Source organism: Oncorhynchus clarkii, chromosome 3 (genome assembly GCF_045791955.1).
Source record: "Oncorhynchus clarkii lewisi isolate Uvic-CL-2024 chromosome 3, UVic_Ocla_1.0, whole genome shotgun sequence".
In the NCBI taxonomy this organism is placed as follows: domain Eukaryota; kingdom Metazoa; phylum Chordata; class Actinopteri; order Salmoniformes; family Salmonidae; genus Oncorhynchus; species Oncorhynchus clarkii.
In genome coordinates, this window is record NC_092149.1 from 33,972,568 (window position 1) to 34,043,698 (window position 71,131).

Genomic DNA, 71,131 nt, shown 5'->3' on the forward strand with positions numbered 1-71,131 from the left:
TTTGGATTGAATGCACCGGATAGTCTCTGGACATTTCCCACTTAAAACTTCTCTACGGTAGGGGGTAGCATTGGACATTTTGGATGAAAAGCATGCCCAAATTAAACTGCCTGCTACTCAGCCAAAAAAACAAGAATATGCATATAATTAGATAGAAAACACTCTGAAGTTTCTAAAACTGTTTGAATGATGTCTGTGAGTATATCAGAAGTCATATGGAAGGCAAAAAACCTGAGAAAAAATCCAACCCGGAAGTGGGAAATCCTATGGGGTCATATTGCACTTCCTAAGGCTTCCACTAGAACGTTGTTTGATGCTTCTACTGTGAATTGGGGGCGAATGAGAGGGGAATGAGTCAGAGGTCTACCAGAGAGCCACGAGCTCAGCGTTCACGTGATAGTTAGCTCTGTTCCATTGCAATTCTACAGACAAAGGAATTCTCCGGTTGGAACATTGAAGATTTATGTTAAAAACATCCTAAAGATTGATTCATACATCGTTTGACATGTTTCTACGGACTGTAACGGAACTTTTTGACTTTTCGTCTGCTCCTAGTGATCGCACGTCGTGAGTTTGGATTGTGTACTGAACACGCAAACAAAAAGGAGGTATTTGGACATAAATGCTGGACATTATCGAACAAAACAAACATTTATTGTGGAACTGGGATTCCTGGGAGTGCATTCTGATGAAGATCATCAAAGGTAAGTGAATATTTATAATGCTATTTCTGACTTCTGTTGACTACACAACATGGCGGATATCTGTTTGGGTTGTTTTGGTCTCTGAGCGCCGTACTCAGATTATTGCATGGTGTGCATTTTCCGTAAAGTTTTTTTTAAATCTGACACAGCGGTTACATTAAGGAGAAGTGGATCTAAAATTCCATGCATGACACTTGTATCTTTTAGCAATGTTTATTATGAGTATTTCTGTAAATTGATGTGGCTCTCTGCAAAATCACCAGAGGTTTTAGAACTACTGAACATAACGCGCCAATAAAAACTCAGATTTTTTGATATAAATATGAAATTTACCGAACAAAACATAGATGTATTGTGTCACATGAAGTCCTATGAGTGTCATCTGATGAAGATCATCAAAGGTTAGTGATTAATTTTATCTATATTTCTGCTTTTTGTGACTCCTCTCTTTGGCTGGAAAAATGGCTGTGTTTTTCTGTGACTTGGCTCTGACCTAACATAATCGTTTGGTTTGCTTTCTTCGTAAAGTCTTTTTGAAATCAGACACTGTGGCTGGATTTCAACAAATGTATCCTTAAAATGGTGTAAATTACATGTATGTTTGAGGAAATTTAGTTATGCGATTTCTGTTGTTTTGAATTTGGCGCCCTGCAGTTTCACTGGCTGTTGACGAGGTGGGACGCTACCGTCCCACGTACCCTAGAGAGGTTAAAATGTTCTTGTATCACATTGTCAATTACACAGTTATTATCAGGGGTGGAATAGGTAAAAATTTACTCTTGAAACTGATCATGTAAAATCCTAGGAATTCACCTTCAAAACCATTGCCTGATGACTCAAATTGATGACTGAATTCTTCCTCTTCTCTATGTTTGCTACACACTTGTCTGAGACTGCCATTGTTGAAGTTGTTTGTGGTCTTTCACTGAGAGCAGTGATGTGTTCTGAACATGGGCCTGTGCAGTTGTCTTAATCCATTAACATTAATCCATACATCCCATAACTGACTCCAATGCCACAAAAAGTATTCATTTAAGCTGGCACCAGCTTTACAACTGTGTCAAAAGTCAGTAACCATCGTTGGATTTGTCTGTCCCCTTTAATGTGGGGACAGAAATAAGCCCTTATGGTTTGGACGAGAGACCCAGCTCGATTTCTAGTTCTTAATTAACGTGGAATTCAGAACTCCGTTAGTCGTATCAAGTTCAGCAGCGATGACTTGATCTGTGTCCATCTAAGTCTGATTAAATCAACTAAAGTCAACAGGAATTCCGTGGCTATAAACTGCATCACCAAACAAATGAAAATAAAGACGTAAATAGTCACTCAGTCACAGCAGTGACTGTACAACTAAATTACCCTGTGGTCAATGAATCCTTCAGTTTATTGCATCTTAATCCATTCCTAGATCTTTGGGTTTATTTCCTGTATTTACTAGAGTGGGACAACAAAAATTACACCCATATATCAAACTAGATGGATGGTTGTTTGAACAATAACTGAAGGGCAGGAACCCAATCTCAACTATTTGAACGTTTATTTCCAACCTTGGACACCGAAGTGTTTACAATAGACTTCAACATGATCAGTTGTGGCATCTTTTTTTTTTGACTCTGCAAAATGAGATACTCTTTGTTGACATGGAGTTGCATGAAAGACGAACCCTTATGAGCTAATCGGGACATCATGACAATGATGAAGCCAAAGTGCAGTGTTGTCTTTTGTTCGGAGCCTGCCAGAGAACGCATCAGCCCAACAGGACACAGCTGAAACACACGCACACACTCTAAACATATCGGCATAGTGAAACATCACAAAACGTACAACACACACATCTGGGGATCTAGCGCACTCTCAATGTCCTCAGTGGCCAGATTGAGAAAATGTCCTGCTTTATCAATTAAAAACTGTGTAATGCTCCAATGCAATAAAGTAGACATCACAGCCCATGGTGTTTGCCTTTAATGAAGCATCCCAACTTGAAACACACAGGAATTCTAGATGGACCCTCTTAACCTCCAGCCGTTTCTAGATTTCATGGACTTTGCAGCCACAGAAATCGAATTTCTAGAACAGAGGGGGGAAAAAGATCATGCAGCATCAATTTGGCTGCACCCTCAGAATGTCGGCTTGAATGGGGATGACCATTCTAGTAACATGGTTGGAGGCGACCCTCATGGAGACCACCACTCTTCTCCACCAGCTGAGGATGAACGGGTGGGGTACAGCCAAGTGAGCCAGGCCTCCAGTGGCCCAGGCCCAGCCAACCATGAAATACTCTAGTTGTAGGAGTCTGAGGGATGGTCAAAAGCGCTGTAGCGTGTCAAACCCTTTGTCCGTCCACACATTTGTGCCGTTACTGAGACCGCTATGTCACTAAGCGATGCGCTGTTTGGTGACCTCTGGTCATCAGAGCAAGTTGTAAGCAAAGCAGCATCACGGCAGAGTTCTTGTTTTTCAGGTCCTGAATGTACATACGAAATAGCTATCCAATCACACTGTATTAATACTTTACTTTGGAGTCCTCTTCATCTCAGGGGGGACATAAGGCAGTAACAATCTTTAGTCACAGCTTGTGCCCTGTTCCATGAGACCAATATCTTCCAGCTCAGCCACCAATATGAATAATGAAAAAAAAAATGAAAAAAAGGCACACCCAGAACTCTAAATTATCTCACAGGAATCCATGTTACAGGACCGATCAGGAGCTTGTGTTTGTTAGCAAATACAAAGACGTGTTAAGAAATGAATCCCCCCACTAGAACAGGGGGTGTGGGTTTAAAAGGCTGAGGTAAGGCAGCGGCGTAGGGGCACATGACCGCGGTGCAGGGGGAACTAGCAGGGGCCTTCCTGTTGGAGCAGATCTACCTTGGCCCATGGTCCAGTACTCCCTCAGAGAGAAAAGAAACTCCCACAACATTTCAATTGAGTATTTAAGACACACAATCACTCGCTGCAGGGAGTCTATACACATTCTGTAATGGCATGAGACAGACCCAAGAGAGTAGAAACTATAGGAAGATCACCATTCCTTTCCATTTTGTGAACTGAATACATAGTGTTTCATTGATGATATAGGATTCAACACTTGGGGTCATTATCATTACTACACAATATCTGGTGTTCTTGGTTATACATATAGCAAATGCATTTCTATTCTTTGAGACAGTACTCCACCTACTGGCAATGATTGGAAGTATTGTCAACATTCAAAGTATCACATGAAATAAACAGTAGGAATAGAGAATTTTTCCATATCAAAGTTTATTGCTGACATGCATGTAGAGATTTGATGAAGTACAAAAATAATGTATTTTATACAAACTTTTTTAATTTTCTTCCATCTCTGTACAATTAGCCAGGTTTTTGTATTAGATGTCCATATCCAACCAAGCAGCTTACAACAAATCCTGCTGCTTTTCAACCATTTTTACCACCACATCATACACCATTATCTATTTTCCAGTTCAAATATTCAGCAAATCAAATACATCATTAAACTGACAGACATTTCCTCCATTTTAGAATTATGGTAAAAATGAAAAATTGTGTTGAATGTTCATTAAATGAAAATTGGTTGTATTATGAAAAACATTAGGTTTTTCCTTAAGACTCAAATTCCCAATTCTTCTCAGTTGGTGGATTACAGGGAATTATATTGTGGGACCACCTTGCAAGTAAAAAAATTCATGCAAAAATCGCATTTTACAAAGAGCTCAACATCATGCTTCGTATGGTGCTTTCAGTCCACAGACCGTCTGAAGGAGACAACTTTCATAGACAAATGGGACAATTCCAACAGCTAAATGTGAACACTATCTTGATAATGCTACAGATAATACATTACTATCAAGGGTCTAATCCAATAAACCTACATATTTATATCCAATAGTGGGTTATGGTCACCCTCAAGTAAGATGGGATGAGAAATTTGCCTTCAACTTCAGCAAGGGCTGTGGTGTTCACAAAATAGCTTTTTCTCATGAACTACTGACACTATCAACTACAATACTGCTTTTATACCCAGAAATTCACATTGAGGTGGGGGGGGGGGGGGAGCGTACATTCCTCAAAATCTAATTTAAATATTTTCTCATTCAAATGGGGTGGCTAGTACTGCCTCTAATGCATGTCTATATATAATTTGTGTTACAGTGGGCTGTTCAGGAGTGTGCAATGTTACAAAACTTTGATAGAAATTAAGATATGATTCTGAATTCAACATGACAGGAAATCTTGTCAGTTCTATTCAACACATTCCTATCTGCAACATTTCACCTCACTGAATGTACCCCTGATCAGAGCTGGATTCGTTCCACTAGATGGAAGCTCTACTGGTGTTGTCGCTGCCATGATGGTATTATATTTACATACTGACCTAAAGTCTGGTATGGGGCAATAAACAGTTGGCCTGGTCCCAGATCTGTTTGTCACTGTCAAGGCAACAGTTGGCAAGACAGCACAAACAGAACTGTGACCAGGCTAATAAACATCACTACCATAAATCATTATAATGTGCGATTATTTTCTGTGTAAAAAATAGAACTATGCAGTCAGTCTCATTAGTAGTGTAGCTTAAATTGACCACGAGTGTGGCAATGGTAAAAAATAATAAAAAGATCTTTAGAGAAAAAAAAAACTGCAATGGTGGCTCAAGTTTGAATGTTTGGAGAAACAAATGGAACCAGAAGACTTCTTGCTTAAAGCTAAATGGCAGAGATTTTATGCCTGAAAATGGACAGTGAATAAATAACAAAATCAACAAACATGAAATTGAGGATAAAGACAATATACAAAGAAATAGGAGGAAACTGACTTGAGTTTCTACTCATGTGATCAATTTGGATATAAAAATAGGGTGAAGGTCTAAGCAATGAGGATACCCATAAAGATGGCAAGCCTATGTGAACAGATGCCTAATATCGTTCACAAGTTAGTAGCTTAGCAACATAGCTAGGACCTGACAAACTTTGCTAACTTATGACATTGCCATCTGCCTAAAGTAAATTTGACAACAAAGTTGTTTCCTACTAAATATCTACCTACTTTAGCAATGTCATCGTATTTCCAGGACACTGGTGTAATTTAGACGAAACAGCCGTTACCCTCTGGAGAATGATTGGATTGATCATGACGTTTGGCACCACTATGGCACCGCCAGCAGAGGGAGGCTTGAGAAAGTGCATAACAATGGCATGACCGAGTGATGGAGACGCAACCTCATTGTTGAGTTTCTCTGAAATATCACACTATCTATTCAATTATCATTATCAACATCATAGTAAGTATTTCATGATCAGCTACTACAATATCACTTACAAACAGCAAAAAGAGCTTGAGAGCTACTGTGATCATTACAGTTTTGTTTGATTTTAAACTTAAGACATTGCTACGCACTAGAGGATTCACAACTAAGACAGGGCCAACATGAGGGATGCCCATCTTTCATAGCGGACACATTCAGTCCAGACAGTCTTAGAAAAGCCTATATATTCTCAGTGTGTGCAAGCAACTGAGGCAGGCAAGATAAAGAGATTGAGAGGATGGCTAGTTTAAGGGTGTGCACTGACTCACTGGGCTTAAATAACGTGGCTCTAGTCAACACCTACCACTGAAAAGGACATGGCTTTGTCTAATACAGCCCCCTGGCCCAAATCACGCTTATCTACACACTGACAATGACTGGCATTACCAATCATTCACATTCATGCCCAATACTTGTCCCACAATGATGATGTCACACAGGATAAATGGGAAGTTGAATACCTGGAAGTTGTTCAGTGGTGAACGAGGGGGAGGTATCATTTCCTTGGCTAACAATCAGTTAAGACTCAACATGATTTTTCACCCCCCAGAAAATTATAGCGTCCACGTCGTGATTAATAATCAAAGATGCCAATTAGAACAGCAATAACGAGAGAGGATCAACCTTAAACATCTAATAAAACATCCCCCATCCAGCTCTCGGCGTCACAACCTCTAGGTATGACACTAAATGCCTAAATGGAGAAAAAAAGTTCCACAGGGGGTGAGCGAAAGCAAGAAAGCAAAGCAATCGGCTAGACGTACAGACAGAAGTAGGCGATTTGGCCACCCTTTGATAGTTAGCATTTTCAATGTAAGATGGGTAAAATGCTACTTATTATTCATAAGGAAAAAAGCTTATTCATATTCCACATTCCAAACCTTTGCGTGCCAAAACATAGTAATGCTTTCTCTCTACGGTGACAACACTACCGACAATTCCTTGTTTTTTGAGAATGGTGGACATGGTGAAAAATAGACACATGAAAAATAAAAAATAAAGATTTAAAAAAAGATTGAGAGAGGTAGATTTGAAGTCGTAGTTTAGAGACAGGACTAGTCCAGATCATTTTGGTTATGAGGAAACTAAAGAGTGGAGCGGGCGGGCACGTGAGTGAGGTTCATGATCAAGTGATCCCAGTTTGGAGAGTTGAGGGAGGGAGGTTAGAGGAAGTTTGCTACATGATTCTTTTGGCCCTGTATTGCTCAGGGTTTTCAAGAAGAAATGGGGGTAGGTATGAGGGTGATGGCCAGGTCTCAGCAGAGGGAAACAATGGGGGAGCTTTTCATGTCCAAACACACACACAACCGTGTCTGGTATCCCCCTGGCCTGCAAGACTCCATATGTGCCCATTGCTGGCTGAGAGAACTGTGTGTTTAAGATCTGGTGGTGGGTGGGGGTCAGTGGGAGCCTTTGGTTCAGATCTTCAGATTCTCCAGCCTTGCCATTCCTGTGCACACTGCCAACACCCAGACTTGACGTGTGAAAACTATGAGAGGTTGTCAGGTGAGTGATCAGTTCTGGTGCCCCCTCCCCGCATGCCTGTTCCCACACCACCTAACTTACCACAGCTAGGGGCCCCTCTACCCAAGGGAGGGTCGAGCTGGGGCTAAGCTCCCACAGATATTCTCAGTTTTAGGGTACCTTCCCGACCCAACCCTTGCGTCCCTCACGCCACTTGTCAAGGCGATGAATGAAGGGGCTACTTCCGGAGAAAGCGCTGGGCCAGGATGGCGGCGTCCAGAGGGCTGACAGGCGTGGCATCGTGGCCCAGGCGCCGCACGGGCGGGATGGCGCCGAACTGGCGCTTGGTGAGGAAGCTGGCCTTGGCCTCATGAATAGTGTTCTTCTCCTCGGCCAGAAGCAACTGCTGGCGCATGTAGTTCTCAAACTCGTACTGCGACGACTCCTCTGTCATTTTCACCTGGGAAAGAGAGACAGAGATGCTTATTAGTTAGTTACACACTGGGTCGTGTTCATCAGGGCATTGATTTTCAAACCACTTCTCAGTGACCCCCAGACAGTTTACAATTTTGTTATTGATTAGTTGACTCAAGTGTGCTAGATCTGGTATAGCTCAAATACATGGAACGTCTAGAGGTCCCTGAGGAAAGGTTTGAAGACCCCTGCATTAGGGCACATCATGGAAAAGTCCTTGAAACATTTTGCAACAGAAAACTGTGGGTTACTTATTGGACCAAGTCTACCAAGTCCACATAGTCCCTTCCCAGTTTGTTCATTTTCCGTTTGGTGCCTCCTGAACACCACCCTGCTGTTACACAGAGATACTGTTACACAATGAACACAAGTTAGAGAGCCAAGGTTAATGATCAAGAGATCAGCATCCTTGTCAAAACAGAGCTGATGAACCTACGCCACCAAGCTCATTGACGGGGCTGTAGCAGAGCAGGTTGAGAGCTTCCACATCAACAATTTGCATCCTGTAGCTCCAACTCAAAAGTTTTGGGACACTAAAGTCCATGGAGAATAAGAGCAGCTCCGCCCAGCCGCCCACTGCAGAGACTAGGTAACACTGTCACCACCAATAAATCCACGATAATCGAGAATTTCAAGAAGCATCTCTACGGCTGGCCATGCTTTCCTCCTGGCTACCCCAACCCCGGCCAACAGCCCCACACCCATCACTGCAACTTGCCCAAGCCTCCCCAGCTTCTCCTTCACCCAAATAGCAGATGTTCTGAAAGGGCTGGAAAACTTGGACCTGTACAAATCAGCTGGGCTAGACAATCTGGACCCTCTCAAATTATCCACCGCCATTGTTGCAACCCCTATTACCAGCCTGTTCAACCTCTTTCGTATTGTCCGAGATACCTAAAAATTGGAAAGCTGCCGAGGTCACCCCCCTCTTCAAAAGGGGGTGACACTCTAGACCCAAACTGTTATAGACCTACAGTGGGGCAAAAAAGTATTTAGTCAGCCACCAATTGTGCAAGTTCTCCCACTTAAAAAGATGAGGCCTGTAATTTATCATAATAGGTACACTTCAGAATCCAGAAAATCACATTGTAGGATTTTTAATGAATTTATTTGCAAATGGTGGAAAATAAGTATTTGGTCACCTACAAACAAGCAAGATCTGTCTCTCACAGACCTGTAACTTTAAGAGGCTCCTCTGTCCTCCACTCGTTACCTGTATTAATGGCACCTGTTTGAACTTGTTAGCAGTATAAAAGACACCTGTCCACAACCTCAAACAGTCACACTCCAAACTCCACTATGGCCAAGATCAAAGAGCTGTCAAAGGACACCAAAAACAAAATGGTAGACCTGCACCAGGCTGGGAAGACTGAATCTGCAATAGGTAAGCAGCTTGGTTTGAAGAAATCAACTGTGGGAGAAATTATTAGGAAATGGGAAGACATACAAGACCACTGATAATATCTCTCGATCTGGGGCTCCACGCAAGATCTCACCCCGTGGGGTCAAAAGGATCACAAGAACGGTGAGCAAAAATCCCAGAACCACACGGGGGGACCTAGTGAATGACCTAGAGAGCTGGGACCAAAGTAACAAAGCCTACCATCAGTAACACACTACGCCGCCAGGGACTCAAATCCTGCAGTGCCAGACGTGTCCCCCTGCTTAAGCCAGTACATGTCCAGGCCCGTCTGAAGTCTGCTAGAGAGCATATGAATGATCCAGAAGAAGATTGGGAGAATTTCATCTGACACCAAAATATAACTTTTTGGTAAAAACTCAACTTGTCGTGTTGAGGACAAAGAATGCTGAGTTTCATCCAAACACCACCATACCTACTGTGAAGCATGGGGGTGGCAACATCATGCTTTGGGGCTGTTTTTCTGCAAAGGGACCAGGACGACTGATCCGTGTAAAGGAAAGAATGAATGGGGCCATGTATCGTGAGATTTTGAGTGAAAACCTCCTTCCATCAGCAAGGGCATTGAAGATGAAACGCGGCTGGGTCTTTCAGCATGACAATGATCCCAAACACACCGCCCGGGCAACGAAGGAGTGGCTTCGTAAGAAGCATTTCAAGGTCCTGGAGTGGCCTAGCCAGTCTCCAGATCTCAACCCCATTGAAAATCTTTGGAGGGAGTTGAAAGTCCGTGTTGCCCAGCAACAGCCCCAAAACATCACTGCTCTAGGAGATCTGCATGGAGGAATGGGCCAAAATACCAGCAACAGTGTGTGAAAACCTTGTGAAGACTTACAGAAAACATTTGACCTCTGTCATTGCCAACAAAGGGTATATAACAAAGTATTGAGATAAACTTTTATTGACCAAATACTTATTTTCCACCATAATTTGCAAATAAATTCATTAAAAATCCTACAATGTGATTTTCTGGATACTTTTTCTAATTTTGTCTGTCATAGTTGAAGTATACCTATGATAAATTACAGTCCTCTCTCATATTTTTAAGTGCGAGAACTTGCACAATTGGTGGCTGACTAAATACCTTTTGGCCCCACAGTATATCCATCTCTAAAGTCTTCGAAAGCCAAGTTAATAAGCAGATCACTGACCATTTCGAATCCCACCGTACCTTCTCTGCAATCTGGTTTCCGAGCTGGTCATGGTGCACCTCAGCCACGCTGAAGGTACTAAACTATATAACCGCCATCGATAAAAGAGTACTGTGCAGCAGTCTTCATTGACCTGGCCAAGGCTTTCAACTGTCAATCTCCGTATCGGCAAACTCAACAGCTTTGTTTTCTAAAATGACTGCCATGCCTGACTCACCAACTACTTCTCCGAGTTCAGTGTGTCAAATCGTAGGGCCTGTTGTCCGGACCTCTGGCAGTCTATGGGGGTGCCATAAGGTTAAATTCTCGGGCCGACTCTTTTCTATGTATATATTAAAGATGTCGCTCTTTCTGTGGGTGATTCCCTGATCCACCTCTACGCAGACGACACCATTCTGTATACACCTGGCCCTTCTTTGGACATTGTTAACTAACCTCCAAACAAGCTTCAATGCCATACAACACGCCTTCCATGGCCTCCAACTGCTCTTAACTTCTCTAGGATAGGGGGCAGTATTTGTAATTTTGGATGAAAATCATGCCCAAATTCAACTGCCTGCTACTCATCCCCAGAAGATAAGATATGCACATTATTAGTAGATTTGGGTAGAAAACACTCGGAAGTTTGTTTGAATCATGTTTGAATCATGTCTGTGAGTATAACAGAACTTATGTAGCAGGCAAAACCCCGAGGACAAACCATACAGAATGTTTTTGTTTGAGGTCACTCTTTTCAATTGTTTTTCATTGGGAATCCAGATTTCTAAGTGACTTGCTTGCAGTTCCTACCGCTTCCACTGCATGTCACCAGTCTTTAGAAATTGGTTGAGGTTATTCCTTTGTGCAATGAAGTACGGCCATCTTGAACGAGGGTCACTTAATGTGTACTGTTTGATAGAGGCGCATGACGAGAAAGCATGCATCAGTTTGTTTTCTTCCTGTATTGAACACAGATCATCCAGTCTTCAATTTTATTGATTATTTACATTAAAAAATACCTAAAGTTGTATTACAAAAGTAGTTTGAAATGTTTTGGTAAAGTTTACAGGTAACTTTTGAGATATTTTGTAGTCACGTTGCGCAAGTTGGAACTGGTGTTTTTCTGGATCAAACGCTCCAAATAAAGACATTTTGGATATATATGGACGGAATTAATCGAACAAAAGGACCATTTGTGATGTTTATGGGACATATTGGAGTGCCAACAGAAGAAGCTCGTCAAAGGTAAGGCATTATTTATATTTTTATTTCTGCGTTTTGTCGCGCCTGCAGGGTTGAAATATGCTTTTCTCTCTTGTTTATGGAGGTGCTATCCTCAGATAATAGCATCGTTTGCTTTCGCCGAAAAGCCTTTCTGAAATCTGACATGTTGGCTGGATTCACAACACAAATACCTAGGTGTCTGGTTAGACTGTAAACCCTCCTTCCAGACTCATATCAAACATCTCTAATCCAAAATGTAATCTAGAATCGGCTTCCTATTTCGCAACAAAGCCTCCTTCACTCACGCCGCCAAACATACCCTCGTAAAACTGACTATACTACCGATCCTGGACTTCGGCGATGTCATTTACAAAATAGCCTCCAACGCTCTACTCAACAAATTGGATGCAGTCCATCATAGTGTCATCCGTTTTATCACCAAAGCCCCAAATACCACCCACCACTGCGACCTGTATGCTCTATTCGGCTGGCCCTCGCTACATATTCGTCGCCAAATCCACTGGCTCCAGGTCATCTATAAGTCTTTGCTAGGTAAAGCTCCGCCTTATCTCAGCTCACTGGTCCTTATCTTGGCTCACATATCAACACACACCCATAGCACGTGCTCCAGCAGGTCTCTCACTGGTCGTCCCCAAAGCAAACACCTCCTTTAGCCGCCTTTCCTTCCAGTTCTTTGCTGCCAACGACTGGAACGAATTGCAAAAATCGCAGAAGCTGGAGAATTATATTTCCCTCAATAACTTTATACATCAGCTATCCGATCGCTACAGCTGTACATAGCCCATCTGTAAAAAGCCCACCCAATCTACCTACCTCATCCCTATATTGTTTTTATTTAATTTTCTGCTCTTTTGCACACCAGTATTTCTACTTGCACATCATCTGCTCATGTATCACTCCGGTTTTAATTTGCTAAACTGTAATTACTTCGCTACTATGGCCAATTTATTTCCTTACCTCACGCCATTTGCACACACTGTATATAGACTTTTTTCTATTATGTTATTGACTGTACGCTTGTTAATTCCATGTGTAACTGTCATACTACTTTGCTTTATCTTGGCCAGGTTGCAGTTGTAAATGAGAACTTGTTCTCAACCTGCCTTCCTGGTTAAATAAAGGAGATAGATAGATACACACACACACATATACAGTGCCTTGCGAAAGTATTCGGCCCCCTTGAACTTTGCGACCTTTTGCCACATTTCAGGCTTCAAACATAAAGATATAAAACTGTATTTTTTTGTGAAGAATCAACAACAAGTGGGACATAATCATGAAGTGGAACGACATTTATTGGATATTTCAAACTTTTTTAACAAATCAAAAACTGAAAAATTGGGCGTGCAAAATTATTCAGCCCCTTTACTTTCAGTGCAGCAAACTCTCTCCAGAAGTTCAGTGAGGATCTCTGAATGATCCAATGTTGACCTAAATGACTAATGATGATAAATACAATCCACCTGTGTGTAATCAAGTCTCCGTATAAATGCACCTGCACTGTGATAGTCTCAGAGGGCCGTTAAAAGCGCAGAGAGCATCATGAAGAACAAGGAACACACCAGGCAGGTCCGAGATACTGTTGTGAAGAAGTTTAAAGCCGGATTTGGATACAAAAAGATTTCCCAAGCTTTAAACATCCCAAGGAGCACTGTGCAAGCAATAATATTGAAATGGAAGGAGTATCAGACCACTGCAAATCTACCAAGACCTGGTCGTCCCTCTAAACTTTCAGCTCATACAAGGAGAAGACTGATCAGAGATGCAGCCAAGAGGCCCATGATCACTCTGGATGAACTGCAGAGATCTACAGCTGAGGTGGGAGACTCTGTCCATAGGACAACAATCAGTCGTATATTGCACAAATCTGGCCTTTATGGAAGAGTGGCAAGAAGAAAGCCATTTCTTAAAGATATCCATAAAAAGTGTTGTTTAAAGTTTGCCACAAGCCACCTGGGAGACACACCAAACATGTGGAAGAAGGTGCTCTGGTCAGATGAAACCAAAATTGAACTTTTTGGCAACAATGCAAAACGTTATGTTTGGCGTAAAAGCAACACAGCTGAACACACCATCCCCACTGTCAAACATGGTGGTGGCAGCATCATGGTTTGGGCCTGCTTTTCTTCAGCAGGGACAGGGAAGATGGTTAAAATTGATGGGAAGATGGATGGAGCCAAATACAGGACCATTCTGGAAGAAAACCTGATGGAGTCTGCAAAAGACCTGAGACTGGGACGGAGATTTGTCTTCCAACAAGACAATGATCCAAAACATAATGCAAAATCTACAATGGAATGGTTCAAAAATAAACATATCCAGGTGTTAGAATGGCCAAGTCAAAGTCCAGACCTGAATCCAATCGAGAATCTGTGGAAAGAACTGAAAACTGCTGTTCACAAATGCTCTCCATCCAACCTCACTGAGCTCGAGCTGTTTTGCAAGGAGGAATGGGAAAAAATGTCAGTCTCTCGATGTGCAAAACTGATAGAGACATACCCCAAGCGACTTACAGCTGTAATCGCAGCAAAAGGTGGCGCTACAAAGTATTAACTTAAGGGGGCTGAATAATTTTGCACGCCCAATTTTTCAGTTTTTGATTTGTTAAAAAAGTTTGAAATATCCAATAAATGTCGTTCCACTTCATGATTGTGTCCCACTTGTTGTTGATTCTTCACAAAAAATACAGTTTTATATCTTTATGTTTGAAGCCTGAAATGTGGCAAAAGGTCGCAAAGTTCAAGGGGGCCGAATACTTTCGCAAGGCACTGTATATACACATATACATATAATATATGCACACATATACATATACATACATATATATATACACACATATACATATAATATATACATATAATATATACACACACACACAGCTCAAAAAAATAAAGGGAACACTTAAACAACACAATGTAACTCCAAGTCAATTACACTTCTGTGAAATCAAACTGTCCACTTAGGAAGCAACACTGATTGACAATAAATGTCACATGCTGTTGTGCAAATGGAATAGACAACAGGTGGAAATTATAGGCAATTAGCAAGACACCCCCAATAAAGGAGTGGTTCTGCAGGTGGTGACCACAGACCACTTCTCAGTTCCTATGCTTCCTGGCTGATGTTGGTCACTTTTGAATGCTGGCGGTGCTTTCACTCTAGTGGTAGCATGAGACGGAGTCTACAACCCACACAAGTGGCTCAGGTAGTGCAGCTCATCCAGGATGGCACATCAATGCGAGCTGTGGCAAGAAGGTTTGCTGTGTCTGTCAGAGCATGGAGGCGCTAACAGGAGCCAGGCCAGTACATCAGGAGACGTGGAGGAGGCCGTAGGAGGGCAACAACCCAGCAGCAGGACTGCTACCTCCGCCTTTGTGCAAGTAGGAGCACTGACAGAGCCCTGCAAAATGTCCTTCAGCAGGCCACAAATGTGCATGTGTCTGCTCAAACGGTCAGAAACAGACTCCATGAAGGTGGTGAGGGCCCGACGTCCACAGGTGGGGGTTGTGCTTACAGCCCAACACCGTGCAGAACGTTTGCCATTTGCCAGAGAAGAACAAGATTGGCAAATTCGCCACTGGCGCCCTGTGCTCTTCACAGATGAAAGCAGGTTCACACTGAGTAGGTGACAGAGTCTGGAGACGCCGTGGAGAACGTTCTGCTGCCTGCAACATCCTCCAGCATGACCAGTTTACTAGACCTCATGTGGCTGGAGTGTGTCAGCAGTTCCTGCAAGAGGAAGGCATTGATGCTATGGACTGGCCCGCCCGTTCCCCAGACCTGAATCCAATTGAGCACACCTGGGACATCATGTCTCGCTCCATCCACCAACGCCACGTTGCACCACAGACTGTCCAGGAGTTGGCGGATGCTTTAGTCCAGGTCTGGGAGGAGATCCCTCAGGAGACCATTCGCCACCTCATCAGGAGCATGCCCAGGCGTTGTAGGGAGGTCATACAGGCAACTGCCTGCCTCCAACCGCAAGGCAACTGCCTCCAACCGCAAGGCAACTGCCTCCAACCGCAAGGCACTACAGAGTAGCGCGTATGGCCCAGTACATCATTGGGGACAAGCTTCCTGCCAACCAGGACCTCTATACCAGGTGGTGTCAGAGGAAAGCCCTAGAAATTGTCAAAAAGATTCCAGCCACCCTGGTCATAGACTGTTCTCTCTGCTGCCGCATGGCAAGCGGTACCAGAGTGCCAAGTCTAGGTCCAAGAGGCTTCTAAACAGCTTCTACCTCCCAACCCATAAGACTCCTGGACATCTAATCAAATGGCTACCCAGATTCTTTTTTTTAACAATACTGCTACTCTGTTATTATCTATGCAGTCACTTTAATAACTCTACCTACATGTACATATTACCTCGACTAACCGGTGCCCCGCACATCGACTCTGTATCGGTACCCCCTGTATATGGCCTCGCTATTGTTATTTTACTTCTGCTCTTTTAATTTGTTCATTTTATTTCTTATCATTTACTTTAACTGCATTGTTGGTTAGCATTGCTTGTAAGTAAGCATTTCACTGTAAGGTCTACCTACACCTGTTGTATTCAGCACATGTGACAAATCAAATTTGATGTGGATTTGATTTGAATCTACAGCTTTATAACTGAGAATGTGCAGTGAGGGAAAAAAGTACTTTATCCCCTGCTGATTTTTGCCCAGTTTGCCCACTGACAAAGAAATGATCAGTCTATACTTTTAATGGTAGGTTTATTTGAACAGTGAGACAGAATAACAAAAAAAATCCAGAAAAACACATGTCAAGAATGTTATAAATTGATTTGCATTTTAATGAAGGGAAATAAGTGTTTGACCCCTCTGCAAAACATGACTTAGTACTTGGTGGTAAAATCCTTGTTGGCAATCAGAGGTCAGACGTTTCTTGTAGTTGGTCACCAGGTTTGCACACATCTCAGGAGGGATTTTGTCCCACTCCTCTTTGCAGATTTTCTCCAAGTCATTAAGGTTTCGAACCTTCAGCTCCCTCCACAGATTTTCTATGGGATTAAGGTCTGGAGACTGACTAGGCCACTCCAGGAACTTAATGTGCTTCTTCTTGTGCAACTCCTTTGTTGCCTTGGCCATGTGTTTTGAGTCATTGTCATGCTGGAATACCCATCCACCAGCCATTTTCAATGCCCTGGCTGAGGGAAGGAGGTTCTCACCCAAGATTTGACGGTGCATGGCCCCGTCCATCGTCCCTTTGATGCGGTGAAGTGGTCCTGTCCCCTTAGCAGAAAAATACCCCCAAAGCATAATGTTTCCACCTCCATGTTTGACGGTGGGGATGGTGTTCTTGGGGTCATAGGCAGCATTCCTCCTCCAAACACGGCGAGTTCAGTTGATGCCAAAGAACTCCATTTTGGTCTCATCTGACCACAACACTTCACTCAGTTGTCCTCTGAATCATTCAGATGTTGGCAAACTTCAAACGGGCATGTATATGTGCTTCCTTGAGCAGGGGGACCTTGCGGGCGCTGCAGGATTTCAGTCCTTCACGGCGTAGTGTGTTACCAATTGTTTTCTTGGTGACTATGGTCCCAGCTGCCTTGAGATCATTGACAAGATCCTCCCGTGTAGTTCTGGGCTGATTCCTCACCGTTCTCATGATCATCTCAACTCCACGAGGTGAGATCTTGCAGGGAGCCCCAGGCCAAGGGAGATTGACAGTTATTTTGTGTTTCTTCCATTTGCGAATAATCGCACCAACTGTTGTCACCTTCTCACTAAGCTGCTTGGCGATGGTCTTGTAGCCCATTCCAGCCTTGTGTAGGTCTACAATCTTGTCCCTGACATCCTTGGAGAGCTCTTTGGTCTTGGCCATGGTGGAAAGTTTGGAATCTGATTGATTGCTTCTGTGGACAGGTGTCTTTTATACAGGTAACAAACTGAGATTAGGACATTTTATACAATTTTTGACATGCATTTTTCTGGATGTTTTTGTTGTTATTCTGTCTCTCATTGTTCAAATAAACCTAACATTAAAATTAGACTGCCCACTGACAAAGAAATGATCAAACGTACAAAATCAGCAGGGGATCAAATACTTTTTCCCCCTCACTGTATGTCAAGCTATACTATACGCACTTTTGTATTTCTTACAACACCTTTAGATTTAAGAAGATTGGATTCAAATATAATGAAAGTGCTAGCATCATGGTGGCGCAGTGAGAACATCAAACACCAAGGCACCAGTCAATAAGAGAGGAACATTTGGCTCTGTTCCCCAGAAGGCTTTGGGTGAGCTGAAGTTATGAGGATTAGCCATGTGCTAATGCTAAAGGAGGATCAAGGGGTTGTTGACAACAGGGATCTCACCTCCTGGAGATGCTCTGGGTGGCTGACCTGGTCATCAATGTCCGGTACAACCTGAAGAGGTCCGGTCAAAGAGGATACTGATTGCCTGCAAAGCGCACACACAAAAGGCAGTTTATAGACACAGCAAGGGTTGACTGATGATTCTATTAATGCCACCAAGTTAAACATGATATTCTCAAACCAGAATGCATTGATATGCACTTTTTAAACCACAACTGGCAATATTTACAGTTCTCTCCCTGTCCACCAGAGGGCGTGACTCACCATGAGGCAATAATGCCGCTGAGAGACTCCAGGACCTCGGCAGCGGTCAGCCTCTGCTGGGGGTCCAGCACCAGCAGCTTCCGTATAAGACACACAGTGTTCTCAGACACACGCCCGTCCCTGAGGGGAGAGAGGGAGGAAAGGATAGTGGGGGAACAGTTATATTTATGGCTGTCAAAACCAGAAGGAGAAACTGTTGCATAATACATAGGAGGAACCAATAAGAGCACGGTACTCCGTAGCTCAGTTGGTATAGCATAGCGTTTGCAAAGCCAGGACAGTGGGTTCGAGTCCCAGGACCACCTGTATGTAAAATGCATGCATGACTAAGTCACTTTGGATAAAAGCATCTGTTAAACAGCATACATCACTATTAGTTAAGTGTATGGCTAAGAAATTAATTGATATTGGCAGACTTGCACCAAGTCCTTGAGTAGACCAACTGTCATGATATGCATCATAGTAGGAACTCTGTATGGGGTGCTTGGAGTAATAATGCTTGTGTGGTTTAGTATGGGATGTGTGGCACTGCATTGGTGGGGGGGGTTGTATGTTGACCTACTCTGGGATGGAGTACTCTGCAGCCTTGATCTTGCGGAATAGCTCCTGAGGTATGCTGTCGTAGAAGGGGAACTGGCCGTAGAGCATGGTGAACAGCACCACGCCAAGGGCCCACATGTCACTGGGCTTACCGTGGTACGGCCGGCCTGCAAAGGAAGACAATAGATTCATTTAAAAAATGGTTTCACAAACTGTTTCATGGCAACAGATTTTATTTAAAATCTTTAAAAAAATACATTTAAAAATGCATTTAAAAAAAGTGAATTTTCACCACCAAAGATGTGTTTCCATCAACTGGACTTGTACAGATAAAAGGCTGTAAGTGATGACGTAATGCACATAACAATACCTTTTGCAGTTAAATTCCCATGTACCGGATAAAAAAAATTCAATGCTGGCATGGGACCAATGCTATCTGAGCGCTGTTGGCTAGAGAACACGTATAGCCAACATGAGATAATCGTTATGGACAACAAAAAAGTGAATTTTTGTCTAACGGCAGCCAAGCATCGACTATCCTGTCACCAGAATAAGACCCTTGATAATTATTGGAAAGCAGCATCAAGCTCATCACTACGCACTTTCACCACTCTGAAGTGCATCATTTATTTCATCTGTAGCCTAAACTGCATGCTTTTGTGACAAGTCATACTGGGAAGACAACTTCGCCTGACTCAGTTTGATACAATGTTATTATATTCATTTGAGCATAAAAGCATTTCCAGCAGCATTTCACTGACAAAGTTTAAATGTTAGACATTTTGAAAGTTCACCAAAAAAACATGTTGACAATATGAACATTTACCGTTTCCATTATTCCCGTCATTACATTTTGTATCCGACATATACACGCATGAAAAGTGTGGATGGAAAACGGGTTAATGTTTGACATTTTGCGACTGAGAAAATGACACTTCTTTAAAAAAAAACATGTTTTGCATATAGGCTTCCACATCATGTACGTACATGCACCAGTACAATCACACTATCAAATCTTAATTCAACCACAAACATTGTTTGTCGTTACTCTTCAACCCACTGTCCTCCTCCAGAACCACCCATAATATCTCATTAATCAACCTCAGACTGAATGATTAACCAATTGGACACAGAAGACAATGTGACTCAACACTCCAACTGCAGCAGCTCTAGACTCATCTTCCAAGAAATTCCCAACCGCAATCCCATCTGGCAATACCATACCTCCATTATGCTTAAACCTATATCAAACAGTAAAGGCACGAGGAGTCAGAAGACAGTGATGTATGGGAGGACAAATGAGCATGGTGCTCTTCTTTAGAACCAGAGAAAAGTGTTAAAGAGGCAGTCGCTTGCTTCCCTCCCTCCACCCATGGGGCAATAATGGTAATGCATTTGACACAGACGGGGGGGGGGGGACGGGGGGGGGGTTGGGAGTAGTTTCCCTCTCGGTGAGTCATCAGGGTGACTCACCGGAGCTCAGTTTCATTGTTCTGTCTCCAACTTGTCATGTTCCGCTCATATAGGCCTGGGTTCTGCGTTTTAAATGGAGAGGGGAAGAAGACACCATCCAAATCTGCTCGTTTCACACGTTTCCCTGACAATCGTGTCTAGACTGAAGGGCTAAGAACACTTTTCAAACTGTGTGCACGCAGTGCGTGCACAAACTACCGAGTGATGGAATATTGTGTGCCGTCTCTGCAGCAAGCGATTAAACTAATAGCAAAATGTAGCACAGTATACATGTTTGCAATAAACCCAAACAAAAGCAACACCACATACCCTAACACATAGCTTATCACGAGAGAACATCATGCAACGGAGATGATCAAGTCAATAAATGAAAAACAAAATACCTTGAGATTTTTAGCCTTCACTAATGTTCCCAAGTTTGCAAAATAGGCTATCGGTGTTGCCTAATAACCGGAAATATCCAACGCAACAGTGGCCTGCCAAACATTACGCAAGCCTACTGACTGACTCGCAGTTACCCAGCTCGACCCAGATTAAACTTGGCTGACCCTTTCAACAGAACAGTAAAAGATATAACAGGAGCTTATCAGTCAAACCTTCACCAACACATTTCACAAACAACATGCGAGTTACCCTTGGAAATCAATAGGCCTACATGATTTGCGTCCACTTGTTACATAAAGTAAGCATGGAGATATGGAAGTTTCAATTGAACTGTTATGCGATTGTGTTTGGCATCAGTCAGTAGCATTTGTGACAGACTGACAGAACTTCCTTCTCCTTTCCCCTCCCATGCCATCTGTGTGTGTTTGTGTGTGGTGTCCTCTCACCACTCAGTACGTCAGGGCTGATGTAGGCTGGACTTCCTCGCTGGTCCTTCAGCAGGTCGTCCTCGCTCACCAGGTGCTTGCCCAGGCAGAAGTTGGTGATGGTAATCCGGTGAGTCCTAGGGTACAGAGAGACACCAACACACACCAGGGTCATATTCAGTAGATACAAAACAGAAGAACTGTCAAACTGCGTGAAAGAAATGCACCACAGTATGCCCTAATGAATATGACCCAAGGAAACTGTACTCCACTTCCTGACTGTAATGGTCTGCCTCGTCATCACAAAAACATAAGTGTTTGGTAGGCCTGTGTGATACACAATGCTTCATGAAACTAAATAGATGCCGACTGACGTGGGAGGCGTATGTCACTCACTAATTAATTTGACTGCAGCACATTTAACTGAGCAAAGCATTACTCTTGGGTTTCTTTTTTTATGCTAAGAAGTTTCAAATAAACACAAGACTATACGATCACAAGCAGCAGTTGAAGGGACAACTCCAAACCAGGAGGACAGTGATATCTAGAGACAGAGTAAACTCCAGACAGTCTGGCACTCAAGCGCCGTTGCTAGGGACATCATATTGGTTTCTGTAGAAACATAGGCCTATCAGATGTTTGCATGAGTCATCATAGATAAACAGTGTGTGTGTGTGTGTGTGTGTGTGTGTGTGTGTGTGTGTGTGTGTGTGGTAGGGGGGGGGGGGGCAAGGTTTAATGGTAGGCCTTCATACAGTAGAGAGAAACATGTAGAGAGAAAGAGGAAATAAAAAAAGGCTGCACTTTGACAAACATGTGAGTCAACCAGTGGTTTGGGCTAATTATCTCAATGACTAATACTGCATGGAATTGAATTGACGAATGTGTATGCAAAGCACATAAGCTTGTGTGCACTTTTCCTTAAGTCCACCCACACAACGCATGCACAGGCTACACAAATCACAACTGAAATTTAGCGCCTTAGTCCACTCAAGTTCACGTTCTCATCCCTTTCTCCAAGGACCGAGGTCAATGCAGCTTCCCCTATGCTCTCTCACTTTCACACTGTATGCGGTTCACATTCTGCTCACAGACAGAAGGCCACATTTAGGCTAAGGTTAATTCCTGTGAAAACATGCTTGCTAAAAATGCCACATTGTAAAATGTCTTGACAGTCTACCATCTGAGGCTATTCAAAATTTGTGAGCATGAATCGTCTATAATGCAGTAGCCTTTTGAACTTCACAATGACAGGAAGCTGCGCTTGAAGGGCTCTAGATAAAAAGCTGCTTTATGAAGGGGGCCTTTCTTTCGCCTGCATGCATCACACAACTGCGGTTGCTATTCTTACTCTGTATCCTCTCCATGAAAGAGATAGCGTGTTCGCCTCGTGAGAGGGACCTTTAGGACTGGGTTGACCAAAAGAACCACACCGTCTCCGCTTTCTGGTCATGTGACCCCAGGAGACAGGAAACCAGAAACCTCCACATCCCTTGTGACTCCCCCCCATCCTGCCCAAAATAACCAGACTGATGGGAAAGGGGTTGAACATGGCATCCTCTGGCTCTACATGAAGCTCAAATTGCACAAAAAATGTTTTTACAAAAAAAAAAAAAAACAAGTGTGGTGAGGTCAAGGATTTCCCTCAAACATTTTAGGATTTACCTGTGTGTGACTAGTGTCCAATCAAACAATTTACAATATAAAAAAAAGGTAAACTTTGCTTTCCAGTTTTAAACAGATGGACTTTGAAATGCTACTAAAAGCTGCTCCTATTTTTGAAATGTTGCCTTTTTACTTATTTGTGAACCCTGAACCACCCTTTTTAAATTTGGTTTGCAATGTTTATTTCCAGCATAAGCAAACTCCTGACAATGATACAGCACACAGCTTTGCAGGACAGGAAGTTGGTGAAGGGAAGATTAAAGATTAGTTTACACCTGTACAGCACAGTCATTGGGAATATATGCAGAGGCTGATGTCACCGTCAGTGGCAGCTGACAGAAGCATGATGACAAACAAGCACTTCGCAGTCTAAAGACTGATTACCTGACAAGGAGGCTCAAGTCTAGTTAGCAATCAACCAAACATCTTACAACCCTAAAGTACACCCTCGGTTATTTAAGTATTACTAGCCTACAAACACCAGCTATTTAAAACAACTTGCTGGCAAAATGCAATAGCCTCATTTCCATCCATTTCCTGTGGATTAATGACCTGAACCATGGTGGAAACAGGAAATGCAGGTACCTTTATTGTCGGCAAGCAATGTTTGTCAAAAATTACACGAGAAATAACCGTGTAAACGCCTTTATGCACAAATAGTTATATAATAGCAATCATATCGAAGTAAACTTGGATTCATTCGATGATAAGACCACACAACATAGCCTACCACTAGGACTGGGAAAAGCATGTAGTTTATTAGGCAGATTAAATAAGTTATGAACTTCACAGGGTGGTGAAAGTGCACAGAGATCGAATATCAAATCGGGGGTGCTTACATTTGTCCTGCTTCACATGTACAAATGTCTGGTGTAAAATCGTTTTTTGCATACCCCAAATCTGGGAGAGGCCTTTCTCCATCCATCCCTCCCCCATACTGTATGCATGCACATTCAGCGAGGACACATGAAACCACAGAGAGCAAAGGCAAAAGCCAAAAAAGGAAGACAATGAGAGGGAATGGAAGAAAGGAAGCATGAGAAAACAGAAAGGAGTAAGGAGCAAAGAGTTTGTGAGAAAAAAAAAGCTTCTGACAGACAGAGCAGAAGGAGGGAGGGAGGGAAAGTAAATAGAGGGCTGAGTGTGTGTGAGAGAGCGAGAGACATGTGTGTCCATGGTGAGTCAGCCCTGAGCTATGGAGGGCCTTTGGCAGGCCTCTCCTTTTGTCTCCAGCTGGGACAGAGTGTTCTACTCGTCTGCTCTGTGCAGCAGCCCAACCGGCCACAACAAAACACTTTGTTTCATCACCACTACGGCGGCCGAATGGTGCTCACTGGGGATGCACGATTAATCTACTTTTAATATAAGATTGCAATACTGACATCCACAATATCTATATCGCAAGAGGCTGCGATATCGTTCTAGATTCAGTATAGATGGGTTAGCTGACCATGTCAGGAGAATGATGTGCGCGCTTCCATGGTGCAGAAGTCAGCGTGTTGAGATTCTAGATGGCCAAATTTTGCTAGAAAGAGCTGACAAGAAACTGCCATGTGGGGAATCATAAGTGGCTCGTTTCATATTATTGATACAATGCCTTGAGGTGTTGACTGATTTCATGTCAATGCTAGTAAGGCAAAAATTCACTAGCTAGCTAACCAATAACTAAATGTATTTGAGAGACAAGTGCTCATTGTGCAAAATGTACACTACCGTTCAAAAGTTTGGGGTCATTAAGAAATGTCCTTGTTTTTGAAAGAAAATCACATTTTGTCCGTTAAAATATCAAATTGATCAGAAAAAAAAAGTGTAGACATTGTTAATGTTGTAAATTACTATTGTAGCTGGAAATAGCAAATGTTTAATGTAATATCTACATAGACATACAGAGGCCCAATATCAGCAACCATCAGTCCTCTGTTCCAATGGCACGTCATGTTTGATAATCTAAGTTGATCATTTTAAAAAGGCTAGTTAATCATTCGAAAACCCTTTTGCAATTATGTTAGCACAGCTGAAAACTATTGTTCTGATTAAAAGAAGCAATAAAACTGGCCTTCTTCAGACTAGTTGAGTATCTGGAACATCAGCATTTGTGGGTTCGATTACAAACTCAAAATGACCAGAAACAAATAACTTTCTTCTGAAACTCGTCAGTCTATTATTGTTCTGAGAAATGAAGGCTATTCCATGCGAGAAATTGCCAAGAAACTGAAGATCTCGTACAACGCTGTGTACTACTCCCTTCACAGAACAGCGCAAACTGTCTCCAACTAGAATAGAAAGAGGAGTGGGAGGCCCCGGTGAGCAACAGGGCAAGTACATTAGAGTGTCTAGTTTGAGAACCAGATGTATGGGCACTAGTAATTAGATATGAATGTGTATGCATGAATGAAACCCATTCAGACCCATTAATATGCCACTTTCCCGTTGTTTAACCCTCATGCATTGTTGTGGGTCAATTTGACCCATTTCTACTTTTGAGTTGCCAAAAATACTAGTTAACCTCTTTCTCCATGAAATTCAATGACTTTTCTCATTTAGGGTCATGAACCTAACTTCAAAATGTGCACATACTGATGTGTTGGGGAATGTTTGTATACAAAATCTGCAGACATGTGGGTCATTTTGACCCAGAGAATTTCATGTGTATAAATATTCGCACGGGTCCAAAATAAACAAAGTGTCTTTGATGGATTCGGCTTTGACTGGTTCTGGTTGCACTTTTATAATTATGGGCGAAAAGGAGTTGCCCAACCTTCTCAGTGCGAGAGCAGCAGATCTGACAGAGTCAAAAATGAGCTCCAAAAGATTAAATCAATGAAGCCTCATCACAAATTCTGGACTGCGAAATAGAAGAGGTTTCAGAGATTGGATCATCAACAGCATTGTCCTCCTGATTGTGAATTTGCTTTGGTGAAGAGGTTTCAGATGAGAGCGCATGCAACAACCATCATCCAGAGAAGAGAGGACACGGAAGTCCAAAGACAGTAATATAGAATGGTCACTGTCACCACGACAAAGTCAAGGTAGACTGTCAGCTTCCAATGTACTCAAAATTGTTCCAGGAACTACACAATTTGCTCTGCCATTCTCGCCAAGACAGTAAAACCAACACCACTTGTGTAGAATGCGATAAATACATCTGCAGAAAGCACACACGTACATTGCGTTCAACATGTGGAGAGAAAGACTGAAGGGATGCTTGACCAATAAAGTCAAATCACACCTAAGTGTTAATGGAAAACACCAGGGGGGAAAAGCCTACCTGGGGAAACACAAAATTATAGTTTGTGAGAAATATTTTCAACAAATAGTTCTTAGAGTTTTTTTAAATTAAATATTCTTGTATTTCTTTCTGAAAGATCTGACAAGACAAAATAGTTGTTTTTACTTGATTCTTTGTTTAAACTGTGCGGGTCAACCTGACCCATACCATAATGGACCATTTTTTTCCAGAAAAGTACATCTTGTAATTATCTTGTTTGCTAGCTAGACAGTTGCATCCAGATAATGTTATAGCCAGCTAGCTGAGATGGCCAGTTGCATTCTGTGGTTAATGTTGATTGCTGATGTGCAAAGCCAGGACTATATGTTTGTCATGTTAAGTGTTAAGTGACAGGCACAGATGAAATGGCTAAATAGCTAGACATCGGCATGTTCAACTAGCTGACCAGCTAGATTAATACTAGGCTCGTAAAGAAATCGGAGAGTAAAATAGTTACTCATCTCTAACATGTAGGCTCAGCATTCCCGAACAGTCCCATTAAAAGTCAGAATGTTAACTTCATTTCAATTCAGGGACATCGGTTGACAACCGGTAATCTATGTCGGAGGTAATTTGATAAAACAATATCCACAGGGAAGTGTTACCAACCCAACCTTTAGTACACTGGTCTGTATTTCCAGTTATTTTCAACTGATGCAATTTGCACATTGACAGACACTTGAAAAATATGGCCAAGCCTAACTAAAAGGCAAACACTTCCAGCTGATTGCAAGGAAACGTGTGTCAGGCGACATTTTGGTTACATTCGGCTATTAATACAAGCAACAAACTACCGGCACTGCAAAGAGTCAGGTAAACAGCACTATCCTGTGGATACCCCATCTCTACCTCCCATCAACAGCATGTACAACCGGTAAAGTGGAAATACAATTTAATTCAATATACTGGCTTGTAGAGAATATTACATTGTTTTTTAGCTTGACTGCTGTCAACCCCCCCCCAAAAAAAAATCAGTGGAGTAACCATGGCATTTAGGCAAGATGAATACCATGTACATCTAGCCTGCTGGTAATGATGAAGTTAAACATTTGCTAATTATTAGCTAGTTATCTTGTAATGTCTGCATTGCCATTGTTTGGCTGGATCCAGGTTGAGTGTATACAGGGCATTTTAGTGACAGGCAATAACAAGCTATAGGAGATTAATTCACACATTTTCTTTACCTATTGATCTGGAATTTGTCTTTCAGCAGAAACCTGCTCTCCCCACAAGTGTAAGGAGATGAACAAACAGCACTACAGGTATTTTTCTTGGTACTTAATTGCAAGGTTTTAATGCCTTGTCTATTTTTGTCTGCCTTTCTCCTTCACAGCTTAAATTGTCTGGAGCCTGGTGTTCTGGCCAAGGACCTTTCACACTGATGGAACTAGCTATCAGCTGCTGCGCAACGATGATGCTCATCTCTGGGAGGAAGGACAAGCATCCATTGGACTGGACACAACCCAGCAAACACATAAGATCAGGACTATTGCAATGACAAAGGCCATGGACATTACATGCCCTGCTCCAAAGGGCAAGACAAAAATATGTTCAGTTTGCTCATATCATAACCTGAACCAAAGTCACTCAAAGGATCGTGATAAAGGCCTAGGTAGTGTTTTAACGACACCCTTGTGTTAAATTTCTAATTTGAGGCTACTACCTTTAGCACTTGGAAGTTAGTGTTTTAATTTTGAAATATTTTCAGCCATGTGTTCATGTGAATTCTTTAAGAGATGGTTGGGTCTAAGGCTTAACGGGTGTAAACAAAGAACACTGTAGTTCTTCAATGTGAAAGGTTATCTTTATGATACAACAATAGGCAATTTAATACTGTTAATGGTTTGCCTAATGGGTGAACTTGGTGAGAATGTACAGAGAAATCATTTTGGCAATTTGGTGAAAGTATTCCTTTTCTAAATATACGTTTCCCAAGGATTCATGTGGAGCACGTGTGAAAAATCACAGCTAAATGTTTGAATGCCCTTCTCTTAAATGGGATAAGTTTATTAACTTTTAAAAGCAGCATTACTTTTACCCAATGTAAAAAAAAACAAAAAAAACAATTTCCAATAATTGAACACAAGACTGAAAATTATTATATTTTTTGGGGGGGGGGCTTTATGGATAAGGAGCTGGCTGAATTCTGCAGGGCCCATCAGATTCATGGCAGCACAGCACTGTGCCCTGATGTGCACCTGAGCCAGAGTTCCAACCATGTGCGGTTCCAACCATGTGCAGTTCCACCCACCCCCCCTCCCTCCCTCTCTCGGAGCACAAAGTAAGAGGGCATGTTCTTCAACCTCTTTCACACTAGGTTCCCATCACTGCCTTCCAAAACCCGACCACAGGGAATTAGTCACTGACTCGTACTAGAGAGAGAGAGAAAGAGAAAGTAAGAGGGGTGAAGGGACTGGGCTGGGAGATCTGTCTACTCGAGGCTGCGAGGACTTGACCCTGCTCGGGTTGAAGCCCAGTTGCACACCGGACACACACTGGATGGGGCCTCTCGCATGGCTAAACCAAATATGAAAGCATGACTGTGTCCTTACCGTTTGTTCAGCACCATGTTTCCAAGCTTCAGGTCTCGGTGCACAATGTTTTTCTGCAGGGTGAAAGAGGTACAGACGGATGAGATTTGTCAGACGGTTGTTGAATGAAGCACTGGAACAAAAGCAACTCAAGTCAATGCTGTTAGTGCTCTATAGGAGCGGTTTAGCTTGGACGACTCAACGGAGGGGCTACATAACAAAAATGTAACATTTTGATTTGTCTGAACCCGCCCAAGACTTAAGTTGGAGACCGTAAAGAAACACTTTAATACATAAATATTTTCAAGAACATAATCGTCAAAGCTATGGGTCATAGATGACTATATAGTCAAGTCCGTGACCAATTACTTGATCATGAAGGTCAGCCTGTGAAGGCAGTAGGCAGTGACCAGATAATCTGACATACAACTTCCCAACAACTGGCCATCAACAGATAATTTAAAGCCTGGTCAATCTGCAAAGCACAGACTGAACCCTAGTCGAGAAGCAGATGGACGTGTTCAAAACAGCCTAAATCCAAACAGCTACATTGTAGTCGGACGGAGTTGAATCACTGATCTACAAATCGCCTCGGGTTCCAAATAATTAGGCATACGCATTGTGATCAAGATTAGCGATTCCGCACCTTGTCTTCCTCAAAAACGTGCTGTACATGTTTTGTTGGTCGGACTCACCTTGTGCAGGGCCTCCACCACACGCACCACGTCGTAGAAGATGACGATGGCCTCGCGCTCGCTCAGCCGCTTCTCCTTGATGACGTAGTGCTGCAGGTTGATGAGGTCCGCAGTCTTGTCGCTGAAATCGTGCGCACAGAGACAGTCCAGCACTAGGCAGATCCGCTTCTTCATCCGGCGTACCTTGCCATTGTTGGCCTCCGGGTCCTCCACAATCTCGTACGCCCGGTCCTAAAGTGGACAGGGGAGAGAGAGCGGATTGGTTAGGGTGATTAAAGAGGAGACCGTATCCTTTATCAGCGCGCTTTACGATCTGTTGTGATGGGTAGTGTTCAGTAAGCACAAACAAAAGGCCACAAAACAGAATTAAAATGTGCTTGTCCAATAAAACGTTTTTTTTTAATTGCAAAACATTGTGCTACGTGTGCCCTAAACAATACAACTCTGGGGCATCTCTTTAGAAGATTTTAAGAAAGAACAAATTCGGACTAAAGACATGACAATTGAACAGCTTCCATTGCCGAGTGAAATTGCAGTCTGACGATCAGCTATGAGAGAGAACAGTGGAGGAGATGACAGGGCTCAGTGATCTGTGCACAACCATCCCATCTCCAATGTGAATAGGACACATTCACCTCTACTGAGCCTGGGGGGGTTGAGATGAATAACAAAGGTCATTCTTCTCTATTCACCTCAGAGCAAGCCACCGTCTCCAGCTGATCCCCATTGGTATTGGTTTGTCCAGATTTAGATGGCTGGGCCTCAAGGCTTTCCTGAGACAAATCATTATTAACTGGCCCTCTTGGAGACGGAACTATAATAAACCAATCAATAGCGTTGTAGCCTTGAATGAATCATGCCGCACGGCTCAATGTAGCTATTCTAGGAAGAGCGCGTTGAGGAGGAATAGGGTTGTGAAAGAGAGAGGCGGCAGAGGGAACAATAACAAAGTTATAAAGAAATGGGAAGGGCGGGAGGGCTGAGTCACTGTGCGAGTGGTCGACTATGAAAGTGATGGCTTGAAGAAAAAGGTGCTTCAATATTTCTATGGAAGTGTCTCTAAGCTCAACTGGGACTGTGCAGTGTGGTTGGTAGGGGGTGTGAATATAATGTTTTTCCCTGAATGGGTGTCTTTGGGAGGCTAGTAAAAAACTATGCAAGTCTCATCAGAAAGAATAATGTACAATCACAGTAATTCAGTACATGTCTGTGAAGTTCTCATCATTGAAAGACATTACAAAGGGCTGCAGCACCAAGCGATGTACCTGAAAGTTTGTGATGCACCAAGTAAACTATTGCCATTTACCTGGAACAGGCCATGGTGGTGCACCACTCCGTCCTGGTTATGGAGCAGCGAGAGGAGGGAGTACTCGGTGTGCAGCAGCATCTTCCCCTGCCTCTCTTCCTGGGTCTCTGCGGCCGCGTCTGCCCGCTCCTCCAGCGTCAGGATCTACAACAGAAAGCAGCAGCAAGGTTGTGTTCATTAGGCACCAAAAAACAGAAAACTGACTGGAACAGGCAGGGCCTACCTAGATTTGTCCAATAAGAAATGCTTGGTTTTTGTTTCCCATTGCAAAACATCTTGCTACGGTGTCGCCTAATGAATTCGACCCCGAGAACACACGCTCTGGGACTGGGGAGAAATCTCTGAACCACATGGAGTCGTCACCCCTACAACAATGCCTAAAGATGTACGATTAACAGCTGACGCCAGCAGCTGATCTAGGCCTTGGGAAAGAACTTAGGAAAGGAGGGGAGGGGGGTTAAGAGCCAGAGGGGACAAGACAGGCCTGCATTTTTGCCACATCAAATCAAATTTTATTTGTCACATGCCGAATACAACAGTGAAATGCTTACTTACAAGCCCTTGACCAACAATGCAGTTTTCAGAAAAGAAAAAAAAGTGTTAAGTATTGACTAAAATAAAACTGGTTTTTCATGCTCATTTAATTTTATCCTTTGCAAAAACATGTCCCTACATGCTACGGTCAACACACTCAGGAGACATTGAGGGGGGGGGGGGGGTAGAGAGACTTTGCACTGGGACTTAGCAGTAGGGCCAAGGCAGGGTGCCACCTTTTCGCTCTTCCTCCTAAAAACACCTTGTGTGTAAAACAGATTATTGGATTGCCCCAATAAACAAATTGCCTCTACAGTTTGTCTTCCGCCTAAGCAAGCGCAGGCTGCTGCACTGAAATAGGGCCGTAAAGGCATAACTGAACACCAACAAAGACGTCTGTTTAGGAAGGTCAAAGGTTCAAAAGGCTATTGGGACACTAGCTAACTAGCCATTGTTTGAAGACACTAATTCATCTCCATCGAACAGTGAAAATAAATAATTCAAAAGAAACAAATAGCGTCCACTCACTTTTAGCTGGTAGAAGTCATCCGTCCCATCCTTCCTGGCCAGACACTGCACTATACTTGGCACGGGCGAGTTCCCCAAACGAGGCCCTGTAAGGAAGTAGTGACAACAGCTGCATGACCAAAAGGTAAGGAGAGTGTGTGCCCTAATGCAAACAATTAGGAGGCATGCAAACTTCAACACCCCTAACATAATCTAGCAGACAGCAGAAGTCTTACGCTAACATTTCACAACGTTTACAGAATACATTTCCTGAAAAGATTGAAGAAACTTCGCAGAATAGCTTCTGAGCCATCTACCCAACGTCAAATACTTCACATTCTTGCCTCAAGCTAACTGAATCCCCCCCACCTCTTTCCTAGTTTCCTGCGCAAACACAGTTGTAAGAGGCCAACCTTTCCCCTTTTTGCCCCTGAGTACCACCATTTCTTACCCAGGATGAAGGGACCTGCCCTCTTCGCGTTGCTTCCAGCGATTCCAGGACAGAGGAGCTTGCTGGCCCTGCCTGAAGTCTCTCCGGCCCCCCTCTCCAAAGAGCGCCGCTTAGACATGCTGGAGCTCTGCAGGAAGAACACAGCAGCAAAAAGCTAATCGGATAACATCAGATCAAGATAGGTACATTAAGTGGTGTAGGACAGAAATGTGACCACAAGGAAGCAAAACTCTAAAACTAACTGATAGTCTTGATGTTCCTCCAGGCCACTAGCAAAATATCCATCTGGAGTTGCATAATTAAACCGCTAAAATGATGACCAAAATTATACCAATGTGTCATACAGTAGAAAATACATTAGTTCTCAATAATACCTGACACTGCATGACTATACATGGGGTCTCTCCGAAAGTTCCAGACTTGACTAATGCAGCAGACTGTCTTTCTTGTGGTATGAGAGAGGAGGGTTTAACCCCGCCCAACCACTTTAGAAACCCCTCCCACAAGCTCACCAACAGTGTGAATGGCTAGCCATTATAGGTTCATTCAGATGTTGTCTCTGGTGAGAAAGATGACGCCTCAGCTTTAATCCTCAATGTGGCATGCAAACGAAACATCCATGTGCTCACATTGAATGACAAATGCCTTGATGCAGAATGCAGTAAGATGACTGCAACATCAAATCCTGCAAGGGTGGAATTCTGGTGAAATGCTAAAGATGGCAAAACATGTATTAGGCTGAATGCCATTTTGTGCATACATGCTTTTTCATGCTGGTTTCATTGTATCCTTGGCAATTACTTTCTGAAAATCCTGCTGCAGCTTTTAGGACCTCCATCAGGCGGTGTGAAAGGAAGGCCCGGAAAATCGTTAAAGACTCCAGCCACTGTTCGCTCTGCTTCCACACGGCAAGTGGTACCGGTGCATCAAGTCTGACACCAACAGGCTCCTGAACAGCTTCTATACCCAAGCCATAAGACTGCTAAACAGCTAGCAGAATGGCTACAAGGGCTGACTGAGTTGACCCTTTTATTTTGTACACTGTCTATGCACACTCACATTCATACTGAAACCACACACATATGCACTCATCATTTATGCTACTGCTACTCTGTTAATCATATATCCTGAAGCCTATTCACCTTACCCCTATACAAATCTAACTATCACTCCAGTATCCCTGCACATTGTAAATATGGTATTGGAACTGACTATGTATGTATGTATGTATGTATGTATGTATGTATGTATGTATGTATAAAAAAACATTTTTTTATTTGTACATTTAACCTTCATTTAATAGGCAAGTCAGTTAAGAACAATTTCTTATTTACAATGACGGCCTACTGTGGAACAGTGGGTTAACTGCCTTGTTCAGAGGCAAAATTACAAATTTTTACCTTGTCAGCTCGGGGATTCGATCCAGCAACCTTACGGTTACAGGACCAAAGATCTAACCACTAGGCTACCTGTGTGGTTTCTATGTAGTTTCTTACTTTATGTTCTTATTAGTACTACATTAATATTGATTACTGCATTGTTGGGTTTACAGCTAGCAAAAGGCATTTCACTGTACTAGCGCATGTGACATTAACTTGAAACTCAATCTGCACTGGTTCGTGGTTCTCTAAGTCTGTGGCGAGTAATAACCATTGACAGTAAAATGCTACGACTTCCTCTCAGAAGACAGTTTCCCATAAAAGGTTGGGCTCATGGCTTTTTTTCTTGACCGAAAAATAAATAGCAACCCTACCATTTCCGATAAGGAAGTGAAGGCACATGCCAGGGGAACCTGTGTGACATCTACCTACAGTAACATGCCAACCTCTAAAAACCTATGGTACTCTATCTTTGAGGGGTATATGCTTTGTTTGCTGCCTGCTGATAAGGAGTCCCTAAGTGATGAAATGCACTCTGGTTCCCGTAACAGGAAAGTAATGCTCAGAACCAACTGGAGGAGAGTGAATCACTCAGTTCAGTCACCCCAGGGTTACCATGGACTAGGATGTCAGAAATGCTAAAAATGTCAGAGGGATGACACCAATAAGAGTGTAAACTGAAACATGTCCCAGGGTGTAAAAGGGGGGCATCGTTTCAGAGCGAAAACACACGTGAATTTCTGTAGTGAAACTGCAGCACAAAGATGGTAGGTCAATGTGGCTAAAGACAGCATTGTGGTGACCGTAGATCTTTAGTGGACACATGCCAGTACAAGCTCAACCCTACTAGAGACATTCCAAAGAGATGATTCGGGCTGATAAAAGTGGCAGCAGAGGGCAACAACACATTTGAATAACCTGCATGAGAGTCGATATTGGAAACTGACACCACCAAAAGACTCAAAGTATACATTACAGGCAACACTCGTCAAAATGCTCACACATTAGCAAACACAGTGAAACCAAGGAAAACAATAAATATTTCCATTCTGAAACTTCCACCATGGGCCACACAGTTTGGCTCTGGTGAGGACAGGACAGGTTGCAGAAGTCAGCGGGCCTACACAAATTCTCACTTCTATGAGGATTTTTTCAAATCTCAAACATACAGTGTCAAAATCATGTCTCTCGCCTGTCTGTCGCCATCTCAACCAGTCATCAATCACCAAGGGAGGCAGACTTATGAACAGTGCTTTTCATATGACTCCGTCAAATGTGCAACTGTAGGAGAGCAGCATACTCAATCAATTACCACACTATTTATTTACACAAGTCATCTAAACTAAATGTTAGACATTGCAATTGGCAAAGATGGAATAGTACACAGGGTATGCTGCTAAAATGACTGTCCAACAAGAGAACTATTACAAACAGCACCTGTCGGCTCTGATTCAGATTTCTACAAGAGCACTGTACTGCCCTAAAACCATGTGACAAAACAATTACCTTTCTGTAATGCATGCACCTTAGGCTTGCCTGAAATGGGCAGCTCACAACTTGACTTCAGATTAGTTTGGCATTTGATGAATGTAAGCAAATTACCAATAGTTCAAGAACCAAAGGTCAAACCACCCGAGGAAAGCACAATGATTGGCAAGATTAGGAACACAGCCTACTGAATCATATCAGACAAAAGGCACCAGAGAGACAATATCCCACGCCATCCACGGGAACATGCGCTCTTTAAATAGCTAGAGAGCGCGCACACGGCCGCGATAGGTGACCGGAGAACCACCCACGTCCTATTATAGCGGCATGAATCATGCATTCCACAGTGTTCTGTTGCAAAACAAAATAATTAGCTAAAAGCACTAGTTAAGGAGCCAACCCTAAATACATCTTACAGATCCAAATGTCATCTTTACACATTCATACCTGGAACCGAGGCTACATCCGAATACATAATAGTCCAAACTATCACAATGTTGTCAGAGGAGATGATTTATAGGTTGCACCAGTCAATCACCCTCTAAATATGTTGGACATCATGATAAAGATGCCCATTACGAGCTTGCTAGGTTTTTTGATGTACCTGGATGAAAGCTCAGCCTTCTGCGCTCTAGCTACCTACCATCTTGCAGCTGGCTGCCTATTGTTACATTTTGAATGCCCTTAGCCATACAAGGTCACCAAAAATAACTAGAGCGGTATGACGACAGAATGTTGCAAGGTGGTGTTAGTTGCAACATTGTATCAGGCTATCATTTAAGACAAATGAAAAGGAGCACGCATCGCAGGGATGCAATTCCGCAAGTAGTGTACACGAACCCTTTGGACTCCTACAACAGACACTAGTGCCGACCATCACCATTTGTCCTCAAGCCATCCTGCTCTTATGTCATGAGTAAAATCTAACTAGGTACCATTTATAGTACCGACTGACCGACAACCCAGAAGCGTTTCCAAACGAAACGAGCCCCACGCAATGTTGAAGCAAAATAAGTTTGTAAATTAATAGGAATTAGTGAAACACCGCGCATGTACGGTGTATGGGAACAGTGGGTATGTTAATTACAAAACCATGTACGATAATCGGCGTCATTAAAGCTACGCTAGGTAACCTTAGCTAAATCGGACACGTTCCATTTGTCACGAACAACCCAAAGCTAGCGAACTACAACAATGCACGCCGTTCTCACACATAGGAACAACCCCAATGACAAATATGCATGGTATTTGTGGAAACACATTTGTTCAGTTTGAATTTACCAATTGTCTGCTAAACAATACACATTGCGCAGAGCGGGGAGGCCATTTAAACAAAGTACATGCTAGCTAGGTAGCTGCTACTATTACTACTACTAAACGTTACTACCGCTAGAGCAAACTCATTCGCCACCTCGCTCACTCAGGTCTTTTTTTTTCTTTATCAACAACTTACCTCGAGCTGAAAACGCCGAGGAAAGTCTGCGTTGTATTACTACAGCATGAACATTTCTTTAAACGTATTTGTTCGGTGCATACGCAGTTGGTTATCCCCAACGAAAGGAGACCGTATATGGAGGATTGATATCGCGCTATGTTTGTTTTAGCCACTATTACCGAAATGACCACTCAGCAACAGCTTCCATTCGTCAGCTTTCTGATCGCATCTTTCCATAGCAGCGCCACCTGACAACGGAAATGACGCAAATTGAATGACTGACAGACTTGCCCAGCCAATAAAAAGAGAAACATCATTTGATTGAGTAATTTTGTCTAGCAGATGCAGCTGATTGTTTAAGAATTTGATTAAATGTGTTTGATAATAGGACTAGGAACAACATAACGTTGAGCAGAGGTGCAGTGCCCAACTATGTGTCCAATTCAATTCGATATAGTTTCAAAATGCACACGCGATTTTACAGCACTGTTATACAAAGATGAAAAAGTAAATTATGAGCTTGGAGGAAAATATTGTATCCATTCAACTAATCAGTGGCAACAAAAGGTCCAGCATTACACTCCATTCTCCACTCACATGCTGTGATAGATTTGTGCTTTAGAAAAATTCTAACATTATATCCTTGATTGCTAACAATTCCTACATTCATGAGAAAGGATCTAGCAAGTGAGAGGAAAGCCCATTGAGAATGAAATTGGCTACAATAACTTTATACTCCTATCATTATCCTCATCTCTACTCAGATGGATAACAGGCTTTTGGTTTAACTCCCAAACATATCTACACCTTCATTCAAATGAATGCCTGTCGTACATATCGTACATATTGTACGAGATCATTTGAGTATTATACAGTTATACATACAGTACATGTATTTGATTGATTAGAAATCTTATAAGCACAAATGAAAGGTGTAGATTCACTCTGAAAAAAAGAATAGTTCCATGTGTCTGAAATGTGCTCCCTTTCCTCCCTGACCTGTTATGCTGACTAACATGTCTTTTGGCTCCAAAAAATGAATCCTTCTACAAGCAGACCCCTCCCATGCTGATTCAAATTTAGCATCCTTCTTATGGAACAAGAATCCCGCCCCCACCTACTAGTTTCGATCCAGTGGGTGGGTATAGGGGGATATAAAGGGCACAAAGTGATTTGGGTTGCACTAGTCTTCCTGTGTTGACTCAGCACACTGTATGCCCCTGGCCACATGAAACACTTGTCAGCCTGTGTGGTTAACATTGTTCCAGCCCACAGCTTTTGATGAGGAAACTGTGAATCATACCTCAAGAGAGCTTAGAGGTACAGAGGGACATACAATATCATTCTAAAGTGTCCTATTTAATTCTGTGGGAAGTGACCCAGGCTTGTAAGAGTCATCAATTTGCATCCATGGATATGGCACATTCCCTCTTTACATGCTTTAATTCAAACATGAAACATGGTGGATGATTGGTTTAGGAATATAATGTATCTTTTTATTGGTTTGTTTGTTTTTTAACCCTTGTTTAAGAAAATAAGCAGACTGAGAATTCTCCTTTACGGGAACAACCTGGAGATGAGTAGCAGAGGAGAGAAGGGGATGTGCTGCAGTGACTTTGTTTTCCAAATAAACCATGCCCTTGGGTAAGGCGCTGGTCTGACGTCTCTCTCTCCCCAGCAGACTGTTAGGAAGGCCTCACCTGAATCCTCCACCACAGGTCCATTCAGCACAGCCATGTTTCAGCATGTTTTGACTGCTTGGTATGCACTGATCTTGTGTCTGTGTGTGTGTGCGAGAGTGAGTGAAAGAGAGAATGTGTGGATGAATGGTTGACTGGGAGAGAGGGTTCTTCAGAGACATGCCCAGACTATCCAGTTCTCTTTGACTTGATTTGAGGAGGCACTCAAATAACCCAAACCCATGCAGGTACAGCATTGTGCTGTTTCCACTGCAATCTGAATGGTTGGCGCAGACAAGGAGGGAGTTGAGGCCAAATTCAGGATGGGTGAGATTTATTTGGACATAGTGTTTGTGTCAGATATTAGGTTTGTATGTTATGATGGCTAATCCCATGTTCCATACAATCCTGTGATGTTTATATAGAGATGAGTTGACTATAGTTTTTCGTGACAGATTTGTTTCTAGGTGCCAATATGAGTTGACTGACATTAGATGGGCAATGTGAGTGTCTTTATGCAAAGGTAAATGAGTGCTAAAGTCACAACCCAGGGTGTGGGAGTAGACTTGTCACCCCTGTAATAAGAACACAACTTTTTCAATATTGCTCGATTCAAAAACTCATTAAAAACGAAATGTCTGAGCAGTGTGTGGGCAAGGAGGTGATCGTGTGGGCGAGAATAAACTAGATGACAAGAAATGAGGAGCAATATTCTCCCCTTGAAAATTACATGGAGGGATTGAATGAATGTGCTGAATCATGGTTTTGCCTCAAGGCAACGTGTTTGTACTCTGAATGTAACGAAAACTCCTAAGAGAAAAAAAAGAATCTTTCTGCACTCTCAAGCAGTATAGACATGACTAAAATACAAAAAGTTAAAGCAACAGCGCCCTCTAGTGACAGGACTCCTATACAACAACAACTGTAACTTAAATTTAACTAGGCAAGTCAGGTTAAGAACAAATTCTTATTTACAATGATGGCCTACATCGACCAAACCCGGATGACACTGGTCTGATTGTGTGCCGCCAACCACGGCCGGTTGTGATACAGCCTGGATTCGAACCAGGGTGTCTGTAGTGACGCCTCTAGCACTGAGATGCAGCGCCTTAGACTGCTGCACCACCCGAGAGCCCCATTAGTTATATTCTTCAAGAATCAATGGGAATATATAATTAATTTAGTCCAAAAATGTCAAAAAATGGATGTAGCAACCTCAGATTGCCCCTTTAAATATAAATGAACACAGTACATAAATAAAAGCTAATGAGAGCTCCATATTTTATTTACTTTTCATTCTATGCATTACGACATTTCTATAAAAACTTTTCTTTTTAACAATCGTTAATATTTCACCCGACAAAAAACATAAACATGTACACCATGCTAATTAATAAATAAATAAATAAATAATTCCATAAATATACATTTTGGACCATCTGTCATATTGCATCAAAGGATCAGCTGCTTCGATACATTAGTGTTGTGTCACACTTAATCAATTAATCTATTACCATCCCATTTGGTGACGTGAATTATTGCAATATAATATATTTACAAATAATTTGTCTTTCTTTATTTGAAGACACTAAAGGTCACCCTAAACATACAGTATATATTTATCCCATACCGAAACAAAAATCAAGGTACAGTAGAAATTTCTCAAAATATGTTTTGGGATCCATGTTTTTGAATTACAATGACAAGTGCACTTGTGTTTCTTTCATTTCCACCAGTCTCTTTAGGTCAGGGGTGTCAAAATAAATCCCTGGAAGGTTGTGTGCTTGCTGTTTTTTGTCATTTATGTCAAATTAAGGCCTAGAGAACTAGATGAGAGGAGCGAAAACCCGCAGACACAAGGCGCTCCAGGAATTGAGTTTGACACCCTCTAGTTTAAGTCCGGGTCATTACTCAGTCGGAGTAAATCAGATTAGGAAAGTCAGCAAAAATATAAATACTGTATTATGTGAGAGAAAACAGCGTTATCTTAACATCATGCCGTGATAACAAATGAAAGAGGAACTTACTTTTCCTTCCAGATAAATAGTCAAAAGAAATATTGTTTAAATGTGACATCCATGGAATGTCAACTTGAAATACATTGATTGAAGCGGGATCAGCAGAGCAGAAATCATTGATTGAAGTGGAACAAATGTCCCATTTGACGTTTCAGGGCGACTAACTAGTACAGAACTGTTGTATCTGTAACTTTTAAAAACTCTTGAGATTACCACCATAATAGCACAAAATACAATCAACGGCCAGTTTATTAGGTACACCACCCTGTTCACAAAAATGGATCGCTCTTACAGACAGTGAGTCATGTGGCCTGCTATGTAAAGCAGACAGACAGGCTTCAAGGCATTGAGTTACTGTTCGATTGAATGTTAGAATGGGCAAAATGAGTGACCTACGCGACTTTGAGCATGGTATGACTATCGGTGCCAGGTGCGCTGTATCCAGTATCTCAGAAACGGCCGCCCTCCTGGGCTTTTCATGCACAACAATGTCTAGGGAATACCCGAGAATGGTGCAACAAATTAAAAACAGCAGTCCTGAGGTAAAAAAACAGCTTTTTGATGAGAGGGGGGTCGAAGGAGAATGGCAAGAATCGTGCAAGGTAATAGGCGGGCCACAAACAGACAAATAACAGAGCAGTATAACAGTGATGTGCCGAACGGCATCTCTGAACGGCGATTGGCATCTCTGTGCACAACGCACAACTCGTCACGGATGGGCTATTGCAGCAGACAATAACGCCGGGTTCCACTCCTATCAGCTAAAAACAAAAAGAAGCAGCTTCTGTGGGCACGCGATCACCAACACTGACAATTGAAGAGTGTAAAAACATTGTCTGGTCCGACGAATCCCAGATCCTATTGCGTCATGCTGATGGCAGTCAGGATTTGGCATGAGCAGCATGAGTCCATGGCCCCATCCTGCCTAGTGTCAACCGTACAAGGTGGTGGCGGTGGTGTAATGGTGTTGGGAATATTTTCCTGGCACAGGTTAGGTCCCTTGATACCAGTTGATCAACGTTTGAATGCCACAGCGCAACTAAACATTGTTGCTGACCATCCCTTCATGGCTACTGGGGGGTCCAAACCGGTACAAGATGGGTGTACCTAATAAACGGGCCACTGAGTGTAAGCGTAAAGTTTTCCCACTTTTGCAAAATGAACAGTCGGTCCTTGCTGAACAAATGAATTGACCTGTTCACGTCACATCAGCATCGAAAAGCTCGACAAACGAACAAAGATGAGGTTGGTGTTGTGTGTGCTTTTGTTAGACAGCTGCCATAATTGCAGAGTGAGACAGACGGCCAAGCACAGCAGAGCAGACAAGACACTGTCCTACAGTAGACCACACCGTTCCTAACCAACTCAGCCTTGAGCCCCGCCCTCAGATTCTGGTCACCATGGTAACACTGTCACAGCCCGTCCATCATGGCCAGAAGGTCATCCCCTTTACTGTTGGCACTCGATGAGCACGGCTCACCAGCCTCCTCCGTGAAGTCCCCCATGATTTTAGCCAGCTCCGCATTGGCTTGCTGGTTCTGAAAAAGAAGGCAAGCCACCAATGGTAGATCTGAAAGGTCTCGATTGGGGAGGGGCTTACATTTGATTATAGTACATCTTGTTAGACTGGCCTATCCTGATCGTAGTGCAGCTCAGATAATCTACAATCCTTAGCCTGTCAACCTACAATCCTTAGCCTGTCAATTACAGAAGCTATTCTGTAAGTGCTAAGAGATGACTGCACGGGTGGAGTAAGTCTCCTGTGACAGGTTTTCATGGGGGACCTGTTTGACGGTTACACCACAGCATGTACAGTAAGACAGTCTCAATCTACGAAATGCTTCCATATCATCCCTTCAAGTTACATAAAAGCATGTCATATGGTTGAATATTTATCTAGCCTCTGTGACAGAAATAATATAGGTTAGAATGAGCTTTACCTTAGTCGCTTGGATTTTTATGACGTCATATGAAAACTCGTCTGGTCTCGATATCAAGGCCTCCCTAAGAGGAAGACAAATCCACATTATTGTTAAAGGCCCAGTGCAGTGAAAAACTAGATTTTTCTGTGTTTTATACACTATATGACCAAAAGTACGTGGACACCTGCTCATCTAACAACTCATTCCAAAATCATGGGCATTAATATGGAGTTTGTCACCCCTTTGCTGCTATAACAGTCTTATGGGAAGGCTTTCCACTAGATGTTGGAACATTGCAGCGGGGCACTGAAGTCGGGCACCGATGTTGGGCGATTAGTCCTGGCTCGCAGCCGGCGTTCCAATTCATCACAAATGTGTTCAATGGGGTTGACATCAGGACTCTGTGCAGACCATTCAAGTTCTTCCACACCGGGCTCGACAAATAATTTCTGTATGGACCTCGCTTTGTGCAAGGGGGCATTGTCATGCTGAAACAGGAAAGGGCCTTCCCTAAACTGTTGCTACAAAGTTGGAAGCACAGAAGCGGCTATGATGTCATTGTATGCTGCAGCATTAAGATTTCCCTTCACTGGTACTAAGGGGCCAAGCCTGAATGAAAAACAGCCCCAGACTATTATTCCTTCTCCACCAAACTTTACAGTTGGCACTATGCATTGGGGCAGGTAGCGTTCTACTGCCAGCAGCCAAACCCAAATTCCTCCGTCAGACTGCCAGATTGTGAAGCGTGACTCATCACGCCAAGGAACGCGTTTCCACTACTCCAGAGTCCAATGGCGGCGAGCTTTACACCACTCCAGCTGACGCTTGGCATTGCACATGGTGATCTTAGGCTTGTGTGCAGCTGCTCGGCCAAGGAACCCCATTTCATGAAGCTCCCGAAGAACAGTTCTTGTGCTGACGTTGCTTCCAGTAGCAGTTTCGATCTCGGTAGTGAGTGTTGCGACCGAGGACATACGATTTTTACGTGCTACACGCTTCAGAACTTAGTGGTCCCGTTCTGTGAGGTTTTGTGGCCGATTACTTCGTGGCTGAATCGTTGTTGCTCCTAGACATTTCCACTTCACCGTGTCAGCACTTGCAGTTGACCGGGGCAGCTCTAGCAACGCAGAAATTTGACTAACTGACTTGTTGGAAAGGTGGCATCCTATGACGGTGCCACATTAAATGTCACTGAGCTCTTCAGTAAGGCCAGTCTACTGCCAATGTTACGCTATGGAGATTGCATGGAGGTGTACTTAATTTTGTACACCTGTCAGCAACGGGGGTGGCCGAAATAGCCTAATCCACTAATTTTAAGGGCGTCCACATACATTAGTATATATTTCCACACAATGAGGTTGGAATAATACTGTGAAAATTACAATAATGCCCTTTTAGTGTAAGAGCCATTTTAAAAGACTGAGTTTTGGCTTGCCTGGTGACATCAAGCAGTAAATTAGTTAATAGACCACTAAGAAAGCCAATTCAAAACCTCTCTGCCAATAATAGCTCGTTTTTTTATTGGAAACAATCACAGTAAGGTACTTAAATGTAAGGTACTTAATTGTACCTTTAATTAAGGTACTTAATTGTAATTGAAACTATTTGATAATGAGATGAAAACGGCTGCACTGGACCTTTAACGCTGATACTGATTCTTAACACTGACAGTGATTTTTAACACTAACTTAACATAATTCAAAAATCAGGTTCAGTTCGTTTCATCATGTTGTGAGGAGTACCAATTTCGTGATATCCAATTGATAGGTACAGTCTTGTCCCATCACTGCAACTCCCATACGGACTCGGGAGAGGCGAAGGTCGAGAGCCATGCATCCTCCGAAACACGACCCGCCAAGACGCACTGCTTCTTGACACACTACTCACTTAACCTGGAAGCCAGCAGCACCAATGTGTCAGAGGAAACACTGTACACCTAGCAACCGTGTCATCGTGCGTGCGCAAGGCCCACCACAGGAGTCGCTAGAGCGCGATGGGACAAGGACAACCCGGATTGTCAAACCCTCCCTTAACCTGGACGACGCTGGGACAATGGGTCTCCCGGTCGTAGCCAGCTGTGACATACCCCGGTATCGAACCCGGACCTGTAGTGATGCCGCTAGCACTGCCTGAGACCACTGCGTCACTTGGGAGGCACGGTACGGTTATAATTCCATATTTAATTTAACCACAATGACACAAAAATACAACAAAACAATGCTCATAACATAAGAGGACTTACTCTTCTTCCTCATCTGTGGCAAAGAGGTTGACTCGGAAGCCACTGTCTGCATTTCCTGGTTTCTGGACTTCCATACCCCCCATTAACCTGGCCAACATGTTCAGCTCCTCTTTTGCCAGGGGGTTTGGAGCTGTGTTGACCTGTATACACAGTGAAGGTGCGCATAATCATTAACACAATGCATGAATTGCATGATTTAGCTGATTAGGGCATTTTTCATTTAATTTAAGGCTGGTTTCCATTACATTTAAGGCTTAATTACAGATGAAGCTTAGTCTGACTTGGACAGATTGCCCTTTCTGTAGCCTAATCAATGATGAAATAACACGGATATCAATACAATTTCGACCCTCTGTCAAAAATATATTATTGGACATACTGTAAAATGACATTTATAAGCAAAAATGCAAGGCCTTACAGGATACATGCCTGTGAGAGAAATAGTACAGCATAGTGGTTAAGCATCATTTCAACTCACCAACTTTTTCTGTGCAGAGTTTTTGGACGTCCCTGACATGTGTGTTTCTACCGGACGGCTTACACTGTACCTGTGGGTAAACAGAAGCCAAGCACTTGACAAGCTGAAAAGCAAATGTAGCAACACGGGGGAGGCAAATAAACATGTCACTGTGTAAATTACTAAACAATTTGCAGTGATTTTTAGCTACCATGTTGATTTAGGCCTACAGTATATGACCATTGACGACAGTAGAGGAAATAGTAGAGAATGTAGTAGTCTCAGTGGGGGTAAGTGTGGAGCAGCACATACATGTTGGTGCCCAGCTTGATGACCCGCTCTCCAAACATCTCAAAGGAACCCTCGCGGAGAACACCGGTGTAGTTCCCACCGTTGCGGAACTGCAGTCTCTTCACCTCTTCGCCATTGCAGCTGAACATTCTGATGGTAACAAAAAAATACACACACACACACACACACACACACACACAAAATATTCAGCAAAAACACTTTTAACATCATATGAGGCAACCAATAATTTCCTAAAGATAATTTGCAACTTCTCCTGTTTCCCAGAAGACACTTCTAACAATTCTAACAAAACCGCTAAGCGGTTGCAATGTACTTGTAACAGAGTGGTCACTAGTTTGATTTCATCTGTCTACACTTTCACATTGTTCAATCTCAAGTTTGCCACGTGAGCTTAAGTTCCTAAGACGCAATAAATTAGTTTTAAGCCCGGCTGCACTCAATCCCTTGGCAAATACAGCTGTGCTAAAAGTAAGCTTTTCTAAATTTAGGCAGCTGCTCGTTCAACACCCTCAGTAATGCAATTAGCTGCAGATATGCTGGTCTAAATTAAGCTGACAGCATCTGTGGAAGGAAAGCAAATAGATGCCATCAAAAAGCACAAAACAGTAAAAAAAACAAAAAAAACTATGGATACAGCCATATTCAATGCATCTAATAAAATTGAGATTTTACTCTACTGCAACAAACTTGGCTTGGTTGGATTGGTGAGATTCCATGTTATGTGGGCATGGACAATTATAGCGGTGGTACCTGATAAGTCCTGGGATGTGTGTTCCGTGGGGCACAGGACCCGAGATCGGGAGGACAAAACGTCCATTGGAATTCTGCACTTTGTCTTTGAGGAAGATGGACACCTGCAAAGACAGAGGAGCAAAACGTAGTGATAATTGTGTAACACTTTGTGTAATCTCTCGTGGACAGACTACTAAAACATAAATTATACTGTAGATCTGTCCTGATACAACGGGATGAGTGAGATAACGAGCAGCATTAGTTCCGGTGCTTTGGACAAATCAAGATTTCGCAGGTGTTAGCATCTGACCAATTACGGAAGACTTTAGTTCTGGGTTAACCGAGATTACAATGTGTATAATTCCTTATGATGGAGTTATAATGCATTGTAAAGGGATAAATCGGCCAAATTACAAAATTAAATACTGGCTTCCTTACTTTGTAAGCAGTTTACGGACAAGTTATGACAGCAATTCATGCTTTGGTTTAGCTTCCCTGTTACGGTTTTCAAATGCTAACGTTTTAGCGTTTAAAAATGTTAATAGTACCATAACTCTGTCAATCTCTAAAACCCATCAAAATATGCCACACTCCCCCTTCCCAACACGCTCATCATCTGTCGAAAAAGTTAGACAAACTTCTGCGAAATCCTGAACTCACCCTTATGTGCATGTCTTGAAAGAAGATGAGGAGCGTTTGCCGGATGAGCTGAAATTCACCACTAGACAAGGGTGTGTACATCTAGAAATAAGAGCACAAAACATGCAATGAATAAGAGATCATACTGAACACTTAGCTGAGGTTTGAGCAATTGACGGGAAGTTTATTGTACCTCTATGAGCTGTCTGTATGTCTCGTCAACCTGGCTGAGAACGCTTGGGGTGTCCTTCACAAAATCCTTGATGGCATCCATATGGTTGAAGGACACAAGGAGGATATCTTTGGCCCGCGGGCAGAGGAGCACCTGGTACTTGAAGGCCATGGTCATCAAGTCATACAGCTGTGTGCATGAACAACAGTCATATGGATGATAAGGGGTTATTGTTATGCTCAAAAACAGCTGCTGCCAGTTCATAATGTACACCAGATGGAGCCGTCAGCATATTTTAACAAACTAGGATCATGCTCTGCAGGTGGATTTATGCAACATTAAACTTATAATCAGGATTAATATGTCAAAATGCAGAAGATATTCTGTTTGATAGCCTACATAAAACAACTTTTTAAACACAACAGATAGAACTCTTCAAAATAGTCAAGCAATGATGGTGCAATAAATGATGAAAGCTTTGAAAATTATAGGTCTACATAGGGTTTTCAGTGACTTGGGCAATTTCCCCAAGTACCTAGAATTAAGAGTATTAAAGGGTCACTAGGTAAAGAGGACGTGATTCTGAGAATGTGATACAAGTGGTAACGTCGTCATGACAGCTTCTCAGCTGACTCCAAAACGGGGTGAATGATAGGGATTTATCTAACAACTTCTATCTTTCTCAGAAAGGAGATAACAACTCGATGGCCTTTCACTTCCAATAAAGGGTCCTTTTAATCAGGGATGAAACAGAAGAAAACAGACTGAAGCACAGAGGGATTACACATCCTTGTCCAATAAGGAAAGCCTATTTTTGTTTTCTGTTGCAAAACCTTTTGAAATGTTTTGGCACAGCGTGCCCTGAACATGAACCAGGTGGCACGATTCCATCCATACCTTGTCCATGCTGGCCTGGTTGAGTCTCATGATGGAGGCGTGGGCCAGTCGGTCAAACACCGTCCTGAGGGCCTTCTTGGAGTACAGCTCCTGTGGCTTGAACAGCTCCTCCAAAAACTTTTTATTGAACATGGTGGTGATGATGTCATTCATAACTGGCAGAGTGAGGGCACAGGACACAAGGTTGATGTCAGGTCACAAGTGGAGACTGGAATAATGCAAGTCTGTAAAGTTAGACTCATCATGATGACATCTTCAACATAAACATTGGGAGGTCTTTCCAACTTAAAAACATTAGATTTTTTGTTGTTTCACAAACAACCAAATCTGCTAAAATTGTTATTATTGGCTCTTTCTAATGTAGGCGTGCAAATTGTAAAGAGCCCATGATATAAACGCAGTCTTGATAGAACTGGGCCCATATTCAACAAGTGTCTGAGTAAGAGTACTGATCTAGGATCAGGTCCCCTTGTCCATTAATTATAATATAAAGGGCAAAACTGATCATGGATCAGCACTCATACTCAGATGTATTATGAATTCGAGCCCTGGATTTAACTGTTTATGTTTGTAGATGTGAAGTCGCCCCCTTGTTTATGATTAGTACAACTGGGTGTATTCATTACGGAAACCGTTAAAGAACCAAACAGAAACAAACTGAGCAAATAGAACGAAACGGGGAGGGACCTACCTGAATTTGTCCAATAGAAACTGGGTGGGTGTAATTTGTGGAACGTTCCAACAGGAATCTGTTCCAAAAACTTCGTAAAGTACAAGGTTGCTAACAAACAACGCATACAAAGTAGCACGATCAGGTCACCTAGCTAACTAGCTTCCGAAAAACGGAATTAAATAGCCTACTCACTACCCGGTATCCTATTCTGCCGCTATACAACTTTGTATGCGTTGTTTGTTGGCAACCGTGTTATTTACGAAGTTTTTGTAACATATTCCTGTTGGAAGGTAACACAAATTATACCTACTCATAGAAACTCTCGTTTGCGTTTTCAGTTAGGAGTAAACGGTTTCTGTTGCATAACGTTTCGCAACATAATCGGCGTAATGATTACACCCCTGGCAGAGTCTACCTTTAAAATCAAAAAGTTCCGTGCTCAAAGGAGTCTACCTTTAAGCAAGCAGATATGCATTCTAGAGGCAAGGCTTAACGTCCACCTATTCCCAATTGCTCTAAGAAAGCAACAGCCTTTTAAACCATCAGCAGCATTATCAGCTAGCAAAGTTATTTGATTGGGAGGTAGAAACCGGATCTCTTCTTAATGAAGCCCATGGCTGAAATCTCTACAATCTTGGAGGCAGAGTGAATGAATATCTCTGGGCAAAGATTTCATCCAGATTATTGCATTTGTAGAACACTCTGTTGGTTTCCTCGAAGGCCTCAAAGCAGCGCATGTAGGCCTAGTGATGCATTGCATGAGAAATATCAAAATACCTCTCCTTCTGTCATCCTCTATCCAATCAGCTACAAGTACAATGAAGAATTTGCAGGTTAAAACACAGGCAGGGAGACAAATTAATGTGCTCCAATGTATGGCAACCAGTTTGTGGACATGACAAGGTCAGTGATTCACCTGTAGCTAGTTGAATTCTAGCCTAATGCAACCAGACAGTTTTGCTAGCTAACTATAATGTTACCTTTCTTGGCTTTGTCAGCGGGAATATTCTGAGCTCTTAGGCGTTGATCCAAGATGTAGAGCATTTCTCCACCGAGATTAATAAAAAGCAGGGGTAGCGTCCTCGAAGACATATTTGTCGTATTGTGCTGGATAGCTAGCTAGCGAAATGTCCCTTCTGCCTTGTTTAAGCGTATGTAAGCGTCCACTTGGTTGCCAGGTCACAAAGAAAAAGGACCAATCAGGTAGCACGTAAACTAACGTGCAATTATGTTTTGTGCAAATCAAAAATTGAGACGTATTTGTGAAGGCTCGACCGTTTCATGTTAATTTATACCTGTGTTATGAACGTCCCTGAGATACTGAGACAACAGTCTGTAAATCATCCTGAAAAAGGACCCAAATGCAATTGAAAACAAAAAAAAAACATTACTTTATTGTGCATCTTATGTTCATACATGGTGCTATGAATTCTTTAAGCAGTACTGTTTGAGGGTAGGGGTCAAATTTAAACAATACAAAAGTAAAAATGTACATAGTATAACATTGACAATTTGTATCAACAATATGTGACACAAGGTTAATTTAACTTCCACTTGAAAATGTCTTCAAATGACTGTACAAGTCAAACGTCTCCATTTCTGATGCGAATTTCACGGGCCATCCTGCACGTCTCAAAGAATCCACAGCAACAGGTCATCAATGCATCATTGCATATTGTCCCCTGTAAGAAAATATGATATTCAAACATGATTAGAATGAATCCACCAAATATTTGACAGTTCAAGTTCCTCAAACTAGGGAAAATCATGAGGCTAATTTATTTGTCAGTATGTGTACTGATGAAACGCTCCATTCCTGTCTTTCATAATAAAAGGGTGAGACTGGCTCAGACAGGAATGAGTTGCAGTTCTCCCTAGTATGCTATAAAATGACATACTCAATGCATGAATGCATCACTATCCCTAATTTCTTTAGGCTCCTAAGGGTAACATACCTGAATCCCATAGGTCAATCTCATGTGGGTCCTCATGGCTGTCATGCCTCCTGGAACACAGGCCAGGCACACGTTCTCACCGTACTTGTCAGCTGTGTAACAACTTAATGCTATTGGGCAGATGAAGCCCAAGGCACCTGTATGACAACATTTTACCTTATTGTAAAATCCAGAAAATAGGAAACACTTTTTACTTGAAACACTTGACAACCATTAAACCCTATGGTATGGTACGAGGTAGGCCTACTTAGTGATGATACTTAAGGTCTTATTATTTGTCTCAATACTCACAGACTAGGATGTCACTGCAGCAGGAGCACAGCCCAGTGCTCCACTTGCCCGTCTGCACATTTGTCCCATAAGAGCCCGCTCCTGGCTGGTGGGTGATGACTGGGTTTGACATGTCAATCAAATTGGGTCAGCTTCAGTCACCTAAAAACTAACCGCATCCAACAGTTAGCACAGTGGTTGAAGCTTGATCATTTCCTCAATAAAGTAATAAAACAAAACTAGCAGCATGTTATTCCTTCGGGATAATTGCTCATAGAAAAGTTCAAATAAAGGTTCCATACACTGGTACTCAAGTAATTGATTTGGTACTCAAGTTTATACACAGGTCCATTCATACCCTGAACCACCATCTTACGTCATATACTACAACCCTCTCATGTATTGCAATAGGTTTTAATATAATTACATATTGCCATTTCATTAAACAAAGACTAATAATAACTGTTGTATAACTGTCATGTATCATCAAAAGGACAAGACATGGTGTTCAATCTCTGGGAAACCACTTCAAATACTTTGTATACTCTAGTATAGAAATATACCAAATGTCATACATGTACATCACTTTCAACTGTTCCTCAGAAACATTTTAGGTAGTTGTTTATTGATAAGTAGTTACTCTATTGTAGCTTTTCCTACACATGTGAGAACAGAGGAAAGAGCATAGCACTTACCTATCTTGTCTGCAGCTCTGAGCCTCTCCTGATCTGAGTCAATACACTAACAGGAAGTTACTAAAGCTGTGAACAAGCGCTGGTTACACACTCCTACTATGTTTCTCAAGACAACTCTCAACAGCAGTGAAAACACCAAATTCACAGTAGGACAGTTAAGCTGTTTAATGACCTGACCATTCCACAGTATTATAGGTTTCAAGGTCAATTCACAGGTGACAGATAATGAGTATAACCTTGGTTTAACATAGGTCGGTCGATAAACACCAGATATCTGATGTTCTTTCAGTTCTCGTAAACACGATTACAAGCTATGTTCAGGAAAGTCATCATATGATTAATCTTACACTTCAGTTTCAACCACAGTTCAACCATAGGGCGTAATGTTCTTTTTTTTAATCTTTCATTAGCATTTTAATCAGCATCAAGTAGAGGTGTTTTATCTCTTTCAATTGGGGTAGTTACATATCACTATACCCAAGTGACTATATGTGATAAAAGTTTTTTAAAAAGAGAGCAAACAAATGGATTATACAATACATTTTATTAAATGATTCATTGTGGGTTTATTTGACACTCCGGTCACATATGTGGAGCACATAGACATTGCCCACACCAAAACCACATATCTGCGTCACTGCATTTATTTGATGATGCATCTACTTGCAGAAGGGACAAGAAGAATGAAGACTTGGTGTACTACAAACAATAAGTTATTCATGTTTCTTATTACAGTATAACAATACATGGGAAAATTAATTTTACATGAACTGGTTGCATGGGTGGGTGGAGATTTCTCCTTAGGACAAATGGAATGGTCGAAAAGGAGCAAACCCCGCTCACTGGGCCATGCAAAACTAATTTGTCCATTGAGAGCAAGACTGAATGCATAAGACAGACATTGGATACTGTAGCAGTTTATTGGGTTTCTGTAGCTGCTGTCCTGGCTGGTTCTGCCAACGTGGGGGGAGGGGTCTGCTTAATTTTCTTCCTTTGCTCCAGTTTCTGTTTCTGCACCTCTTTGAAGACCTAAGAAAGTACACAGTCAGATGAACCTACAAAAAAACACCCAACAACAATGACAACAACAACCAAATTATAAATGTCTTCATTTGGGGCGGCAAACAGCCTAGTGGTTAGAGCGTTGGACTAGTAACCGAAAGGTTGCAAGATCGAATCCCTGAGCTGACAAGACAAAAACCTGTAATTCTGCCCCTGAACAAGGCAGTTAACCCACTGTTCCTAGGCCGTCATTGAAAATAAGAATTTGTTCTTAACTTACTTGCCTAGTTAAATATAGATAAAATAAAAAAGCTTTGCTTTGACTTTTAGATTAAGTCATGCATTAGACTAATGGTAAAAGCCATGGTTCAACAGCCTGCATACAGCAGAAATAGTAACAAGAAAATTGCTTGTCTGGTCCCAGATCTGTTTGTGCTGTCTTGCCAACCATACAGTACAAACCACTCTGGAACCAAGCTAGAAAACTGCGCTAAATAAAGTGAATAGAGTTTTGTTGTGTACCTTAATGCACAGGGCCTTCTTGGCCAGCCAGCGTCGGGTGGCATGTCTGTAGTACTCCGGAGGGAAAGTGTAGGTGATGCCCAGCTGCTGGCAGACATGTTCAAAGGCGTCGTAGCGCGTTACCCTGAGGTGCTTGAGCAGCTTCTTCCTGCGGTCAATGGCCATGAGCATCCATCGCTTGTTCGCTTTGTCCTGATACAAAGATGGGGGGCCGAAACACAGAGTCATAGGTCAAATGGAGAAAAAATAAGCTTAAAGAGATAACATTATTTAAGGCTTGATTCAATCCATAGCGCTGAAGAGCAGCACTGTAGGGAGATTGAAATGTAAAGGTAATATCTCATTGAGCTGACCAATGCAGCGTTCACCGTGAATGATGTCTCCGCAAGAATATTGCCTTTAAATGTATATTGTGCTGTAACGCAGCTCTTCATGGCTACAGATTGAATCAAACCCCTAGTCTGGGAACATGTCTTTTACATAATAGAGGAGGGTTTTGTTCTAATTAAAAATAGCATAGTGATTGAGACTTTCAAAACCAAACTAAAAAAAGCGTGGGGGGAGTGAGATACAAAAGTGAGACACAGTATAGTGACAGACTGCCAAACCTTGGCTTTAACATTTTAGCTGTGCTAAAAGGGTTATATTTTGCAATATGTCTGCAAAAATGTTTGATTCAATGTTACGTGTATACATTGTGACAGTTTAAATTCCCAGCATGCAGCAGCACCACCACTACTACTCTGTCAAATGTCATGGTATGTGTATGCACTACACAGGAAATCCTGTTGACAAACCTCACACCAGATAGGGAGGGGATAGGAAATTACACGTGTGGAAATAATATGCATTCACGTCACTGTTACTATAGGGACTTAAAATTACACAGTCTTGCATTTACCCGTCACCCATACACACCTTTGTATGTTTGTGCAGGTGCTCCTGGTAGTTTCGGATTTTGGAGGTCAAAATGGCCACTAAAAGGTCAAGAAAGGGGTTAAGGAATGAACAAACGATTGCTGAAATAAGGTGGTTCCTCAGAGGAAAAGCACGGTTGTTCACTAGTCCCAAAACGGGAACCTACCCTTGACTTCTGTAGAGCTGCGGTCAGCTTCATCCCTCTGGACTTTTGCAATCAGCTGCTCCGTTTTCAATTTCAACTTCTCGCTCTGGTGACACACAACATGGTGTTTTGATTATGCAATATCCAGCATAGGTATAGAAAAACGGTCATATCATAATGTAAACTATAGCAACGAACAGGTATACACAAACTGTAGTTACTCTACTGTAGTTATTCTTATGAGCGCAAAGAGAAAGACTAGATGAATAGAATGTAGTAACAAGGTGAAAAGAACATACATGGCTTGCTAGTTCCAGTGTCAGAAGTCTTTTGACAAGGTCATCAGCTCTGTAAACACATAATAACCGATCAGCATTAGGAAGAGATGTACTGTATAGAAGAGGTATAGTACAAAGGCAGAGTAGGCCTATATATTGTACAAATAAAGACAGAATAACTATTTTAAACAACATCATCTCAATGCTGTAGTTGTTTGGACATGGGAGAGTTGAACATACATGAGCCATGTCTGCATGACATAAAATACATTTAATTTAAGTTTGGACAAATTAAATGTACATACGTTTGAGCGAGTGGAACAGCGGCATATTCCATTTTCAGCATTGTCGGAGGAAGATCACTCAACTGACTTTTCATCACTGATGGAAAAAAACTTAGACAGTAAGTATCAAACATCCAAGTGGTCTTAGATCAAATAGTTGACCTTGGTCCTCCATACCTGGCTTCTTCTTTCTTACGACACGGGCATAGTTTCTCACAGACTGAATGGTGAAACTCCCAATACCTGGTAAGAATTAAACAAATTATCAAACAATACATAATTACTGTTAGTCCATTGCTTTATGAACCATAGGATGGTGCCAGATTTTTGCCTGCAACTACACTGAGTGCACAAAACATTTTGTTCACTCCACCACCCCAAGAACATCCAGACAACTTGGTACAACTGTGGGAAGCATTGGACTCAACAATGGCCAGCATTCCTGTGGAACGCTTTTCGACACGGTCTATGCACTGACGAATTGAGGCTATTCTGAGGGAAAATGAGAGGGGGGAGGGGTCAACTCAATATTAGGAAGGTGTTCTTAATGTTTTGTACACTCAGTGTATGTGTCTGCATGAGAAAGCATCTGTAAGCATGTTCAGCAGCAACATGGTTTGCAGTAAGAGTTGGGATATCTTACTGTAGTAGTACTTGTTTTGATGTAAGCCTACATTTTGTGAACTGTAGTGCTGAGATAATAGAAACAAGAGTTGAGTGTCATGTTCTGCATACATGACCAAGAGTGGTGGAGTGAGAAGAGAAAAGCTGCTGCAGACACATTGCAGGGGGCCTGTGGGGAAAATAACTCTGGTTCCCACATCCTTTTCATAAAAAACACTTACTAGCAGACCGACTGATTAAATTATAGGAAATGTATTAGTCATATGTCTGGGTTAAAATGGCATTACCTTCGCACCAGTCTGGTTAAAAAAATATTCCTTTAATTTCAGCTGGTTAGATAGGTAGCTACTAGCTATAGTTATCACTGCATTAGTATACAATAAGGATCCATTTTATGTAATCTATTTTTATAATGAAACCATATAGCTAGCCTAGTTAGTACACATGATGATAAGGACAATGGGGTAGTGAATTGATGTCCCTATACAAATAGAAAGCCTGTGTCACTGTGTACACAAAGAGAATAACTCGTGTACCTGTCTATCATGTTTACTGCTGTTGTGATATATGTGCACTAGATATCCTAGCTAATTGCTGCAGTGCCCTCTCCTGGCCTACCCAAGGAAGAATTGTACTCACTACATGACTAATGGAAAAACACATTTTTACGAGGTGTTCTGATGATGATGATGTTAAGTGGGGTTTCACACAAAATCTACCTATTTCGTATTTTTCAGTAATGGTTCCTTGATTCTTGCTCGGCGTGTGCAGCTAGCTAGTTGACATGCATGCGAGCAAGTGCAGAAAATTAACAGCCGCGCGCATCGACAAGACGTTTCATTGTCGCATTGACTTATACGGCCTCCTTAGCTAACTAACATATCGCAAGCACACATGTCTACTCTGTGAAATTAGGAGTATAAATATATATTTATTTACCTGTCAATGCAGTCTCATTGTTGCTGTGTGAAGGCCCTGTGGTGACAGAGGTGAATGCCCCATGTCTCAATCGGAGAGACTCACAGGTTCCTTTCAGCCTGGATAAAACACCACATTCTCGCAGAACGACAGATGTCGATTTAAAAGCACTTCTTAAAGCCATGCTTGATAACATGGCTGATTCAGAGATGATTTGATATATGTCCGGTATTAATGGTCAAAATGTAACGAGTAAACAGCATTCGTCCCTCACATGAGGATCGCCATTTTGATTAGACATAACCAATCAGACGGAGAAGTCAATTCAGGAAATGAGAAGGATCCTTGAATAATCGTACCGGTATGTTCAAAACAGACTCTAGCGTTATTATCCTTGGTATTTACAGTATTTATTTTATTAACGTGAACGAGTTATATTTTCACAGAATCCTTTTTTTATGCAAGAGTGGAAAATAGTAAACTGGCCAATACCAATACATTAAAGGTATTGCACACTCATCCTATTTCCCAAGTAACAATAGCCTTTGAATGACCAAAACATCAACAATAATATTTTCATGCTATTAAAATGTTCAGAATTTAAGAAATCATCTCAAACTATCAGGAAGCCGGAAATAAAAATAGGTTGAGTGGGCTGGGAGCAGAGCCGGGTTGCTATGTCTGCAGTTTTCAGGTAATTGGGCTACATTGAAAACTATGCTGCTGGTGAAAATGTATTGGTCGCGGGTTGTAGGTTTTTGGGCTAATTCTAAATTGCACTGCGGCCACCAGGGCATCTCTTTACATGTGTGTTTTATTAATTTCACACTGCTACTGCTGACTAGCACATGTAAATAGGGTATTGGAACTGACTTAAAAAAAAAAATCCTGTATATGGTATGCTTTCTTACTTACTTACTTTATTGTGTATTTCAATTTGTTTTTCTTTTCTAGTAATACATTGTTATTATTGCATTGTTGGGTTTTGAGTTTGCAAGAAAGGCATTTCACTGTACTTGTGCATGTGACATTAAAACTTGAAACTGACAGCTCTTTGAAACACCCTTGTGGTCGTTGCCAAGTAACAAGGTAAACAATGGGCCACATGTCATTGATGACAAGGTAAACAATGGACCACATGTAATTCTGAGCCTAAATAGTTTGTCTCAACCCATTTTCTCTGCAAAATGTTCTCATGGTCAGCGTTGCTGATCATGGATTGTTGTATATCAGACAAACAGCAATACACAATTGCATTTCCATTGTTTTGTAACTAATTACATAAAGCTAATTTCCTGCATTTCTACACAATCCAATAAGTATTTAGTCAGCCACCAATTGTGCAAGATCTCCCACTTAAAAAGATGAGAGAGGCCTGTAATTTTCATCATAGGTACACTTCAACTATGGCAGACAAAATGAGGAAAAAAAATCCAGAAAATCACATTGTTGGCCACAATTTTGGCCCATACCACTCAGGAAGGTCTCCTATCTCCTAGAAGATTAACGTACATTGGTGAAACAAGTGCAAATCAATCCCAGAACAACAGCAAAGGACCTTGTAAAGATGCTGGAGGAAACAGGTACAAAAGTATCTATATCCACAGTAAAACAAGTCCTATATCGACATAACCTGAAAGGCCGCTCAGCAAGGAAAAAGCCACTGCTCCAAAACCGCCACAAAAAAGCCAGACTACGGTTTGCAACTGCACATGGGGACAAATATTGTACTTTTTGGAGAAATGTCCTCTGGTCTGATGAAAAAAAATAGAACTGTTTGGCCATAATGACCATCATTATGTTTGGAGGAAAAAGGGGTGGCTCAGGGGTGGCAGCATCATGTTGTGGGGGTGCTTTGCTGCAGGAGGTACTGGCGGGCTTCACAAAATAATGGCATCATGAGGATGGAAAATAATGTGGGTATATTGAAGCAACATCTCAAGACATCAGTCAGGAAGTTAAAGCTTGGTCGCAAATGGTTCTTCCAAATGGACAATGACCCCAAGCATACTTCCAAAGTTGTGGCAAAACTGAAAAAGTGTGTGCGAGCAAGGAGGCCTACAAACCTGATTCAGTTACACCAGCTCTGTCAGGAGGAATGGGCCAAAATGTATTTACCCAACTTATTGTGGGAAGCTTGTGGAAGGCTACCTGAAACGCTTGACCCAAATTAAACAAGTTAAAGGCAATGCTACCAAATGCTAATTCAGTGTATGTAAACTTCTGACCCATTGGGAATGTGATGAAAGAAATAAAAGCTGAAATAAATAATTCTCTCTAAGTCATCGGAATTTCATAATTCCTATATGTGTACATTAATTAAAATCACTCAGTCTATTTATAAGAATTTGTAAGATTCTTATTTGCATAAAATAGACAGAGACCAGTCTTTTCAAAATTAGATAGATAATAGTATTTATTCTCGGAGCTCGCTGCCATGGAACCACAAACAACAGTTTATATACAAAATATGACGTCATTGGTTATAGAATGAATCTCCTCCTCTCGACCAAGACAAAACAGGTTCAAAAGTTTATTCCAACCTCCTAGCTCACTCCAGACACACACTATATCAAGATTTAACTTCTGAAGTCTCACCTTCATCCATCACTATTTAGAAGACAGTTCCAGATAATGGAAAACCTAGGGAGGCACTCACTGCCTTATCTAAACATCCCAGAGCTAAGTTGAGTCGGTTCAACCATAGGTTAACGATCCTTTTTGCTTACTTAAAAACCCACAACACATACCTCTCCAACTAAGTTGGAATGGTGTTTATTACATTTTAATTACTCCTTGTTCATGCTACAAAATCCCTTCCTTATGAATTAACATTATTAATCAGATAAAATAAAACCGGGTAGAGTTTAATTAGTTATAGTTCTATTTAAATGTAGATATTTAGTCATTATTCATAAAATTCCTAACACTCTATTATTCTGTCATTTCACATTCTTAAAATAAATTGATGATCCTAACTGACCTAAGATAGGGAATTTTTACTAGGAATAAATGTCAGGAATTGTGAAAAATGGAATACTTTAAGTATTTAAATACTTTAAATCTATTTGGCAAAGATGTATGTATACTTCAGACTTCAACTGTATTTTTTAAAATCATAATTGAAAAGGAAAGGGCGCAAGGTGCATATAGGTTAGGCTACTATGTGGAGCGAGTGTTGCGTATTTTCATTGTCAATAAGTATTTATTACCCATTTATTTGTCTTTGCCTGCAAATTGTCCCTCTAAAAGATAGGCAATATCTAATAGACCTATGCAAAACGTAGCAAGTGTCGCTGTCATTCTTGCTGCTTTCAGTTCAGTAGCCATACCTGCGAGATCAGGTGCGTGTGGTCTCAATTAAAGAGAGTAGGCTATAGCTTATGCATGGGCAGAGAAGCACGGAGCAGTTATCCTTCCAAGGAGATGTACCTCCTAAATAGGCCTTTGATTTGGCTATAGTTTACTACATTGCCTAGAAATTGGCCTAAATATTTATTGCCCATATTTCTTCGTCTGAAAATCTTCCAATCTCCTAAAAGGTAGGCTACAAAAATAGCTCAAGAGAAAGTGAAAGTCTCTCCAAATCGTCTCTCTTCAAACTACATCTAGCATATCCTAGTAATACAATATACAGTGGCTTGTGAAAGTCTTCAACCCCCTTGGCATTTTTCCTATTTTGTTGACTCACAACCTGATATTAAAATGTATCTTTGGGGGGGATTGTATCAGTTGATTTACACAACATGACTACAGTGGTTCCTCCTTTAAAAGTTGCGAGCACCGCTGGACTTAAAGGTGCCCAGCGTCACGGCTTCATAACTCCAGACCACCACAAGGGGGAGTTAGAGCACTCATTATGCATTTGGGTCCAATCATATCGAGTTGTTCCAATGACAAATTTTGACACGAGCCACCCTTGCCTTGTGGCATTCAACAAAGATGCCTGACAAAACATTACGGCGGAACTAAATAGCAAAACATTGAGAGGATTAATGTTAGACAAAAGTTTGTGCATATTTATTTTGTCAAAGTTAGTTTACAAAAATCACTAATTAGCAAGTTCTGACTAGCTAACATTAGCCAGCTAGCTAGTGTTAGGAGAATGAATTTGTAATTCGGGTTGTTTAATGTTTTAGGAACTCCTGAGAAAACCAACAAACCAGGCTGTCGCCTTGTGAAACAGGATGTAAAAATCTAGCTAGCTAAAGCATTTACTGCTTGCCTTGCAATGTTGCTGAAGTAACATAGCTAGCTAACTAGCTACTTTTTTATTGTGTAGTGGAGGATAAAAATAACTGTATGCCTATGGATGTGCAGCTAGCTACAGCTACCCTAAAACGTTTGGTATGAATATTAGTTCGGAACCTATGAACCTCAGCTATCATAGTTGTATCAACTTCAAGTCTGAATGGCATTATGAAGCATATGGATAGAGTAGAATATAATAACTTTAGTGCCATGGATGCAAGTACTGTAGTTATTACCACACATGACATTCCCACATTGTAGCCTGTACATTGAACATATTCACTGATCATGTACTCTTCTACGGCAAATAAAGGTGCGGTTCAGGTATGAATCTGAGACATTCTTTGTCATATCGAACTGCATTATTTGAATGATGCTGTGTCCACTCCTGCTCCTGGAACATCAATGATTACACATTGTAACTATGCAATAGACGAGAAACATAATTGATTTGTAATTCATATATACAGAAAAAAAACTATCTGCATTCATCTGAGGACACAGGATAGTATTTCAATGAGATACTTAATTTCAACCAGTGGAGAATGTGATACACTATTGAAAGAAGTTCATTATCCAGGTTTCATAAATACATGATAATTATGATAATTGTAGTATTTATAATATAAGTTCAAACTGTATGGTGTGCATTATAAAATGAGGAAGAAAGTCAAGGTGGGGAGAGCGGTGTAGAAGACAAAGGGAAAAGGCTAAGAACAGCAGCAGACAACATACGATTCATGAATTAGTGCTACCCTAATTTTCTCAGTTCATCACAATTGTGGTGTCTCCTAACCAGCCTTGGGCCCCATTTCAGATGCTGGAGGGGTTCACCAAAACAGCTGATATAACCTAGAGGATTTAGGGAGAAGGGAGAGGGATGAAGTGAAGGAGAGACTCTTAGTGTGTGTGGTCTCCACACTAAGTGGCTACAGAGTACTTTATGCTGAAAAACAGACACATTAGGACAAACAATAGAAGATAATGTCAATACAAGATACTGTATGTGACGCAGACACCTATCGGAGTGTGCCTGAAGCATTTAAATACAGAGGGCTGTGTGTCTCACCACTTGGTTATTACAAGGCTAACCCCCAGAGAAATCATGACTTGGCAGCAACAGATAAATACAAACATTTTCACTGGACTATGTGGTGTAAATCTGAAAATTAGCAGCTGACATCTTAAGGTTTTTTTAATTCATGCATGCGAGACAGGTTCCATGTACAACAAGACAGGCAGATTTGGAGAAAAAGAACACAGAACAGTTTAATTACCTCTGGTTATGGAGACTTTTGCCTGCAATAAAGTATTCACAGCCTGTTCCTCGGACAGTGAACATCTGGCAATATCTACATTTGACCCCTTTGATCAGCTCGCTCTCTGAAATACCGTTCAAATTAAAGCAGCAGATGTCATTTTTAGGATACGTCAATAAAGCCCGGTGCTGCTTACCTGAGATGCCATCTTCGTAGTTGTCCGCTTTGACTTCCTTTGTGTCAGAAAAAGAGTTGCTTTCAGAACAATTATTTTTGATTGAAAATACAAAAGGTTTTGCTCTCGACAAAAAGATACAAATGTACCTCCATATCATATAAGAATTTAACTGTTAATAACCATACCTTCACACAAACATGCTACTGTATGCAGAATTCTTGACGCACACCTGAAGATGCTGCCATATCCTGCCAGCACACCCACAAGTGAGCCACTCAGGAGCAGAATGATGACACGAAAGAGGGAAAGGAATGAGATGGGAACAGCAATTTGTTGCAAGTTGGGGAGGGTTAATAGCTGAACAATAGACTATTCAACCTTTACTAAAGAATACTTTAATCAGCTGACCACACCACTCATTTCGCGTGCGCGAGAGTTGCAAAATACATTTAGAAATCTACGTTATTCAATTAGTGCACCCACACTGCTCGCGAGCGTCTGCATTGCCATGGGCTAAAATAGAAGTCCTGCCTCTCCAATCTCCTCATTGGTTATACCCATGAGGGTGATTGAAAGACGAACTGTGTTGCCGGTCAGTGTAGTAATACTATGAAAGTTTAGATGCCAATCAACATATAAGTTGAAAGATGAAAAAGCCTGGCAGGAGGGGAGAACCAGAAACGATTCAGTTGAACGTTTTATGTGTGGATTAATTGTCGGACTAGAGGACCTTGTGCATTTCAGGTAAAATAACAAATCAATGTTTATATCCCAGGACGCAGCAGGTTTGGGTTCTGTGTAATAGCCGAGCATTTGTGCCAGACACAGCGTTTTCCTTGATGGCTAAAATGCTAAATTTAGTCTCATCTGACCAGAATACCTTCTTCCATCTGTTTGGAGAGTCTCCCACATGCATTTTGGTGAACACCAAACATGTTTCCTTATTTTTTTTCTTTAAGCAATGGCTTTTTTTCTGGTCACTCTTCTGTAAAGCCCAGCTCTGTGGTGTGTACGGCTTAAAGTGGTCCTATGGACATACATTATATCAATAAAGTGAGTACACCCCTCACATTTTTGTAAATATTTGAGTATATCTTTTCATGTGACAACACTGAAAAAATTAGACTTTGCTACAATGTAAAGTAGTGAGTGTACAGCTTGTATAACAGTGTACATTTGCTGTCCCCTCAAAATAACTCAGTCATTAATGTCTAAACCGCTGGCAACAAAAGTGAGTACACCCCTAAGTTAAAATGTCCAAATTGGGCCCAATTAGCCATTTTCCTTACCTGGTGTCATGTGACTTGTTAGTGTTACAAGGTCTCAGGTGTGTTAAATTTGGTGTCGTCGCTCACACTCCCTCATACTGACTGGTCACTGTAATTTCAACATGGCACCTCATTGCAAAGAACTCTGAGGATCTGAAAAGAAAATGTGTTGCTCTACATAAAGATGGCCTGGGCTATAAGAAAATTGCCAAGACCCTGAAACTGAGCTGCAGCACGGTGGCCAAGAAGATACATCGGTTTAACTGGACAGGTTCCACTCAGAACAGGCCTCGCCATGGTCTACCAAAGAAGTTGAGTGCACGTGCCCAGCTTCAAATCCAGAGATTGTCTTTGGGAAATAGACGTATGAGTGCTGCCAGCATTGCTGCAGAGTTTGAAGGGGTGGGTGGGGGGGGGGGGGGGGTCAGCCTGTCAGTGCTCAGACCATACTCTGTACACTGCATCAAATTGGTTTGCATGGCTGTCGTCCCAGAAGGAAGCCTCTTCTAAAGATGATGCATAAGAAAGCCCGCAAACAGTTTGCTGAAGACAAGCAGACTAAGGACATGGATTACTGGAACCATGTCCTGTGGTCTGATGAGACCAAGATAAACTTATTTGGTTCAGATGGTGTCAAGCGTGTGTGGCGGCAACCAGGTGAGGAGTACAAAGACAAGTGTGTCTTGCCTACAGTCAAGCATGGTGGTGGGAGTGTCATGGTCTGGGGCTGCATGAGTGCTGCCGGCACTGGGGAGCTACAGTTCATTGAGGGAACCATGAATGCCAACATGTACTGTGACATACTGAAGCAGAGCATGATCCCCTCCCTTCGGAGACTGGGCCGCAGGGCAGTATTCCAACATGATAACGACCCCAAACACACCTCCAAGATGACAACTGCCTTGCTAAAGAAGCTGAGGGTAAAGGTGATGACTGGCCAAGCATGTCTCCGGACCTAAACCCTATTGAGCATCTGTGGGGCATCCTCAAACGGAAGGTGGAGGAGTGCAAGGTCTCTAGCATCCACCACCTCCGTGATGTCGTCATGGAGGAGTGGAAGAGGACTCCAGTGGCAACCTGTGAAGCTCTGGTGAACTCCATGCCCAAGAGGGTTAACGCAGTGCTGGAAAATGATGGTGGCCACACAAAATATTGACACTTTGGCCCCAATTTGGACATTTTCACTTAGGGGTGTACTAAGTGGAGTTATTTTGAGGGAACAGCAAATTTACACTGTTATACAAGCTGGACACTCACTCCTTTCATTGTAGTAAAGTGTAATTTCTTCAATGTTGTCACATGAAAAGATATACTCAAATATTTACAAAAATGCGAGGGGTGTACTCACTTTTGTGATATACTGTATACTCCAATCTCTGCTGTGGAAATTTGCAGCTCCTTCAAGGTTATCTTTGGTCTCTTTGTTGCCTCTGATTAATGCCCTCCTTGCCTTGTCCGTGAGTTTTGGTGGACGGCTCTCTCTTGGCAGGTTTGTTGTGGTACCCTATTCTTTACATTTTTTAATAATGGATTTAATGGTGCTCCTTGGGAAGTTCAAACGTTCCGATATTCTTTTATAACCCAACCCTGATCTGTACTTCTACACAACTTTGTCCCTGACCTGGTTGGTGAGCTCCTTGGTCTTCATGGTGCCTCTTGCTTAGTGGTGTTGCAGCCTTTCAGAACAGGTGTATATATACTGAGATCATGTGACACTTAGATTGCACACAGGTGGACTTTATTGAACTAATTATGTGACTTCTGAAGGTAATCAGTTGCACCAGATCTTAATTAGGGGCCTCCTAGCGAAGGGTGTGAATACATATGCATGCACACCTTTTCCGTTTTACATTTCATATAATTTTTTTAAGCAAGTTTTTTTTTTTTTTTTCACTTCACCAATTTGGACTATTTTGTGTATGTCCATTACACGAAATCCAAATAAAAATTCATTATAGTTTCATTCCAGTTTATAATGCAACAAAATAGGAAAAAAGCCAAAGGGGATGAATACTTTTGCAAGGCACTGTAAGGGCCATGTGAGAACTTCTGGTAATTGAACCTATTTCTTAATTTTTGCTCATTTGATATTGCCTGTAGGGTGCAAAATTGCTGGGACCATGGCTGGGTTTGTGACAAGTTCTTATCCTGTTAGTGATCCCTTCGCGCGCCAGTCCCTTTAGCGGGATCGATTTGACAACATCCAGTGAAACTACAGAAATATCAATATTCAAGACTCACGACAATATAAGTGTAATACATCAAAATAAAGCTTAAGCTGTTTGGGATAGGGGCAGCATTTTCACATTTGGATGAAAAGTGTGCCCAGAGTAAACTGCCTGCTACTCAGTACCAGTTACTAATATATGCATATTATTAGTATATTTGGATAGAAAACACTCTGAAGATTCTAAAACTGTTTGAATGATGTCTGTGAGTATAACAGAACTCATATGGCAGGCAAAAACCTGAGAAAAATCCAACCAGGAAGTGGGAAATCTGAGGTTTCAAGATTTTCAACTCTTGGCCTATCGAATACAGTGTCTATGGGGTCAAATTGCACTTCCTAAGGCTTCCACTAGATGTCAACAGTCTTTAGAACCTTGTTTGATGCTTCTACTGTGAAGGAGGGGGGAATGGGAGCTGAATGAGTCAGTGGTCTGGCAGAGTGCCATGAGCCCGTGACGCACGTACACGTGAGAGTTAGCTTGAGTTCCATTGCATTTCTGAAGACAAAGGAATTCTCCGGTTTTGAGTTTGAGTTTGAGTTTATTTTTATTTTTACAGGGACAGTGCACATTAATCAACGTTTCAGTAAAAGTGCCGGTTTTAGCCAGCCGGCTAATTTTCAACCGCAGTCCCTGGGCAGGTTATTAAAAACAATTACAATATAGACAATAGCAGCATAGAACAAGCAAGACATACCAACATAGGACAAGCAAGACATAGCATACAGACAGAGCAACAGAGGACAAGCAAGACGTAGCATACAGACAGAGCAACATAAAACAAAAAGCAGCAAGACAAAATTCATAAAAGCAACAAAGTGTTTCCACACCTCACAAGCTACAGACAACAGACAACATGGAAAGCGGCAACACACAGCTAGGGACCATGTTCACAAATCTGATTGACCTTTAGCCATGTCTTCAAGCATTTTGTGAAAGTGTGATATGTGGTGCAGTTATGTGTGTCTGATGGCAGTGTATTCCAGACATGGGAAGCTCTCACAGAGAATGCAGATTTACTAAACATGCTTTTCCTTAGGGGAACTATACAGTCACCTCTCATGGCAGACCTTTAACATTATTAAAGACTTATGTTAAAAACGTCCTAAAGATTGATTCTATACTTTGTTTGACATGTTTCTACGGACTTTGTCTGCTCGTGTGTCATGAATTTGGATTATTGGGCTGAACGCTCTAACAAAAATGAGGTATTTGGACATAAAGAGGAACTTTATCGAATAAATCAAACATTAATTGTGGAACTGGGATTCCTGGGAGTGCATTCTGATGAAGATCATCAAAGATAAGTGAATATTAATAATGCTATTTCTGACTTCTGTTGACTCCAACATGGCAGATATCTGTAGTGCTTGATTTGTTATCTGAGCGTCGTACTCAGATTATTGCAGGGTTTGCTTTTTCCGTTAAGTTTAAAAAAAATCTGACACAGCGGGTGCATTAACCAGTTATGCATTAGGGGGCGCTATTCAAATTTTTGGATGAAAAACTTTCCCGTTTTAAACAAGATATTTTGTCAAGAAAAGATGCTTGACTATGCATATAATTGACAGGTTTGGAAAGAAAACACTCTGACGTTTCCAAAACTGCAAAGATATTGTCTGTGAGTGCCACAGAACTGATGTTACAGGCGAAACCCAGATAAAAATCCAATCAGGAAGTGCCGCATTTTTTGAAACCGCATCATGCCAATTACTCCTTATATGGCTGTGAATGAGCTTACGTTTTCCACGCATTCCCCAAGGTGTCTACAGCATTGTGACGTCTTTTTAGGCATTTCCATTGGAGAATAGCTGTAAGGGACCATATTTGGCGAGTGGTCACATGGTGTCTCCCGGAGAAAATCTCACGTAAAATACTGAGGTAGCCATTTTTCCAATCACTTCTTATGAGAAACCAATTGCCTCGACGGATATATTATCGAATATACATGTTAAAAACACCTTGAGGATGGATCCTAAACAACGTTTGCCGTGTTTCTGACGATATTATGGAGCAAATTTTGAAAAAAGTTTGCCGTTATAGTTGAAGCATTTTTCGGTCGATTTCTCAGCCAAGCATGATGAACAAACGGGAGCTTTTTCGCCTACAAAAATATTATTTTTGGAAAAAAGGAACATTTGCTATCTAACTGGGAGTCTCCTGAGTGAAAGCATCTGAAGTTCTTCAAAGGTAAATTATTTATTTTGGTTGCTTTTCTTATTTTCGTGAAAATGTTGCCTGCTGCCAGCAGATCCTAGCATAGCATTATGCCATGCTTAACTTACACAAATGCTTGTCTAGCATTGGCTGTAACGCATATTTAGAAAATTTGAGATGACAGTGTTGTTAACAAAAGGCTAAGCTTGTGTTTGAATATATTTACTTCATTTCATTTGCGATTTTCATGAATAGGAAAGTTGCGTTATGCTAATGCATTTGAGGCTATGATTACACTCCCAGATACGGGTTTGCTCGTCACAAGAAGTATATCTTTAATTCTGTGAATAACAGTTGTATCTTTTATCAATGTTTATTATGAGTATTTCTGTAAATTGATGTGGCTCTCTGCAAAATCACTGGATGTTTTGGAAGCAAAACATTACTGAACGTAATGCGCCAATGTAAACTGAGATTTTGAACTGAGAATATAAATACGCACTTTATCGAACAAAACATACATGTATTGTGTAACATGATGTCCTGTGAGTGTCATCTGATGAAGATCATCAAAGGTTAGTGATTCATTCTATCTACATTTCTGCTTTTTTTGACCCCTCTCTTTGGCTGGAAAAATGGCTGTGTGTGTTTTTGTGACTTGGCTCTGACCTAACATAATCATATGTTGTGCTTTCGCTGTAAAGCCTTTTGGAAATCGGACACGATGGGTAGATTAACAAGAAGTTTATCTTTCATTTGGTGTATTGCACTTGTTAATGTATGAAAGTTCCATATTTCAAAAAAAATATTTTTGAATTTCGCGCACTGCCTTTTCAGCGGAATGTTGTCGAGGGGCAGCCATAAGAAGTTAACTTCTTGTTAATCCAGCCGCAGTGTCAGATTTCAAAAAGGCTTTACGGCGAAAGCAGACCATGCTATCTGAGGACAGCGCCCAGCATACAAACACATGAAAATTATTTTCAACCAGGCAGGAGGCGACACAGAAGTCAGAAATAACAATATAATAAATGCCTTACCTTTGAAGATCTTCTTCTGTTGGCACTTCAAAATGTCCCAGAAACATCATTTGTTTTATAATGTTCTTCTTTATATCCCCAAAATGTCAATTTATTTGGCGCGTTTGATTCAGAAATACACCGGTTTCAACTCGCCCAACATGACTACAAATTATCTAATAAGTTACCTGTAAACCTGGTCCAAACATCTCAAACAACATTCCAAATCCAACCTAAGGTATCCTAAAATGTAAATAATCGATCAAATTTAAGACGGAATATACTGCATTATAAAGTATTATAAATTACAATATGTTCAGAGTTGTATGTATTGATCAGACATTTATTTTATGATTTACGTCAGACCAGAAGAGACAAAATATTGATCAACATGAACACACATTAACTTTATTAATTGTTATTTTTCAGTGTACTTTTTTGTAGCACTAACATTCACAAACTGGATAATCATGTTGTCCCTGTCTTGAAAACATCATTGGTGTTGAACATGTATCTGCCATTCTGTGACATACATCTCACAATACTTGCATACATTTCAAAATCTCAATACCACTGATTAGGTTTGACTTCGAACATCATTCATTGCCAAAGCCCTAAGCAAGGGAAAGTCATCCCAAAGAATGCATAACTCTCCCCTTCCTGGGCCGTCATTCAGGCATTCTCTAAAGGTAACTTGCTCCCCAGATGTCCCATGGACGGGAACATTCTGGTACTCCTTTGGGCTAGAGGGCTCCTCGAGGTCCTCCTCCAGGAGTGGCTGTGTGGACTCTGAGCGCAGGTAGGCATGGGATTGGCTTGGTGGCTGAATTGAGTATGGGCTATCAAAGACCACAGTGGCATACGGAACAGAGTGTTGGTGTGACCCTATGTAGCTAGGGCTGAGGGCATGGGGGGAGCCACATATGGACTCGCCCAGGTCACTGGTGTCACTGCAGCGGCACCAGGGGTCATCGGTGATCTCGCCACCACTTTTCTCGAGACCCTTCTTGGGCAGGTCCAGGAGGCTGAGATTTGAGAGATAGACCAGGCTGGATTCCTGCATGTCCTCAACAGGGGGAGTATCCTTCAAAAATAAAAATAAACATGTATCTCCTTTGTCAAACCACAGAAACATTAAATAGAATAAAATAAATGCATAAATGCCTAAAAGATTAGTAACCCTTGTGTTTAGGGATTATCAACACACACTGAATACATGGTTTGTCATGATAATCCTAATACTGCACCTGCATTGAATCCAATGTGTTCCACCTCTTGATGCTGCTGTTGGCAGGGTCGGGAATCTTGGGCCAAAAGCACATCTTCAACCTTTGGATAAGAACAGACACTTGTATTGTTTTTAAATAGCACAAACACACAAGTATTTACTGACATGAAGTCAATGTTGAGTTCTCACCGTTCATGTGTTGAGAAGCAGACCAGAACTGAGATAATGATAAGCAATGACAGCCCAACACCAGAGGAAATAACTATCAAGATGATAGCCAAGTCGTCTGAAAATATATAGATTTAGATTTAGGACATATGTTTTAGACAATTTACTGATACAGTATCTGACCTCACATAGGGTGGAGCGCCATGAGTCAAGCAAGCGAGACTAGTCCTCAGATAACACCGCACATGACTTTTATTTAAAAGCACTTCACTGATTGACTTTACTTTTTGACAAAATTCAAATACCAACCCATTGGTTCAGTTTTGAGTGTAACCTCTGATCCGTTCAGACTCCCGCCACCTGTGCTAACCATAATAAAGGCTTTGTATGAGGATGAACGGTCGAGCTCTCGTAGAACCACCCTCCTCTTTTCCAGCTCAGCAGTCACAACTGTAAAAGAGTGACACAGCAGCTGCAGTATGAGTTTACATGTTAATTTATTTAACCAGGCAAGTCAGTTGGGAATAAATACTGGTAACACTTTATCTGGATAGTCCATTTGTAGATGCTCCACTAACTACCTACTAACCCTAGCTCTAAACCTAACCTTAACCATGACCATTATCCTAACCCTAAACTTAACCCTTACCCTTATTCTAAACCTAACCATAACCTTAGAAGGCAGTTGATCATATGACCATCTGTAGAGCATCTAGACTATCTAAATACAGTGTGACCTAGATACTTATTTACAATGACAGCCTGGCAAAACAAGGCTTTTGTATGAAATTTCAGTCATCTATAGTTGTATCATCAATGGTGAATCATCAACAGCGTCACAATAAGCATCTTTCCACCTTTGGTGTTTCCCTGCTCATCCCAGTAGAAGATCTGGTAGCTCTGCACAATCCCATTCCTCTGGCATAGTGGAATCTCCTCCCAAGTAAGCTCAATACGAGAATGCAAAATCTCCCTCACCCTCAGATCTGGGGCGGCAGATGGGGCTGCCATAAACAACGGAGAACATTAAGGACAATATTAAATATTAAATATTAAATGGCAATAAAAGTAGTGGTGATTACCATATAAATTATATAATGTCATAAACCTAATGGTGCTTTGATTTGTTGGTATTGTCATGCTGACAAAGAGCTATAACGTAGGCGCTTGATATAAATAGAGTAGAATAGGCTCATAGTAATGGTGGTAGCAGTATGCGGAAGTGTAATTTGCTATAGGTCTCCAATAGAGGGAGGCATTGTAACACCTTTCATCAGCTTGTTTTACAGCTAATTCGCACCTCATTGACTCAAAGGAAGCCTGCAACACCTCCCTTGATCTTGTAAAGATCTTACAAAGTCCAAGGTATAAGGGTTAGTGTTTACCGACTTACCCTTTTGTCTAGAGTACGCCTCGACGGTTTGAGGAAGGCCAATCCCGTCCTTATACTTTGGATACACAGAGATCTCATAGGGATTGTATGGCTCGATGCTCTCTGTAGACGGTGAAAGAGACAACAGTGAGATACAGTGAGATAACAAGAGATAACAGTGGATCCAAGTTCATAAATGCATAGTATGTGGATAAATCCTGCAAAGAAAAAGTCTGC

The 71,131-nt window shown here is 41.7% G+C and overlaps 5 protein-coding genes across 9 annotated transcripts in view; all 5 read right to left on the minus strand.

Moving 5' to 3' along the window:
• Positions 1-3,948: 3,948 nt before the first annotated feature.
• LOC139393812 (serine/threonine-protein kinase 40) lies at positions 3,949-36,642 on the minus strand. Its single transcript, XM_071142099.1, has 11 exons — positions 36,434-36,642; positions 32,114-32,240; positions 31,684-31,769; positions 30,622-30,765; positions 29,316-29,546; positions 28,642-28,694; positions 21,178-21,293; positions 18,897-19,041; positions 18,335-18,454; positions 18,071-18,155; positions 3,949-7,933 (listed from the first exon to the last, which is right to left on the minus strand). The coding sequence occupies exons 2-11, from the start codon at positions 32,229-32,231 to the stop codon at positions 7,712-7,714; spliced, it is 1,320 nt and encodes a 439-aa protein (XP_070998200.1). The 5' UTR covers positions 32,232-32,240; positions 36,434-36,642; the 3' UTR covers positions 3,949-7,711.
• Positions 36,643-39,351: 2,709 nt separating this feature from the next.
• LOC139393828 (protein OSCP1-like) lies at positions 39,352-49,322 on the minus strand. Of its 2 annotated transcripts, XM_071142100.1 has the most exons (11): positions 49,139-49,291; positions 48,936-48,965; positions 47,486-47,640; positions 46,610-46,777; positions 46,438-46,518; positions 45,796-45,899; positions 45,046-45,174; positions 44,755-44,824; positions 44,277-44,416; positions 42,053-42,116; positions 39,359-41,650 (listed from the first exon to the last, which is right to left on the minus strand). In XM_071142100.1, exons 1-11 carry the CDS (start codon positions 49,248-49,250, stop codon positions 41,525-41,527), a joined length of 1,179 nt encoding a protein of 392 aa, XP_070998201.1. In that variant the 5' UTR covers positions 49,251-49,291; the 3' UTR covers positions 39,359-41,524. The 2 variants fall into 2 exon arrangements, with proteins under 2 accessions (XP_070998202.1, XP_070998201.1); XM_071142101.1 differs by lacking the exon at positions 48,936-48,965 and having other exon boundaries at positions 39,352-41,650; positions 49,139-49,322.
• Positions 49,323-49,528: 206 nt separating this feature from the next.
• Positions 49,529-51,214, minus strand: LOC139393870 (cornifelin-like). The gene is made up of 4 exons (XM_071142104.1): positions 51,079-51,214; positions 50,405-50,552; positions 50,114-50,250; positions 49,529-49,840 (listed from the first exon to the last, which is right to left on the minus strand). Exons 2-4 carry the CDS (start codon positions 50,514-50,516, stop codon positions 49,742-49,744), a joined length of 348 nt encoding a protein of 115 aa, XP_070998205.1. The 5' UTR covers positions 50,517-50,552; positions 51,079-51,214; the 3' UTR covers positions 49,529-49,741.
• Positions 51,215-51,228: 14 nt separating this feature from the next.
• Positions 51,229-56,082, minus strand: LOC139393854 (mitochondrial ribosomal protein S15). Its single transcript, XM_071142103.1, has 8 exons — positions 55,791-56,082; positions 54,405-54,470; positions 54,249-54,324; positions 53,965-54,013; positions 53,687-53,771; positions 53,521-53,579; positions 52,603-52,794; positions 51,229-52,107 (listed from the first exon to the last, which is right to left on the minus strand). Exons 1-8 carry the CDS (start codon positions 55,963-55,965, stop codon positions 51,997-51,999), a joined length of 813 nt encoding a protein of 270 aa, XP_070998204.1. The 5' UTR covers positions 55,966-56,082; the 3' UTR covers positions 51,229-51,996.
• A 12,366-nt stretch (positions 56,083-68,448) lies between these two features.
• Positions 68,449-71,131, minus strand: part of LOC139393886 (colony stimulating factor 3 receptor) — an 11,265-nt gene continuing 8,582 nt past the window's right edge. For all 4 annotated transcript variants that reach the window (XM_071142106.1, XM_071142107.1, XM_071142108.1 and 1 more), the window contains 6 exons: positions 70,916-71,017; positions 70,380-70,526; positions 69,832-69,972; positions 69,544-69,640; positions 69,374-69,455; positions 68,449-69,210 (listed from right to left, as the gene is read on the minus strand). In XM_071142106.1, coding sequence (XP_070998207.1) covers positions 68,704-69,210; positions 69,374-69,455; positions 69,544-69,640; positions 69,832-69,972; positions 70,380-70,526; positions 70,916-71,017 — 1,076 coding nt within the window. In that variant the 3' untranslated portion in view covers positions 68,449-68,703. The remainder of the gene's footprint in view (positions 69,211-69,373; positions 69,456-69,543; positions 69,641-69,831; positions 69,973-70,379; positions 70,527-70,915; positions 71,018-71,131) is intronic.

Bases quoted from the DNA above. Each gene is read 5' to 3' on its own strand.
- LOC139393812 (XM_071142099.1), bottom strand. From the start codon at position 32,231: ATGTCTAAGCGGCGCTCTTTGGAGAGGGGGGCCGGAGAGACTTCAGGC. The intron at 21,294-28,641 runs GTAAGGACACAG...TCTGTACCCTAG, and splicing joins AACATGGTGCTGAACAAACG to GACTCACCGGATTACCATCA. The intron at 18,156-18,334 runs GTGAGTCACGCC...TGCGCTTTGCAG, and splicing joins AGCGGCATTATTGCCTCATG to GCAATCAGTATCCTCTTTGA.
- LOC139393828 (XM_071142100.1), bottom strand. From the start codon at position 49,250: ATGTCTTCGAGGACGCTACCCCTGCTTTTTATTAATCTCGGTGGAGAA. The intron at 47,641-48,935 runs GTATTTTGATAT...TCACTCTGCCAG, and splicing joins AGAGGATGACAGAAGGAGAG to TTATGAATGACATCATCACC. The intron at 45,175-45,795 runs GTACCACCGCTA...TGTTACCATCAG, and splicing joins CACATCCCAGGACTTATCAG to AATGTTCAGCTGCAATGGCG.
- LOC139393870 (XM_071142104.1), bottom strand. From the start codon at position 50,516: ATGTCAAACCCAGTCATCACCCACCAGCCAGGAGCGGGCTCTTATGGG. The intron at 50,251-50,404 runs GTGAGTATTGAG...GTTGTCATACAG, and splicing joins CTGCAGTGACATCCTAGTCT to GTGCCTTGGGCTTCATCTGC. The intron at 49,841-50,113 runs GTATGTTACCCT...ATTTTCTTACAG, and splicing joins GATTGACCTATGGGATTCAG to GGGACAATATGCAATGATGC.
- LOC139393854 (XM_071142103.1), bottom strand. From the start codon at position 55,965: ATGTTATCAAGCATGGCTTTAAGAAGTGCTTTTAAATCGACATCTGTC. The intron at 54,325-54,404 runs GTATGGAGGACC...TTTTTCCATCAG, and splicing joins CGTAAGAAAGAAGAAGCCAG to TGATGAAAAGTCAGTTGAGT. The intron at 52,108-52,602 runs GTACACAACAAA...GTACTTTCTTAG, and splicing joins AGAAGGCCCTGTGCATTAAG to GTCTTCAAAGAGGTGCAGAA.